Here is a 72,089-nt window from a genome sequence, read left to right on the forward strand (position 1 = left end):
AAAGAAGATTGTCCGACAACTCCTCAAGAGAGAGAGCATATGAGTAGAGTTTCAAATGCTTCGACAATGGGTTCTATTATGTACGTCATGATATGTACGAGATCAAACGTAGCATACTCATTAGGGATAGTGAGTAGATACCAATCTGATCTAGGAGAAAATCACTGGAAGGTTGTAAAGACTATTTTTAAGTATTTAAGAAATACTAAGGACCAGTGGCTTGTGTATGGTGAAACTGACTTGAAACTTATGGGGTTCACCGACTCCAGCTTTCAGTCAGATCATGATGATAGTAAGAGTGTCGGATTATATTTTTATCCTAAATAGTGGAGTAATCTGCTGAAAAAATTTCAAGTAGAATACTATGGCAGACTCTATTTGCGAAGCAGAGTATATCGCGGCATCTGATGCTGTAAAGGATGCTATATGGTTGTGGAAGTTCATCGATGAGCTCGGAGTGGCACCTTCCGTTGATGGTCCTGTCTTGTTATACTGTGACAATACTGGAGTCATTGCTCAAGCTAAAGAATCGAGATCCCATCAGTGCACCAAATATATTCAGCACCGTTATCACCTTATCTGGGAGATCATGGATCGAGGTGACATCGACCTTCAGAAGATCAATGGAAAGGAGAATCTGGTCGATCTATTTACTAAAGTTCTTAGAATCAAAGAGTTTGATGACCACAAATCGAAGATGGGTATACGATACTGTATCAATTGGCTTTAGTCCAAATGAAAGTTGTTAAAAAATATGTCCCAAAGTCAATCGTTAGATGATTGTGCTCATCTTGTAAACTGTATATAAATTTTTATTAATAAAAATTATTTAACATTTTCATTACAAATTGACCATCTTTGAACTCCTGTATTGTAATGAAGTCCTTAGGACTATATACATTAATCGACAAAGGAGGATTTGTCGTTAAGTCCTTAAAATTATTTGCGACCAAATGATACGCTATTACTAGGATGATAGCAATATCAAGTGTAGGTTGTTGTGTGCCATATGAGTTAGTTGTTCTCTTAACTAAGGAGTATGGAGATACTGTTATGGCATGCAGATGGAATGTAGGAGTACATTCGTATCGAACGTGACCATATGTCGAGTACTCTGCTGTCAAGAGTAGCTTGTGAAGAGTATGGGTATAAGTGTCCCTCCGACCTGAGACCACCATGATGACTTATAAGTAACTCACTGTACTTTAGTATCGGACTATCTGAGTTTCTAACTTAGTGACGGAAGGATACTAGGGACAGTCAAGTACTTATCAAGTCGGTGTGTGTCAAGATGTAATTGATCTCTTTGAATTGGTAGGAGATATGCATCAGTATATTTTAATTTAGCAAAACTTTGACCAGGATAATCCATGAGATATATTTGAAAGGTTGAAATACAATGTGGTTGACTTAATTAGGGTTGAGAGTTAAACTCTAAGTCACTTTGAGCATTTGGATCAAAGAGATGAATTATACGGTAACCATACGCCAGTAGATTCTAGAAGGTTATTTTATAACACTTCGACCTATCCGATCGTCGGATTATCATTGGTAGATGGTTACATCGATTGGTATAAAAAATTATTCCTATGCTACCAACTTAGATTCAAACCTATGGGGTCACACGCATTAGAAGATTTGATCAGATCTGATGGCTGAAGAGTCCAATTGAATTGTAACTCTGGTGAAGAGTCCTACTTGGACTAAGACTCTGTGGGAGAGTCCCACTGGGACTGGCACTCTACTATTTATGGAGAATTAATTAGTAATTAAATTACTAATTGACTCAATTTGATTGAGTAAAGAGCTTTGGAATAAGTTTAATTGAATTAGATTCAGTTCGACTCAGATTGGGATTGATATGATCAAATTTGATTACAAGAAAAATTTGATCTTAATTCGATCAGAATTTAAACTTGGTTAATTTCTAATTGGATTAAAAATTTGATAAGATATTTAGATTTCTAATTAGATTAGATTCATTTCTATTAGTGGTTTCAATCCAAATTTGATTTGAATTAGAATTGAATTAGAAATGAAGAGTCCAAATTAGACTAGGACTCTATCCTTATCTTTTGCGCCACATCTGGATCCATGCCAATTTCTCCATGTCTAATTAGATTTAGGTTATAATTTTTAGCATCATGAGAGAGGATCCAATAAGGGTAGTCAGCTATAGCTGATGAGTCATAATATTATCTCTTGTCTAATTTGAATGCGATCCGAATTAGAGATAAGATACAGACTAGGAAAGAAATTTTTTGTATATAGTATATTATTGAAGTTATATTATTTTTTTTCTTATTTTTTTTGAGAAATTCTTTAATGTGTGAGACTCTAAATTTTTCTCTACATCCTAATAACTTTTTTAGAATTTTTGGGGATGTCGAAAAGAGGTTTTGGCATTGATTCATGACATCTTTTCTTGGAAAGTCCTAATTCCTAGTCTATAAAAAGGGGCCCCTCTTGGACATCCTATGATCAATTCTCTTGTAGATTTTTATTTTTAGAGTCTTTTTTCCTCCTCTTCTCTTCCTCCTCTAGGTCTCCTATCATTTTGGAGTGTCCAAAGTGCTTGTAGAAGAAAGAAGAGGTCAGCTGTCGAAGTTGTTCACAGACTAGCATCTTCGAGCTCCTGATCTGTGCCAGTCTTCACATAGATTTTTTTATAGAGGTCAGATGATTTCGTGTGGCTGCGAGCAGCCTAAGGAACCCCCTCTCCAATCATTGGATTAGAGAAGATCAAGATCAAAATTTGTTTGGTAACGATCTCTAACTTATTTTGATTCCTATGGTAGATCTAATAGTTAGATCTAGAATTTCAGCATCGATGAGATCGATGTGATTTTTATTTTTAGATCTAAAGCACATATTTTTCATATCAAAGATCTTGATGTGGTAGTCTAAAATTAGATTTGATACATATGATTATAATTAAATTGTTTAACCTATTATTTCTACTGTACAAAATTTTTAATTGCATGTACTGCACTACCGTAAATTTTTTTCAGATACTATCATCAAAGGAACTAGTGACTATGCGTAAAAAGGATTCAAATATGATTTTAAAATTTTTATCATATAATTGACTTATACTTAGCAAGTTATGCTTTAGACTATCAACAAGTAATATATTTTCAATAAAAGTGGAAGGAGTGATTTTGATTTCAATAATTTTTTCTTTGCCATTATCGTCAAAGGTTACCACTCCATTCTTTCTCTCAAGGGTGATGAATTGATTCTTGTCATCCGTCATATATCTTGAATAGCCGTTGTCTAAATATCATGCTCTTTTATTTTTATTGGCTGTAAGATATTCCTGTAAAATGATCAAGTGGCTGATTTAGGTATCCAAGTCTTCTTGGATCCTTTAAGATTAGCAATCATGGTTCTTTTTGGAACTCAAATCTTTTTTATTATTTTTCCATCAGATTTTCTTATGTTGCATGTGTATGCTTTGTGTCCTATTCTACAACAACTAAAGCATGTAACATGTGAGGTGATATATGATGATAATGAACTAGTATAAAGATTTTTTAAGAACTTTTATTTCTTGTTAGCATTAAAATCGATTCCAGCTTTATCATAGATGGTTTTTGGTTGTTTAGAATCATTTTCAAATTTTTCTGAGCTGCATGTAAATTTATCAATTAATGATTTTAACTGTTGAACTTCTTTTCTTAATGAATCATTTTCTTCTACCAAGAGCTTATTGCTTTGTATGATTTCTTTCTTTTCTTCAAATAAAGGTTCATTCTTTATTTTTAAACTCTTGTTCTTAATATTTATTTTTCTAAATTCATCCATTAAATCATGAAAAGTATCTTGTAGTTCTTCAAAGGTGAAATCTAGGATAATTTTAGAGGTTACCTCATCATTTTATGCCATGAGACACAAGTTCACAATATTTTCATCACAACATTTTCATCTTCTCCATCGGAGTTAGATTCATCGCTGTCGCTTCATGTGGCAACTATTTTTTTTCTTTTTCATCTGCTTATAATTTTTTTTCAAGTTGGGGGTAGTCGGCTTTGAAGTATCATAATTTTCTGCACTCATAACACAGTGATTGCTTCTTATCTATTTCTTTGTCTTTGCTTGATTTACCTTTGACTAATGGCTTCTTCTTGAATCTTTGCCTTCTTCTCCTCATAAATTTTTGAAATTTCTTTACAATAAGGGCTATGTCCTTGTCATCATCATTATCTTTAGTTGACTCTTTTTTTTCATCATTTGCAGTAGATTTGAGGATGATAGTCTTTTTCTTTCAGCTTTCATCTTCATTGTGCTGCTTTATTGCTAGTTCATGTGTTGCCAATGATCCAATCAACTCTTCTAATGGCAGTTTGTTCAAGTCTTTTATCTCTTGAATTGCTTTGACTTTTGCCTCTCAAGATTTTAACAAAGATCTAAAGATTTTTTTCACCAAATCACTGTTAGAATAAGCTCTACCAAGACTTTTTAATCCATTAATAATATCTATAAAATGTGTGAATATTTCAGTGATTATTTCACTAGTTTTCATTTAGAGAAGCTCATATTGGTGCACAAGCATGTTAATTTTTGATTCTTTGACTTGATTTGTGCCTTCATGAGTAACTTCAAATCTATCCCAATTTTTTTTTTACTGAGTTGTAAGTAAAAATTTGATTAAACTTATTTACATCCAAGGTACAATATAAGACATTCATAGCCTTGGTATTTAGCTGAATCGACCTTTTATCCTCTTCATTTCAATTTTTTTTTAGGTTTGAAAATGCTAATGCCATTGACCATAATGATCGATGTGTGTAGCCCATTGATTATGACACTCCATATATCATAATCAAGAGCTTGAATAAAAATTTTCGTGCGAGCTTTCTAATATATATAATTTATGTCATTAAAAAGTGGTGGTCTAGTGTATTGTCCTTCGATAAGTGAACCTCCCAATTATGTTGTCATGATCTTTATCTCTTAATTATTAGATCAATATCTAACTGAGAATCAAGCTTTGATATCACTTGTTATCCTGCTAGACAACACAAGAGGAGAGGGTGAATTGAATTATTAAAAATTTTTACTAAGTAGTACTGATTGTGTAGTGAATAGAAGATAAACAGAGAATAATTTTAAAAAATAGAATAGCAAGCATACAAATCCAGCGAATTTATAATGGTTTGGTATACCTCAAGTACCTACGTCTACTCTCCAAGCGATCCCTTGAGAATTTTCACTATAATCGATCTGATTGCAGCGTGTTTGTTTTGATCGAACTCACAAATAAACTCAATTGGTTTTAACATAGGTTAATCAATTAAAATCTTCACAAGTCTCATCCCAAGGCTCTCAAACTAATCTCAAGTTTGGAATAATTCAACCCTTCAAATTTTAGCCCCTACTGAAACTATTACAGTAATTTTTGAAAAAAAAATTAGTACAACAATTAAAAATCCTGTAGACGATTGATTTGCTATCATTGAAGCTGTCTTTGAAGAAGCTTTGAATGCCAGCAATGAATGCATTTGCTTCTCCTTGAATGCACTCAAAAAAATCTAGAGAAATCTAGTTGAAAGTAGGTGAACTCTCTTGAAAACCATTGAATGCTCAAAAGTACTCTTTTCTTATGAATAGTATCTTTTCTCCTTGTTCCTTGCTCTTTCTTTTAACTCTTAATCATTTCCTTCAAGTTTAGTTTGATTTGAAGCCAAAACTAGCCATTTCTAACTATTGGAGGTAGAAAATAACCATTGAAAATTTGTTTGGATGAAAATAGGCTCGCTACAGAACTAGCCGTTATGCCTATCAAACAGTGTCTAGTCAGTTCAAATTGCATTTGAACCGAGTCCACTATGTTTCAGGTCAGCTCAACTTTGGTTCTTAAAAAAAATAACATTCTGTCCTTCTAAGAAAAAAAAAAGGCATTATAGAAAGCTTTTAACACACCAACTTATCGCATTGAGGAGGAGATAATGCTTCTACATGCTCTACTATTGTTGACATAGGCCACCAAGCGTCAACATCTTCAACCAACATAATAAAGTTACCGACTAGCTCTCTTCTCTTCAACTTTCATTGCCCTTTTATTCTCAAAACTTCAGTATTTAGTTTTTGCAATGAAAAAAGCAGTATTCCATTTGACATATTTAGCATGCAGTATCCAGTAGTCTAGCTCCATCCACATAGAATGTAAGGAATCAAAATATATATATTATTATAGAGATGAAAGAAATGCTTATGAGATGAGAGTGGGATCATACGAAATTTCAACTTTTGAGAACTCCAATGCAATTTCACATGGTGATTGACCTGGGATATTATACCAAGATTAATATATTGATAATTATATTTTATATTGCATATTACCAAACCTGTCTCAATTTTATAAGATTTGCAATGGACTTATCCAGAGAAATACATTTTTTGATGTGATTATCAAAAGAAATATCAAAATCAATCAATTTTTTAAAATTATTTTTACCCTTATTTGCTCATTCAAAAAAAGTTATTGTTGCTTTTGATGTTAATTATGATTTTGCATTTTTGTTTATCAACAACATTTTATTGATTTAAAAAAAATAACTTAAAACTTTTATTTGAAAAAATTTACTATATAATGCTTTAGCTAGGTGCGCATTTTTTCATTGATTAGTTTATGAAGAATTATAATATTCCTTCAAGTATTTGGTCTACATTTTTTTAGCCTTAGTTAGCATAAAATATAATTTATGAATTATAGGTTTTCCTACTGTCTAGATTAACGTTTTACCAGCTGAAGTCACATTTATGGTATAGGTATTTTTTTAAAAACAATCGAGTGAGTTAAATTTGTTTATTATTTTGTAGGTGGTTCTGCAATTTTAGATCTGTCTGTTGAGTGAACTTATTTTAAAAAATATTTATTAAATTTTACTCAATGTGCGTTGATAAGCAAAAAAATTGCAATATTTTTTTATTTTTTATTTTCTTATTTTTTATTATATTATTTATTATAGGAGCAAATTAATTAAGTGATTTTTTTTTATGTTTTTATATAATTTTTTTTAGTTTAGTTATATTTTTAACCTGTTCAATATAATTATAGCTTTTACTTATCAATATATTTTTTTTAATATTTAATTAGATTCTGCTGCATAGCTTATGTTACTCGCAAGTACCCATTGCCATCCAAGCTCGCGAGGACTTGTTTGCTGGTGGACTAGGCTGTTAGCAAACCTAGGAAAAATTATACACACTAGCAGATTTTTCATAAAATAGCTGGTTAGTTTATCATTGGAGGGACATTTTTTAGCCTTAGAACAAAAATAATATAATAATAATTGTTACACCGTAACAGAAAAAAAACAACTCACAGTTTTTCAAGGGAATAACCTTATCGGAGTATAATAAAAAGTTATGATTCTTTACCAAAAAAAAGTTATAATTATATTTATTTATAATTTTATAATAAATAAAAATTTTTGTAATTGAAATTATTATTATAATATTTTTTATTATAATTTATATTTTAATAATAGGCAATTGAATTGAAGGCAAACAAATGCTTTGCAATCAGAGTCATAATCGGATCAAGTCAGATCGGATCAGATATGATTCAGATCGAATGCAGATTAAAAAAATTTATCAATATAAATTAAACTTATTTATTAGGTACATAAAAAAAAATTTAATTTTAATTTAATTTATTTATTAAATGGATAATTTGAGTCGATTTATATAATCTATTTATTTACTGGCAACTGAGGTGGGACCGAACATGGAGGTTGGTGCAACTCACCTACTCCCACACCTTCCGCATCCTACGCTTCTACAGCAAACAGGCTGTCCGAGGAAACGAGGGAGGCATTGAGACCGGGACAAGCATTTGAGAGACGGGGCGACGGAGCAGAGTACCACGCCGGAGACATAATTCCTTCTTGATTTTCTGCTGCTGCTGCTGTTCCGATGTCTTCGCCGATCAAAACTCCGGGCGTCATCACCTGCAAAGGTTTTCTTAATTTTTAAGCTCATGATCTTGTATGCTTCCTTTTATCGCTTTTATAGATCTGGTTTCTTTTCCTTTTTTTTTTTTTTTTTTTTTCTCTCTTCGTTTTGGGTAGCTGCGGTGGCGTGGGGACCAGGGGAGCCTCTGGTGCTGGAGGAAGTAGAGGTGGATCCCCCCAACCCAATGGAGATTCGTGTCAAAGTCGTCTGCACTTCTCTCTGCCGGAGCGATGTCACCCAGTGGGAATCAAAGGTTGTATACACTTCTCTTCTTTCTTCCCTTTCATTTATTTGTTCATTTGTAAGCCGCAAACATTGCCGATAGAAAACCGCCTCCCAAAACCCAGGTGAAAAATATGGAGAGTCGACGCTAGATTGAGGGCTCCAGCTATGAAATGAATTCTACGAGGGCATTCATGAACACTAGGTTGCCTCTTGTTTCAGCAATAACCTAAGAAGAAGGAGAAGTACTGTTGATTCGAATTATGGGAGAATTAGTCGCATTTGTTTCAATCTTTCATTTCTTTATTCTAATGTTGAAACATTGGATGGTAACAGCCACCTTCTTGCTCCAAAAGAAAAGGAGAAAAGTGGATGCACAAAGCGGACACCAAATAAATGGGGTAACGCTTGATGGTTATGATCATGGTTTTATTCGTCACCAATTGAGGATTTATTCCACTTCTGCATTTAGATCATCTTCCATAATCTATGAAAGTTTAATGAAATTGCCAGACTTTGAAAACAATCACATGCACTAGTTGACATTGCTTACATATTTAGCATCGAGCTGATTATATTGGGGAACATGGGTTTATTGTTTATTTCCAATTAGCTGTATGATGATGACTTGCAACATAACCAAATGGCTTTCCCAATTCCAAAATGATGAATGATTGCTCGATGCATTAAAGCCCTCGCCATTGTGCTCATAATGCTTCTTTCATTCAAAATGTGTGAATGGGTCGGGTTTTTATTTCCATAAGCAAAGTGGTGATGGTTGTTGGTTAGCATATAAGTTATCATTGGATTTTCTTTTCTAAATGTTAGTGATCCTAGTTACCCTCCACCGGTGGTTCTGTTGTGGCAAGCTTACGAAAACATTTGTACCTGTTCAAATCTGATCAAGTTTAAATTCAAATTACATAGCAAAGTACCAAGCATATTGCTTTTCTTCATTTTATTTAACTTGTTATGTGATATCTGAGACCGTAATGCTTCTTTTGAGGTTTAGAAAGTTTCTATCTATTAAACTGCAATCCATTTGGCATTGAGCCCATTGATGGTTTTGCTCATCTTGGCATCTATATCACAGGCACAACCTGCTCTGTTTCCTCGGATCTTTGGCCATGAAGCATCTGGGTTTGTTCTTCTTCTTGATCTAATCTGGACATGTTATGCTATAATGAATTATGTGACATGAACTGGCAAACTATATACTTGATGGTTATCCCAAAAACTCTGTTTTCAACAGGATTGTTGAAAGTGTAGGCGAAGGAGTTAATGAATTTGAAGTGGGAGATCATGTACTCACAGTGTTCATTGGAGAGTGCAAGAGCTGCAAGCATTGCCTTTCTGGAAAGAGTAACATATGCCAGACTCTGGGTTTGGAGAGGAGGGGCCTCATGCACAGTGACAACAAGACTCGTTTCTCGATAAAAGGGAGACCTGTTTACCATTATTGTGCAGTGTCAAGCTTCAGTGAATATACAGTGGTCCACTCTGGTTGTGCCGTTAAAATCAGCCAAACTGCACCTATGGATAGAATATGCCTTTTAAGTTGTGGAGTAGCTGCAGGTAAAGCTTGAGGATTGTCATGCTGTTCATTTTCCCCCTTCACCCAGTAGCTTTGGTTCTCATGCCCTATTGGATTTGCTTTGAAAAATCTTTGACATTTTAATAATGCACAAAATAAGCTCAAGATCTGCTTACTTCTGATCCATGTTTCTTTACCACATGTATGCTATTTATTTAGCTTTATACTTAGTTGTGCTTCCAGATTTTCTTGTATCTAGAATGGCTAGTTATGAGGATGGGTAGGCCTATGATGATAACATGTAAAGGACTTGCAAGAGATCAGTGACAACATATGTATGAATGACAAAAAAGGATTTATAAAGAAAACAACATGGTTGGTATACATGTTGTTGGTTACAGTTTAATCTACCTGTCTACTAATATATGTATCATCCTGCCTTGTTGGTGCAAGCCTATGATCCGTAATGAATGAAACAAATTGAAGTTTATGTGAGCATGATTATTAAAATCCATTGCAATTTTCACTGGGCCAGTGCTAGCTGTTTAAGAAGACTTAATACACCTTCCTTGCTGAAGTTTCGTAGCTGAGAACTGCTGTTGTCGATACAATGAGTAATTGCTGGATGATTTTTATCTAGTCACCACTATATGCTTGCTGACTTCATTTTCAAAATCATGTAATTCTATTGTTGTGATTCAACTTGAGGTTCATATACTTTCTGTCACGTTCTGTGTTGTTATTCTCAAGTTTCTTGCTGGCATATACGATGTATATTACAATTGATTGGATGGTCGATGTAATTGTAACTATGCTCATACTTGTAGGCCTTGGTGCAGCTTGGAAAGTTGCAGACATATCGAAAGGGTCAACTGTAGTTATTTTTGGTCTTGGAACTGTAGGCCTGTCAGTAAGTGTTGCAGTGAATTCTAAGGGTCAACTTTAGTTACTTTTGGTCTTGGAATTTTAGGCCTTTCAGTAAGTGTGGCAACTAGATCTGTCATTCTCATCCACCAGAATGCTTAATGCCACTAGGGACCTGTTTCTGTAAGTACATGTCTCTAACTTCTCATGTTGTACAATCAGGTAGCACAAGGTGCTAAATTAAGGGGGGCTTCTCGAATCATTGGAGTGGATACTAATCCTCAAAAGTATGAAAAGGGTATGATATAGCTGCATGCTGATTAGTTGCCTTATTTGATACTAATAGGTTGATCTTTAGTTCTTGACTGCCGTTTATTCACGGTACAGGAAAGGCTTTTGGTGTGACAGAATATATCAATCCAGATGAGTGCAATGAACCTGTCCAGCAGGTAGTCCATATTCCATGAACTTACATAAAACAAGAAACTTTACCAAGATGCATCATTTCATACGTGCTAAATGCACACAATACATGTCAATGTTTTTCCTTAGTAGTAAAAAAATTACATAGTCGATATATTCTCCACTTCCAGAAAAATGGTAAAATCACAATCAACACCTAAATTCACACCTGATCCCCATCCAAAAGAATAGCATTCAAGATCAATCTCCAGAACTACCTCTTGCCTGACTTTTTTGAATCCTGCTATGGATCTTGCACCAAGCTGCATGAGCATTGATATGCCTTTCCCCCTTTTTTGCAAACCTTTATTCTTCATTGGATGATTTTTGGCTGTCAGTTAACCTTCACTACTGTGAGTTAATGGAAGAGCAGGAGTGGCCTTGAAGAGACGTTTGCACTGAATGTTGCAACTTGCAAGCACACTATGACAGTGATGTGGTAACCTCCAACACACAAGAATGCATCTCGGATCCACATTATCTCTGTTATGAAACTGATGCAGTATAGCTTACCAAGGAATGAGTTGAATTTTGTAATAAACATTTGCCATTTGATTTACAAAATTTTATTATTCTGTTTTGAAAGTGTTCATCCAGCATTCGAATGCAGTATGATGATCTAAAAATAAAATCACCCTCAGACCTCACATCCAGGCTCCCTTGTAACTAGGTTTTCTCAAAGTAACCACCATTTAATCCAAGAGGAGGCAAACCTTCTTCTAGTCCAACATCAATCATGGTTTGTCCATTTTGGATCCTCATGATTCTTCTCCTCTGTAACTGTTTGGACCCTGAGAATACAATTTTAGGGGGCACAAAACAAATTATAAGAAAAACTTAACTCACTCTTCAAGCTGCACATCTTTCTCAAGATCTAACACCGACTTGAAAGATTGCCTTTTGATCTTGCTTCTTTGGTAATTTTATTCTACAAGTAATGGGCGTGGTGGTGTGAACACAAAAACTTTGCCTTTGTCAGGTCATGAAACATGTAGCCATGCATAATGATGCTCTCATTGTGAGAATGCCATAACTTATTAATGAACAACATATAAGGATTGAGCTATGCTTAAAGTATTGTGATGAGGCCATTTTATTTGTCCTTTTTCACCTAGATATCATTTTTGCTACGACATGGTATTTTTCTAAAGAAATATTTCTTTCTTGTGTGCTGCATTCTTCAGCAGACATATATCCCTTACAATCACTTTCTAAAATTGATTACTGATAATATATTGTTTCAATAGTGGACGAGGATAAAGTTATTTCTATTTACATTCTTATTTCCTTATTGAAAAATTGAATAGATAAATGAGAATTGGTATAAGCAGACCACAATTTGCAGGTTGTAAAGCGCATGACTGATGGAGGGGCAGATTTCTCTTTTGAATGTGTTGGTGATACTGGAATAGTATCCACTGCATTACAATCATGTTGTGATGTAATTCTCATCCTCCCTTCTGTTTAGAGCCACATATAGGATATATTATATTTTTTTGACATATTTTATCTCTTTAGGGCTGGGGACTGACTGTGACTTTAGGTGTGCCAAAAATGAGGCCAGAAGTATCAGCTCATTATGCCTTGCTTCTTTCTGGAAGAACTTTAAAGGGTTCTTTATTTGGAGGATGGAAACCGAAATCTGACCTCCCACAATTAGCTGAAAAATATTTGAGGGAGGTAAGTCTCAACATTATTTTGAAAATATACATATATTGGGTGGGCAAAATTTATTACTTCATAGCAACTACATTCTGTTCTCTGAACTGACTTTGACAGTAGAAATAGGAGTTCCAATATTTACAACATTTGAGGGAGGTAAAGCAGAATTGTTGTATTCCTATTAAATTGAGATCACTTTTATATCATCAATGGTTCTTAAATATTTCAGGAAATTAAAATTTTTTTGTTAGAATATGCTTAAAATTTCTCTATAGACAATGCAAATACCCCTGAGCTGCATGACCATGAGTCCCATCTCATATTATATTACATCATATGGATTCCCTTCTAGGTTCAGTCCATTCTTTAGTAAATATACCCCTCTGGGGACTTCCTTCCAATCTACGGATATAGACACATGAGAATTTCATCAATCAAAAGTTATAGTGCATGCACAAGCTCACATTAAAAACATAATGAAATAAAACCAAGTCTAAAGGTATCCATTGGGACTGAAATGACATCTATCTTATTCCTTTTACTGGATCATATGCATTACATGTGCTAAGAACCTTTCATTGGTTATCCAGTTCATGGTTGTCCATAAAATACTCCTACCATAGATCAGTTACATCTTTTTGAATGTCCATGTACCAGGCAATTCTTCCCAGGTTAATGTGTTTATAGCCATTTATCAAGTATTATTTTATATTAAATTAGCCATGTTCGAAAGATATATTATGGATAGTTTGTCTGTCAGACAACCTCTTTGAATCAGTCATATGCATTTTGCTGAATACATTACATCAAAAGATGGGGTTACAGTTGCGCAGCATGTACATATTCTATGCATGGCGTGCGTCGAGTTCTGGTGGTCTTTGCTATTAGCATTCCTAGATGTAAGTCCACTGTTTAGATCAACAACCCTCTGTTTTTTTCCTGGTAATAGAAAACAACCGTAGCTGATAGAGGAAATCTTAAGGCACTTGTGAGAATGTTTGACACAATGCACTCACTGCAGGATGGCAAAACATGTCCATTTTTGTGTTGGATAATAGTGAAGAAGAGAATGAGGTATGTGGCAATCAATAACCCAAACACATGGATTAAAACAATTATTTTTTCCTTTGATCTTCTTGATTCATTTTTTCCCACCAAACTCACCCTGATCTGCAATGCTCACTGGCTTCCGCTGCCATCACCTTCCACCTTTCCTTGTAAACTCCCTCCTCTTTCCGCATTCTTAGAACTCAACTTGGCTTCTATCACCATCTGCCTTTTCCTCCCACCTTAAATCACAAGAGACAAAAATAGCACCCATTGAACAGTTGATTACAAGATACAACCCCCCCCCCCCCCCCCCCCCATAAAACCAACCCACAAAAAAAAAAAGGAAAGGCATAAAAGAAAGAAATGAGAGTTTCTATTGGGTCTCAACCTTTATAAAATGCATCAACTTTGGACAATTAAAATATGAACATCAAAGGAGATTTTCTTCCTTTGGAAAAAAAAAAAAAGAGAGATGAATTTCCTTGTTTGAAGGTTTTAAAACCAGAGGTGCTTCTGAGCCTTTTCAGAAACTTGTCTCCTTAATAACACAAATGTAGGATATAAATAGAGTTGGAGATCAAATTGCAGTTGGGGATCAAATCATGAAGTTTCAATGTCATCATAGAGCATTTTAATATTGTAGAGCATACTCAAATCAAATGTTATAATCATGTCTCCTTTCTCAAGCAAATAGAGAAATTGTAAATAGATTAAGAAGGTTCAAAATAAAGAAATTTCCATGCTTGTCCGCAAAATTATTTGGGGAAAAAAGCTCTAACAATGCTTTAAGTTTTTGAAGGTTGGTGAGTAGAGATGATTCTAGCAATAGGTGATGGAGGCTGATGGTGGGAGGGGAAAAATGAAGGAATTGAGAGTTCTAGAAAAGTAAGAGTCGTACCTAAGAAAACAGAAAGAGAGGGTGATGCGGCATTAAGAAAAATCAAGGTAGCAAATAGGAAAGGAAAATAAAAGAAAGAAAAATAAAGAAATCAAGAAAGAAAAACAGTCAAAGAAAAACAAAAAAACTAAAAAAAAATAGCCCACTTTAGGATTTTCAAGTTGTCATTCCAAGTTGTCTCCTTCAATACAATAGAAATCTTTAAATAGATCCTCAAATAAGATGAAAATGAAATCACATCATAATAAAAGTGGAAATCATATCTCTCGATATGGAAACAAGATAAAATCTCTCAAATAAGATAGAAACAAAATAAAATCTCTCTAAGATAGAAACAAGATTTTTTCTCAATATGGAAACGAGATAAAATCTCTCGAATAAAATGAAAATAAGATAAAATCTCTTAATTATTCAAAATTCTATAATTTCTAAATTACAACGTTTCCGTCTAAAATGTGCTGAATTCCTAATTCTCATAATTTCCTCCCGGCTGGAAAAAATTCATCTCTGACGAGGAATTGCAGTAGGCTTCTAGGAGATCTGGATCAATGTGGTGTAACTCATCCTCATGAATCCAAATAGCATCTGAATCTAGTCGGTCCGGCCACTTAATCAAAATCTTTGAAATCCGCCATGAGCAAAAGAAACAATCACGTTAGTGACAATGTGCTCAATGCGGTCCGGTGAAAATGAAGTGGAGGAAGAATTTGAACTGGCACTGAAGATGTAGTGCAACCAATAGGAACTCCTGCATGTACAGTAGGAGGCTCGAAATGTGTCTCGATAAGAAAACAAATCCACAATATTGAAACTGGACTAAATTTCAAATAAAAAAGTAACTCTAAATAATAAGCATTAGGTCCAAGTTTATGAAGGATGCGAAAGGGACCAGTAGCTCGAGCATACAATTTCTTAAACGAATGTTTGGGGTAACGTTTTGGATGAATATGAGCCATTATAGTCACCCTCATTCAACTCTACATTCCTACGGTAAGCATCAACAGCAAGTGTATATTTCTCTGTATTTATAGTAACTTTTTGTTGAATATCGACATGAATGTCACGAATATGTTGAATAAAAGAGGTGGCATGCTCAAAAATACAGTTATCCATAGGTAAGGGAGCAAGATCAATGGGTTGACGAGGATTAAGGCCATTAATAATTTCAAAAGAGCTTTTGTTAGTAGACTGATTCATTGAATTGTTATAGGCAAATTCTACCATAGGCAATGATAAATCTCATGTACCAAGTCTATTGCCAACTAGACACCTAAGCAAATCACCAAGGCTACTGTTTACAACCTCTATTTGTCCAGCTAGTATGTCCTCTGGAGTCACATCCTTAAACTCCTCCATCAACTGCTCAATCTTAAGGGGTGGGTTATCTTGGGAGTTCGAGATCAAGTGCATCCCACCCCTAGGACCTCGAGCATACCTAGTAGGTTACTCATGACGTCTAGATGAAAAAATAGGCAGTTCAACTTCTCCCTCATAGTTATCTCCATAGTACTCATTATCACTAACTTGTGCTATATAATCTGGAGGAATCCTACGATTATGAGGACTTTAAAAATTGTTTATGGAATGTTGAAAAATTAGAGGGATTGACATATAAATTGGAGGTGTCTGAAAGGACTAGCTAGTCTGCAAGACATGACTCGGACCATCAGTTGGCTTAAGAGTCTGGAAAGGAGGCTGATGAATGGGTTGACTACTAGTATGGTCATCTTTTAGGGGATGTTTATCCCATTTTGACTCTCTCAGGGATAGTTGGCGTTTGACCTATTGATCGATGAGATTAGTCATGTCCATGCGATGATCAACTTGATTAGTACGAAGCTCATTAAGCTCAGTTTGAAGTCGGTCTAATGACTAACATATTTTGTTTAAAGTCTCTTAGAATGCAGTTTGGATATTTTTAATGGATTCAAGCTCTTTTTCCATAGAGGAATAAGCATCTTTCAAATTATCAATGGTCATGATGGCATAGAAAGGCAAGGACAAAAATGATTTATATTATAATCACCGAGAAATCCAACCACAATGCTCACAATGAGAAATATAAAGTCAAATGCAGTGCCTATGTCTTTTTAACTCATGCAATATCAAAGAGGTGATGTGATATAACCGAGCTATTGAAAATAAATATAAACAAAATGAGGCCAATAAAATGATTCGGATTCTTCTTTTCTTTTTTTTTTTCTTTTTTTGAGTTTAGGAAAGGATGAAATAAAAGAAAGAACATAAGCAATCATAGAAGCTATCCATAATTTGAAGAAGTTATAAAGTTCAATAAAAGAACTGTACCTTACACGAGATGAGATCAATTACTTAAAAGCAATTTGCACAGTGTGCAGAAAGCGATTTGATAGGGCTCTGATACCAATTTGATGTGGCATCAAGAAAAATCAAGATAGCAAATAGGAAAGAAAAATAAAATGAAAGGAAAATAAAAAAATCAAGAGAAAGAAAAATAGTCCAAGAAAAACAAAGAAATTAAGAGAGAAAAATAGCACACTTAAGGATTTTTAAGTTCTCATTCCAAGCTGTCTCCTTCAATACAATAGGAGTCTTTAAATAGATCTTCAAATAAGATGGAAATGAAATCATATCCTAATAAAAGTGAAAATCATATCTCTCGATATGGAAACAAGATAAAATCTCTCAAATAAGATAGAAATAAGATAAAATTTCTCTAAGATGGAAACATGATTTTCTCTCAATATGGAAATGAGATAAAATCTCTTAAATAAGATGAAAATAAGATAAAATCTCTCAATTATTCAAAATCTTACAAGTCCTAAATTACAACGTCTCTGCCTAAAATGTGTTGAATTCTTAATTCTCATCAGATTAGAAGTATTTTTTAATTGGTAGTCTTGGCCCTCTTGGGTAAGCAGCTTCTACCATTTCTCTCCCTTATTCAGTTTTATTCCATGCGAATCCAATATATTATCTAGACATTATCTTGTAGTGAGTGCATTGCATCACGTACTCACACATGTGCATAAACATTTCCTTTGACTGATAGAGAACTATAACATCTACCTCGGCAGTTGAACATGCAGCTTATTTTTATAGATAAGCTCATCAAGCCAATTACTCTTGCCATGACAAACTAGATGAAATATGCATCTAACAAAGATTGTCTCATCTATGGCAGTGATTTTATCCATATTATTATGCCTCACCTTGGTTTGTTATATTTCTACTTCCCTAACTAATGGACCCTGTTCCTTATCCCATATAAGAAGCAATACCTGCAAGTCAGCATATTTGCCAAAAGCTATAGCTATGGTTAATCCCTTCCGTTCTTCTTGTAGTTGTCATTCAAGATTTTAAATCCCATGGGATGAAGGTATCTCAGTTTTTCCATGGAACGGGATACCCTGTTGTCCTGTCCCATCTCAGTAGTAATCCGATCATACATTTCGGTAGATATTCTCCATCTCTCTCCTTGGCTTCTTTCCTTTCTTTCATTCTTTTTTTTTCTTTTTTCTTTCTTTCCTTCTTTTTTTTTTCTTTTTTCTTCCTTTTTTTCCTTTTCTTTTTCTTTTTTCTTCCCCCTTCCTTTTTTATTTTCATTTTTCTTCTTCTTTGTTCACTTTTTTCTTTTCTTCATCTTTCCTTCCTTTCCTTCTTTCCTCTTTCTTCTTCTCTCCCCATGTGGGTAGGTTTTAGAGTCCTACACCTGTCCTGGTCCCATTTGCTCTCAAGAATGGGACGAGACGGTCAGGATGCCCTCTGTCCCACCTGGATGTAAAATCTTGCTTTTGATTTTTTGTATCCTTTAAGCAATAACCTAATTTATTAGCCAGTGTCCCCTTTCAATTTTTCATTAGGAACTTCGCTTGCTTCTCTATTTCAATCTTCACCCTTCAATGTCTTCATTCACCAAAGTGCCTATTATGCAAGTCTGACTTGCTATTTGAATGACAAAAGCAAAGTCATAAAACATTTGAACTAAATGAGGTTTTTTTGTTACTGTTGGTTTCTGCACATACCTCCAAAGGTGCTGAGCATATGCACATGGTAGTTGCCCAAATAAATAAGTGGCACTCAAGTTCACTAACCTGTTATATACACGAAAGTTGAACCTAAATCAAGTCCAATTGCATTACGCTATCATAGTTCTAACTAAGATACTGCAATGGATATTACCTATCTCTGAAAACTAACTAAATCATTAAGACATAGGGCCTACTTGGCATGGCTTTTTTCCCCCTTGTGTTCTGTTATTAAAATAAAAGCATGGAAACTGGAATAGAAAACATGTTGGTACTACTATTTCTATTTCCTATTTTCTATTTTTAAAAATATTCTGATGAGGTTTGAAAAAAATTGAAAGCAAGAAAACCTTGCTTTTGATTTTCTGAAAAAAGGGAAATCAAAGCTTTTCAAGTGAAATCATCCTTTTTGATACCCTTTGCAATTCACACCACCGACATCACATCTACCATTACTGCCACTGCCGCTGCCTCCATTGATGTCGCTAATGCAGCCACCACTGCCATCTCCATCATTGCCGCTGCTGTCACCACCCCCAACACTGCCACTGCCATCACCACCTGCACCATCTCCTCTATGACCACTACTGCGGCCACCTTCACCATTGCTGCCATCTCAATACTTTAGTGGGTATTCTATTCCTCCTCCTATATAGAGAAGTGCCACCGCCATGACCTCTACCGCCGCCACCAGTGCTACTGCCATCAACCCCCAGTGCCCCTGCCCAAGGATGCAAGGGGTCAGTTTCTGAATTTTGTTGTGTTTACAAAAATAAAAATAGTTGATTATACAAAACATGTCTATGTTTTTTGAATATTTAAACATAAAGTAGAAAGAGTTCTTTCTATTTTTAGAAATTGGAAAAGTGAAAGTGATTCCAGGTGCAACCTTAGTCATTATATTTCAATTACATTATATTCAGCTGCAGCACTAAAATGGATCATATATGTTTTTCTTTTGTTGCTTCATGAAAACAAAATAAAAAGTGCAGTATCACTTACTGCTGCCTCTCAGAGTATATAGATATGATAGTCTACCCTTCAAATTCTTTGATTACTTTTCTTAGAGCAAATATGTGCACTATTGTGTTTTAGAACATTGTATGCAGCTTGTGTTTCTGCGAGTGGAAGTCATACTCAAGAGATCTCCATCATCACAAATAACCACCTGAAAGTGCCATATTCATCTTAGCTCACAGTTTGTAACATCAGTCTACAATTTTAAACAGTTCACTTGTGCACGACCATAACTTTTCAACTAGGGCTGCCAAATATATACTAGCTTCAATGGTATTGCTGGCAGAGTTATGAGTTCATTGTTTTGAGTATGGTTAAACTAAATTCTGATTCAGATCAGAGTACAATTAAATATATGAAGCGTGGTGGATATAATATGTGCTTGTATATTCTTGAATAGGCAAAAATGGATTAGTGCCCATGATTCTTGCCTTATCTGTCAATATGCATTTAAATCAGTTGTTTAGTCATTATTTCCGAATTGGCACGACCTTCCATCTTCAGGATCTTGGGATATTGAATTCTTCTAACTTTGACCAGTGAACCTGTCTCTTTCTTCGACATCCTTCGGTATTGACGTTCAAACTGGTTAAAAAAAGAGTGATTTTTTCTTTAAAACTAATCGAAAATTCACACATTGCGCAGAATCGGATGTACAAAAATAATTTTTCAGATATTATTGTCTTTTTTTCAGATGTTGTATTCTTATTATTATTCAAATTATTATTAATAATAAATTAATATTTTAAAAATAATATTTTTATTATTATTTAAAAAATAAAATTTTTAAAATAATATTTTATTATTATTTTTTTGAAATTAATTTTTTAAAAATAATATGTTATTATACAAATAGTATTTTTAAATTAATAATAAAAATATTATTTTTTAAAATAATATTTAAAAAAATAATATTTTTATTATTATTTTAAAATTAATATTTTTTTGTTCAAATTATTATTAATAATAAAATAATAATATTTTTTTCTTTTTTCCTCCCTCTCTTCAAATATTTTTTTTGTTTTTTTTTGTTTTTCTCCCTTCCTCCCGCCAGCCCCGCCCCTACAGCATGAGAATCAGGTCACGATCAGTCGCACTACCCCCGCTGCAGCCTCACTCCATCGCCGTCATCATCGGATGCATGAAAATAATATTTTTTAAAATAATATTTTATTATTAATTTTTAAAATTAATTTTTTAATAGTATTTTTAAATTAATAATAAAAATATTATTTTTTAAAATAATATTTTGAAAAAGATAATATTTTTATTATTATTCTAAAATTAATATTTTTTTGCTTCAAATTATTATTAATAATAAAATAATAATATTTTTTTTCTATTTTTCTTCCTAAATATTTTTTTTCTCTCTTCTCACCGTCCGTGCTCACACAGCATGAGACCCAGGTTTCGGCCATCCGTGCTGTCCCCACTGCTGCCCCACTCCATCACCGGCCCTGTCGGATACATGAAAAATAATTTTTCTGATGTTGTTGTATTCTTATTATTATTTGAATTATTATTAATAATAAATTAATATTTTAAGAATGATATATTTATTATTATTTAAAAAATATTATTTTTAAAATAATATTTTATTATTAATTTTTTAAAATATTTTTTAAAAATAATATGTTATTATTATTAATAGTATTTTTAAAATAATATTTTAAAAAAATAATATTTTTATTATTATTTTAAAATTAATATTTTTATTTTGCTTCAAATTATTACTAATAATAAAATAATAATATTTTTTTTTACTTTTTTCTTTTTTCCTCCCCTCAAATATTTTTTTTAAAAATTAATACCCTAGGAAAATAATATTTTAAATTATTATTAGTAATAAAATAGTAATAATTTTTTCCTCTTTCTTTCTAAATTTTTTTTTCTTTTCTTTTTTTCTTTTTTCCCCTTTCCCTTCCCTTCCTCCTGCCCTCCCCCTCTCCAAATATTTTTTTAAATTAATATCCTAAAAAAATAATATTTTAAATTATTATTAGTAATAAAATAATAATAATTTTTTTCTTTTTTCCTCTCGCTTTCTAAATATTTTTTTTCTTTTTTCCCCATCTCTTCTCTTCCTCCTGCCGTCTCCCTCTCCCCCACCTCCCGCCTCGGCCGCATCCCCCCGGCTTCGGCGCCACCAACCCCCCTTCCCTCTCCTTCGCGGTCTCATCCTGTCGCCATCCCCTCCTGTTCTCTCCCTCGGCCCTGACAAATCTGAGCTTCTGGGGCTCCGTGCGAGCATCGGCAACCGCCCCTCCCCTCCGATTTCGGCACCATCAATCCGGCCCTGTCCCACCATCGTTCGTGCCGCACCCGCCGTCTGCACCTCACCCAATTTCATGCGACCACCAAACCCCCTTCCCTCCCCTCCTCCGGCTCCGATGCCACCAAACCCCCTCCCCTCTCCTCCGCGGCCCTGTCCCGTCACTGTCGCCTCCTGTTCCCTAAAATGTCTGGATCGAGATGGAAAAAAAATTTGAGAGGGGTCGGGAAGCTTCGTAAGAAAAAGAAAAAATAAAATATTTATGGAGAAGTTGGAGCTCGACATGTGATGTATTGGGAGAGTTTTGACTTCTTGAGTTGGCAACATTATAATACTCATAGAGTATTATTTTGTGTGTGTGTGTGTGTGTATATATATATATATATATATATATATATATATGGGTGCGTGTGTGTGTGTGTGTGTGTGATGACTACCTACCTGAGTGAAATGGGCTAACCATCATGCTACGTCTATTTTAAAGTTTGTTCTAATATTACTTGTCCTTTTCTATCTATTCTCATATTTCCATGTACCTGGTTACTATTTTAGTTATGCATTTCCTACTTACAGCAACATTATGCAGGTATAATAAAATATAGTTTATTTGTTGTTGTTTCAAATAATTGCCAATGTGTTATCAATTACAGGAAATTCAACTTGATGATCTCGTTACACATGATTTGCCATTTAATAATATTAATGAAGCTTTGAACCTAATGAAAGAAGGGAAATGTTTGCGCTGTGTGATCCATCTGCCCCAATGACTGTAGACTGTGACCAGACACGGGTAATCCACATGTAACATTTTGTGTATTTGTACTCCTGAGGCTCTTCTGTTCAAAGCGTGGTATGATCAATAAAAAAAACAAGTTATGAAAAACCTTGACATCTGTTGTCTTGAGAGGAGGAAAAAGGGAAAAAACCATGATGTTTGTTGCCATTTTGTTTAGATGGAATGTATTCTCGCGAACTAGTTGGCCATATATTTGAATGGCATTTTCTTTTCTGATGTTCCAGTGAACTTTTATTTTGTTTATCACATCAGTATGAGATTCAAACTTTTCCAGTAAGCTTTGCAGTAAAAACATTATGATGTCCACATGTTCATTCGCCTAATAAAATTTTGTTATTTGTTGCTTTTGTCACGTCTTGAATTTCGCCTTGAAAGATGGGGCCTGCCTGGAATCTCGACACTTTACTGCAACAATAAGCAGGGACTATTATTAGAGAATACTGATAAAAGGATTGAAGTAATTAAGTTTTGTTTGACATGGATTAGCCAGTTTTCATATGAAGATCAACTCAATATAGGTCTATCTTTACTTGTACCACAGTTCCTATTTGACGGGTGAGAATTCAGTTGGGATCAAACTAGGCCCTGCTGTTACATACACATGGCCTTCTCAGCTTCTTCAGTTCGCAATTGGACTCAAAATCAGGCTTCTCTTTAGGGGGAAAAAAAATGACATGCCATGATCATCTGTCGCAACTTATAGATTGTGTTTTGCCTTTTAATAAGTTTCATCTCAGTGTTAGCAAATGGAACTTTAGTGCGGTCGAGGTGTTGATGGGAAGGCCTTTTAACAGTTCTTGTGGTAGTGGTAGCACCTGCTTACTTTGAATGTACCGCGAGCTTCTGTATCACAAATGTTCAGATACCATGCGAAAAAGAATGTTGATAAAGAATTCAAAAATCTTTTTATCTCTTTGATTAGATACTTGAGCTCATAGTTATTTTGGAGATACACATGAACTGAGCACTAGTGAGGATGGAGAAACAACGTTGTCTAAGCTCTAGTATATTCTGTGGATTATCTCGTCCATCATTCTGGAACATTTTAGTTTATTTGTGCTATCAGAGTGAGGAAAAACAGAGAAATTATAGCAGAAGGATAGAGAAATAAGAATTTGGGAGGCAGGGAGTTTAATTAATAGTTGCATTGGTCTTATCTATGGAAGTCATTAATTCAGTCTTTATCTGTTGCTAAAAATCAACTCCAACTAGCTGACAACCCATGTTAGGAAGATTACAAAAATAACCCAACATGATTTTCTCAATTACCTTGATTTCCCATGCAAAGAAGATTTTGAAAATAATCCAACATGAATTCCTCAATTGCCTTGGTTTCTATATAATGAAGATCACGAAAACAACCCAACGTGATTTTCTCAATTGCTTTGGTTTCTCATGTAAGGAAGATTGCTTTGGTTTCTCATGTAAGGAAGATCGTAAAAACAATCCAATGTGATTTTCTCAATTGTCTTGATTTGTTTTCACCTTTGGCTGTTTTGATTTATTGCCACTTCTCTCTTATATTTTTCATATATTTGGTTATATAAAAATAGTATATATAGTGCCGTGTATTAATCAAAATGAAGTGAAAAAAATTAATCAAAAAAAAAAATCCATATTCTTGTTTTTCTTTATTTTGCTTTATGGTATCAGAGTCACACAAGAACATGAAGACCACTTTCCTTCAAAATCTGATCATGGCTGCAAACACTCCAAAATATCATTTTTTCTCAAACGTCAACATTGTAAATTTTGTAACACTGAAATGACAACAATTACTTGTGATGTGAAACACAAGTTCTGTCTCTAATTGAAAGTCAAGATCTTCTCGATTTCCTCATCAATGAAATAATACCTCCATCTTAGTTTCTTGATCAGAAGATCTGCAATCCAGATACGCTTCACGGTTATGGACAGATCGACTTATGAAGTTATGGGTGGTTGGAACTCTCTCAGAAGATGTCCTCGAGTATGTAGTTGGCCCCATAACTTTTGCACATGTTTGGAAAGTACTAATTAAATATTATATTCAAAATTCAATTGCTCATTAATTCGATCTCCTGGCTCAACTCCAACATATCGAAAAAGGGAATGAGTCTCTTATTGTCTATCTTTGTGAATTCAAATCTATGTGATTAATTGAATGTAATTGGTAAACCTATGTCCAATGCTAATAAAATTTTTAGGTTACTCGAAGGATTCCGAGATAGCTATGAGACTTTTAAGACAACAATGCTCAGGCCATCGAACCTAACATATGCCAAAATTATTTCATAGATTCAAAGCTATAAGTTGAGAAATAAAAAGACTCTGTCAGCTGCTAATCCCGCACGTTGTAATCGAGGCAACACTAAGGTGCCCCAACCACTTTCAATTCATATGGACGTGGCTTTTCTCAAACCAGCCAAAATGGAAGAAATTTTTCTTCACCCCACACTCGACCAAACAGCATCCCAAGCCAACGCAATCAGCCTCTAGCTATCCCTATATGCCAAATATATAAGAAAAAAGGACATGAAGAGCTTAAATGTAGGCATCGGTTAGACAAAAATTATCAAAGTGATGATTTACTTCAAGGCCTGACTGCTTTATACATCTCTGATTCTTATGATGATGAATAGCATCCCGATAACAAACTAGATACTCTTACCAATCTGGTTCCTTATTATGGTTCCAACAATGTAATGGTGGGGAATGGCAAGTCACTCAAAATTACTTATATTAGTACGGGTCATATTGATAATAAATCTTGCAATATTCCACTTCAAAAATGTCCATATTATGCCACAAATAAAGAAGAATCTCCTATCTATCTTACAGCTAACAAAGGACTACCCTTGCTATCTTGTGTTTTTTTTGTTTTTTGGGTGAGAACCTTGCTATTTTGTGTTTGACAGTTCTAGTTTTTCTATTAAGGATTTCAAGACTCATTAGGTGCTGATTTCGGAAACTAATCGCTGTGGATTATACACCAATGAACATCCATAATTGGCCGTGTTTTTCTCTCAATGGCATAAGTTGGCAGATGAGTATACCTGGTGTCATTGATTGGGGCATCCAAATAGCTGGATACTATAATATTTGCATAGTAATTGTTTGATTTCATTTAATAAGTTAACTAGTTACCTCTGTACTAGTCAGATTTGTAAGAGTGAAAAGTCACCTTTTCCTTCGTCAGATTCTTGAAGTTGTTTTCCATTAAAAAAAATACATTGTGATCTATGGGTCCTGCTCTAATTTTTTCTATGCAACAATTTTGTTATTATGTAGTGTTTATTGATGATTTCTTGTGACACTATGGCTTTATTCATTGAAGTAGAAAAGTGAAATCTTTGCTATATTCTTAACTTTTCAAAAATTGATTGAAAATAAATTTGATCGAAAAATTAAGATATTTCAATCTGATGGAGATGGGAAGTTCTCTAATAATACTTTTACTACTCTTGTTAGTTGTGGTGTACATCATCAATTATCTTGCCTAGGTACATTGGAACAAAATAATGTCGCTGAGAGAAACTATCGGTATATTGTTGAATTAGGACTTGCTGCACTCTTTGAAGCCTCCATGCCTCTTCATTATTGGGTAGAGGCTTTCTCCACTATTAATTTCTTGATCAACCGACTCCCCTCCGTCTCCCTGAGCATGCACATACCATATGTTCTTTTTTTAACAAGGAGCCTAATTATTCTATACTACGAGTTTTCAACTCGTGCTGCTATCCATATCTCCACAACTATGCTGCTAATAAATTTGATAAACACTCCTTGCCATGGATATTTCTGGGATACAGTGAGAAGCACAAGAGATATTGGTGTCTTAATCATTCCACCGATCAGGTCTATATATCGTGGCATGTTATTTTTGATGAGAACACTTTTCCCTTCATAGCTACTCCGCATAATGAAGCTCCGCACTTACCATAGACTGACTTTGACCAAGCATGGGAACTAACTTGCCTATTCAATGAAATATCATCTAATCCCCTAGCTCCAGTCACGGCATTAAATGAGAATCCTATGCAATCAAATGAGCTTCCCATGCAGCCCAGCCATAATCTCTCTCTCACCGCTACTATCAATATGCTCCTTCATGCACTAATGATGAGCTCATAAGTGATGCATCTCCCTCTATTGCCAATGACTCCAATCAACCATTGGCTCCCTCAATGCCTTCTCATCGAGTGCTCTCTGCTCTATCATCCCACGATATGGTGACTCGTTCTAAGGTTAGTATTCACAAACCCAACCTTAAATATGTGAATATTGCTTTATCGACAATTCCCTCCAAACCTTAGAGTGTTGCTTCTACTCTTAAACAGTCTGCCTAGAAAGGAGCTATAATTGAGGAATTAAATGCACTTGCTCTAAACAAGACTTGGGATCTTGTGTTGCACCCTCTGAATGTGAATGTGGTTAGTTGCAAATAGATTTTCAAAACTAAACTCAATGCGAATGGCAGCCTCAATCGATTAAAAGCCCACCTTGTTACTAAGAACTTTCACCAAGAAGAGAGGATCGATTTTCTTGAGATATTCTGTCCGATCATTAAACCGGATACCATTCTCATTGTTCTTACTATTGCAGTAGTTCGAGATTGGCCTATCCGTTAACTTGAAGTCAAAAACACCTTCCTATATGGTCTTCTCAATGTTCCGATCTATACGGAACAACCTTCTGAGTTTCGAGATCCCACGTCCCAATCATGTTTGTTTCCTCTGGCAAGCTCTGTATGGCCTCAAACAAGCCCCTCGAGCTTAGTTCCACAAATTTAGTGACTTTCTCATTAGCTATGGCTTCTTTCGCAGCACTGCTAATCCATCTCTCTTTTTTTGTTTTGGCATCGTGGCCATATAATATTTTTGCTCATATACATTGATGATATAATTTTGATGGGTGACCCTTCTGTTGGGAATAGTGTCCCAAAGCCAATCGTCAGCCTGTTGACGGTTGTGCTCATTTTTGTATATGTACATGAATTATGAATTAATAAAAATTATTTTGGTATTTTTCATCATAAAATGTTTCATCTTCTAATGAACTCCTATGTTGTGGTGAAGTCCTTAGGACTATTTAGACTCGACAAAGGAGGATTTATCGTTTAGTCCTTAAATTTGTTCGCGATAAAATGATACATTGTTACCAAGGACGATAATGTTTATCAAGCATAGGTCGTTGTGTGCCATATAGATTGGTTGTCTTCTTAACCAATGAGTGTGGAGACATTGGTATGGCATACAGATGAGATGTAAGGGTACATCTGCACTGAACGTGACTGACTCCGGAGCTATTTCTACTGTCAAGATTTGCTCCGATGGAATATGGATATAAATGTCCCTCCGACCTGAGACCGCCACGGTGACTTGCAAGCAACTCACTGCACTTAGGCACTAGACTATCTGAATTTCTAATTCAGTGACGGAAGGCTGTTGGGTGTAGTCAAATACTTTACTTGTCGGTGCGTGTGTCAAGATGGGATTGACCACTCCAGTTTAGGAGCTGTGTACAGTCATGTTTCAATTTAGCAAAACATTGGCCAAGTTAGTCTTTGTGAGGAGTCACAGGACTGTTTGAGTTGAGCATGATTCGGATGATCTAATCAGGGTGGACAGTTTAACCCTGAGTCGTCCTAAACACAGAAGTCAAAAGGATGAATTATACAGTAACCATATTCACGTAGGTTCTGAGTGTTGCGATTGCGACTATTCGATCTATCCGATCGTCGGGTACCATTGCTAGATGGTCACTTCGATTAGTACAGAAATTGGTTCCTGTGCTACCGACTTAGGTTCGAACCTGCGGGATCACACACATTAGAGGTTCCTATCTGATCTGATGGCTGATGAAGAGTCCTAATGCTCGTGGACTATGAGTCCTACGTGTCTGGGACTCTGTGATCGAGAATCAGAATTCTCTGATCACGAGTCCCACACATTTTGGGTACCGGGGTCAAGAGTCCCACTGGTTTGGGACTCTTCGATCAGGATTACATATCGATGAATTCTGATGCCCGATTACCCATCGGATTTGGACTCAATATTTATGAGAGGTTTAATTAATGATTTGATCGCTAATTAACTCAATTTGATTGAGTAATTAGTTTTGGATCAAGTCCAATTGAATTAGATTCAGTTGGGTTTGACCCGATTAGGTTAAGAGTTGACCTAATTGTCGAGATGGTTTGGTCCCTGATTTGATCAGGGGTTGGGCTTAATCAATTCTTGATTTGATTAGAATTTTATTGAGCCTAATTAAGCCTAATTAAGTTAGATTTAAATTAGTCTAATTGGGCCTAACTTATTTGGTTTAATTAGGTTGGTTTAAATAATGAAACTACCTTAACCCATTCTCCCTGTGCCACCTCACTTCCACTGCGTCCATTTGAATTCACGAGAAAGAAGTTCTCATGAATTTTTTCTCACGCAAAGCCCTCCTCACGCCCTACTTTAATGCACCAAATGAGTGGATAAGGATGATTGGTTGGCCATTCAAATTCAAAACAAAGTTTGAATTTGAATGAACAACCAATCTTAGCGCCTTGACCTTATCCTCTTTTAGCACCCCATTTATTACACGAGAAAATATTTCTCATGAAATCACTCACGCACAAATTAAGCCATGCCCTCCTCTTCTCACACCTTTAGTGGATAGGGATAAATTAGTTTCCATTTTAATTCAAAATTTGATTTGAATTCAAATGTGCAATTACTCATCTTTATCCTCTCACGTGGATAAGACCTTGGTTGTTGTTTTAAAAGGAGGAGAAGAGTGGGGCGTGTGCAAGAAAAATTTTGGAGAGAAAATCTGGGCGTGAGGAATCCTTGTGTGCAAGGTGAAGGTCTATATCCTTCCGAGAGAAAAAGAAAGAAAAGAAAGAAAAAATATGCGCAGGGTTTCAGTGAGTTCTTCAGGGTTTCAGCCTGGAGTTCGGGAAGTGAGAAGGTGAGCTACGAGTGTCGTGAGCCTACCAAATTTCAGGAAGATCTTCAACATCCTCTCAAGCACGTCTACTGACAATCCGGAGCATCCGAAGAATCGACAGACATCGATCGAAGAAATTCGATCAGCATCGACCGTCGAAAGGGCTTTACAACGAGCAAGCACTCGTGTAAAGTCAATCAGACCGGGAGCTTCGTATGGATGATCCGCAGAGACAGACACACTGTGTGGTTGCATCACGATGATCAGATTCTTCCGACGGTGATCAGATTGCGACGATCTACTAGCCGCACAAAGATATTGTGTTCTGAACACATTACAGTAAATATTTACTGTTCAAATTTAAATTTCAAATTTAAATGCATGCATGCTATATATCATATTTAGATCCTAGTATAGGATAAATTTTTATTAATTAATTAGATTAATTAATAATTTTCACTGTAAAATAGTGATTTTGAAAAAATTTTAAAATTACCATTTTACCCCTGCACTGAATTTTCTCCACAAATGGTATCAGAGTGGGTTCTTAGATATGATATATATTTGCATGCGTAGATTAAGTTGTAATATAAAAGTTAAAATTCAAAAATTTAAAATTTAAAATTTAAATTTTGAATTTTAAAATTTTAAATTTTAAATTCAAAATTCAAAAATTTGGAATTCAAAAATTTGAAATTTAAAATTTAAAATTTGGTTGAAATTTTAAATTTGAAATTCAAATTAAAATTCAAAATTTGAAATTTAAAATTTTGAAATTTGAAATTTGTTTGAAATTTGAAATTCAAAATTTAAAATTTAAAATTTGAAATTTGAAATTTAAATTTTGAAATTGGTATATTTAGATATACTTGATCCAAGTAGCAAGTAATCGAATTAGGTTGGTTACCATGACCGTCCAGTCATAGGAGAAAAGTAGGGTTTAAAGGCCCTCTCTTCCCATTCGATGGGGTCTCCTATAGCGGTAGGGGTGCCGATGTGATTATATCCCATGCAGATGAAGCAGCGAAAGGAATATTCATGATTTATTTTGATTGAGTTATTTTCTATTATGTAATTAGCAATAGGATTGCTATTTATGAAATGTGCTGATATATTTGTGTAATGAGTCAACATATTTGGTGAACAGAAAATAAAACCTTTCAAATTTGAAAATTATTTTCAAAATACCAAACCCTGATCCATCAGCCCAAATACTTAATTAAAAAAATTAAGTGTTGTCTAGTAGGTCTAGAATTATAAATTAAGACCTAAGATAATTGCATAAACTTGTGGGTCAATGGGTTAGATGGATTAGGTCTATAATTGGGTTAGACCTAAGGTTAGTTTAAAGAAATAGACTAAATTAGAGTAATTGGTCAAATCTAATCAAAAGTTGAATTAGATTAGGTCAATGATACTCTAGACTCAACTCCAATAGTTGTAGTTGAATGGGTCCATGTCTTTAACTAGACCAAAATGGACTTAATTCATGGCTACGTGGTGGAACCCTATTTACTAAGTTGATCAAATTAAAACTAATGAACCGGTTGGTGTCTAAGGTAAGTTTGACGTTTGACCAGTGATTTTTAAGCGGGAGCTACTCGCAGTGATTCGACCTCTGATGAGTTAATGGCTTATCCCCACCACTGATCTCACTTACCTGGCCAACCTGGTGAATTAGGTTTTGATTAGATCACTTGGTGATTAGGACTCACCCATGTCATTAGGTAAATCAGTTTGACTGATTTAGGTGCTCCTAATGCCAGCTTTAAGTAAATCCTTTTTAATCTGACTTGGTGAAGTCAGTGGAAGGATTGAAATTGGCTGGATATTTTCTTCTCATCTATTTTTTAATAAAATTCTCAAAAAAAAAAATTATTAGGTCCTAAAAATGATTAAGTTATATTGATAACTAAGTCATAGCCTCTCATTAAGTGAGTGATAATGAGTCCATTAGTTTAATAATTATTGGAGGCCCAAAGGCCTGGTGCTTATTGACTAATGGAATTATCATTCATAGTATGATAATTTGGTTTGAGTCTTTCTGATAGTGGTTAGGTTGGCCGATCAAAGTCGGGCTTGATCATTTATTGATCCGATTCACTAAATCAAATCATGTTAATGGTTGGATCTAACCAGATTTTTTCAGTGGAGGCCAAGCCTACTGATTAGGTTCTGGGGCAAAATTAATTACTAGAAGTTGTTTAGAGAAACAACTGGTTATGAACCTACCCATAGATGCACATGGGTTGACCAACCAAAGTTGGGCTCGTATGTAGTCTGTGTGGATTCTAGTACCCACTAAGGAATTAAAGTAATTCCTTAAATTGAAGGTTGAGGCTACCAATTCGTAAAAATACTGGGAGAAACTTTAGACTAAAGTCCAAGTCTTTAGTATTAATAATTTATGTACTAATATAGGTCTGGTTTTCCTTTATGCAGCTATGGCCACTACCCTGTCGCTCCGATCATTATTAGATAATGACAAGCTCATGTGACCTAATTTTGATAGCTGGTATCCAAAATTAAAAATCATCCTTGAGCATTAGCGGATCCTTTATGTAGTAACGGATCCGGCACCTGATGAGCCAACCCTGAACGCTAGAGGGACGGTCCGAGATACTTACCAGAAGTGGCTCAACGACCGCACCAACGTCCGATGCATAATGCTGGCGGTAATGAATGATGAGTTCAGTCGCAGGTTCGAGAACGCCCAGCCACAGGAGATGCTTCAAATGTTGAACGACTCTTTTGGCACGCTTGACGACGTTGAAAGGTATAAAACTAGTTGTGCCATTTTCAATGCTCGGATGAGGGATGGAGCCTCAATCACTGATCATGTACTGTACATGATCGAAATGATTGAGCGTCTAAGTAAACTGGATTTTTCCCTGCACGAGTAGCTCGGTAAGGATGCGATCCTTAATTCTCTGCCCAAGTCCTTCCTTCCCTTCCTTACTGATTTTCGAATGACAAAGCCTGCAGTGAACTACCATGACTTGTTGGAGTTGCTGCAGAACTTTGAGAAGGATCACCAGCTCCATAAGGAGTCGGTGAATGTTGTGGGAGGGTCTTCTTCTGGTCGTCGACCCTTTAAAAAGGAAAGAAGAACAAGAAGAAGAAGAATAAGAAGGTGCATCTGCATGCTGGGATGTCTGCACAGGGTCAGACCAAGAAGTGCAAGCCCGACTAGAGCCAGATGGAGTGCTTTTTTTGCAAGAAGCAGGGGCACTGGAAGAGGAACTGTCCTCTACACATTGCCTCACTGGACCCGAACAGGCCAAAGAAGAAGCAAGGTACTTATATGATAACACCTTGCAACTTTTTCATTTGTGATACTACTGCCTGGGTATTGGATACCGGAAGCCCTTATCATATTTGCAATTCGATGCAGGGTCTGCAGGTCAGTAGGAGATTTGATGAAGGCGAGAGGTTCCTGAACGTTGGAGATGGAAGCAAAGTTTCAGTTCTAGCATTAGGAATCATGAACCTTGTAATCAATTCTCGAAATATAATTCTGAGTGAATGTCACTATTGTCCAAGCTTTTTATTAAATATTATTTCTGTAGGCCTTTTGGCCATGAACGGTTATCAATTTTTAATAAAAGGAAACGTTTGCAATATCATTTTGAATGGTGTTACAATGTTTATTGGACAACTTTATAATAGAATTTACTTTCTATCACAACCTGTTAATGTGGTTCAAACCTTCAGTAAACACCCTAGAATAGATAATGTGTCAGAAGTCTACCTTTGGCACTGTAGGCTAGGTCATATCAATAAGAACAGGATAAACAGGTTGGCTCAAGAAGGAATTCTTTAAGTAGGTGATTGTGAATCACTTTCAACCTGTGAGTCTTGTCTTCTTGGTAAAATGACCAAGTCACCTTTTACTGGAAAAGGTGAGCGAGCCAGTGAACTCTTGGGTCTGGTATATTCTGATGTATGTGGACCCATGAGCTCAAGTGCAAGAGGTGGATATTTCTACTTCATAACCTTCACAGACGACCTATCGAGGTATGAGTAAGTCTATTTAATGAAGCATAAGTCGGAGTCGTTTGAAATATTCAAACTATTTCGAAATGAGATAGAAAAATAAATTAAAAAGTGTATTAAAACTCTTCGATCTGATCGAGGAGGTGAATACCTTTCCAATGAGTTTCTAACATATCTTGGAGAGAATGGGATTCTCTCTCAATGAACTCCTCCTGGAACACCACAGCATAATGGTATATCTGAAAGGAGGAATCGAACCTTATTGGACATGGTTCGATCCATGATGGGGTTTGCTGGTCTGCCGATCTTTCTCTGGGGATATGCGCTCGAATCGACTTGTTACCTTCTAAATAGAGTTCCGAGTAAGTCTGTAACCAAAACGCCACATGAGATATGGATAGGACATAAGCCAGTACTCTCGCACTTTAGGGTTTGGGGGTGTCCGGCTTATGTTAAACGTTTAATTACGGACAAGCTAGGACCTAGGTCTGACAATTATAATTTTATAGGATACCCAAAAGAGATCAAAGGATATTATTTCTACCTGGTTGATGAGCAAAAGGTGTTTGTCAGACTTAAGGTAATCTTTTTGGAAAAGAAGTTCCTTGATGAAGGGACTGTTGCCTCTAAGGTCGAACTTGATGAAGTTCGATAGGTGAAAAAACTGACACAAGTTGCTGAACCTGAACTGGATTTGATTAGATCAGATCCGAAGCCCATTGTTCAAGTACTCTTAAGGCGATCTGGTAGAGTACCACGTCAACCGGACAAATACTATGGTTTCTTGATCCGGGACGACGATCCTATCAAACTTGATGAAAACGATGAGGATCCGATCACCTACATGGATGCAATGCAGAGACCCGACTCTGAGAAATGGCTAGAGGTCATGAAATTTGAAATGGAGTCCATGAAGGTCAATGATGTGTGGACATTGGTTGACCCACCTGAAGGAATAAATTCCATAGGGTGTAAGTGGGTCTTCAAGAGGAAGAGGGGCGCAGACGGAAAGGTGGAAACTTATAAAGTCCGTCTGGTTGCCAAGGGATATCGTCAACGTTATGATATAGACTATGATGAGATATTTTCTCCTGTGGTAATGCTCAAATCCATTCGGATTATGCTAGCGATAGCTGCCCATATGGACTATGAAATCTGACAGATGGATGTGAAGACAGCTTTCTTAAACGGAGAGTTGGATGAAGAGGTGTATATGATACAACCTGAAGGATTCACATCCACTGATGAGTCTAAGGTGTGCAGACTACAGAGGTCCATTTATGGACTTAAGCAAGCATCCCAGAGTTGGAACATACGTTTTGATAGGACAATCAAGACGTATGGCTTCGTTAAGAATGGAGAAGAGCCCTACATTTATAAGTGGGCTAATGGTCCAGTAGTGGTATTTTTTGTATTGTATGTGGATGATATTCTCTTAATCGGGAATGATGTCCCTACATTACAGGGAATAAAGATTTGGCTGTCGTCACAGTTCTCCATGAAGGATTTGGGAGAAGCTTCCTACATCCTAGGGATGAGGATCTATAGGGATAGATCTAAAAGGTTGCTTGGTTTATCCCAGTCTACATACATAGATACTATGCTGAAGAGGTTCAGCATGGAGAATTTCAAGAAAGGCTATCTACCGATAGGCCATGGAATTTCTCTCTCGAAGAGGGATTGTCCGACAACACCTCAAGAGAGAGAGCGTATGGGTAGGATTCATATGCTTCGGCAGTGGGTCTATCATACACGCCATGACATATACACGACCAGATGTGGCATACTCACTAGGGGTAGTGAGTAGATACCAATCTGATCCAGGGGAGAATCACTAGAAGGTTGTTAAAACCATCCTAAAGTATTTAAGAAATACTAAGGATCAGTGGCTTGTTTATGGTGAATCGGACTTGAGACTTATAGGGTTTACAGACTCTAGTTTTCAGTCTGATCACGATGACAGTAAAAGTGTGTCGGGATTTATTTTTATCCTTAATGATGGGGCTATCTGTTGGAAGAGTTTCAAGCAACACACAGTGGCTGATTCAGTTTGCGAGGCGGAGTATGTCGCTGCATCAGATGCTGCCAAAGAAGTGGTGTGGCTGAGAAAATTCATCACCGAGATCGGAGTAGCACCCTCCCTTGGTGGTCCAATTCTGCTCTACTATGACAGCTCTGGAGCCATTGCTCAGGCGAAGGAACCCAAAGCACACCAGCGGATGAAGCATATTCTGCACCGCTACCATCTCATCCAGAAAATTATGGATCGAGGTGACGTCGACCTTCTGAAGATCGACGGAAAAGAGAACCTGACCGACCCATTCACTAAAGCCATTCGGTGAAGGAGTTCGACGACTACAAGTCGAAGATGGGTATTAGATACTGCACCGATTGGCTTTAGATCAAGTGGGAGATTGTTGGGAATAGTGTCCCAAAGTCAATCGTCAGTCTGTTGACAGTTGTGCTCATTTTTGTATATGTACATGAATTATGAATTAATAAAAATTATTTTGATATTTTTCATCACAAAATGTTTCATCTTCTAATGAACTCCTATGTTGTGGTGAAGTCCTTAGGACTATTTAGACTCGACAAAGGAGGATTTGTCGTTTAGTCCTTAAATCTGTTCGCGACCAAATGATACATTGTTACCAAGGACGACAACGTTTATCAAGCATAGGTCATTGTGTGCCATATAGGTTGGTTGTCTTCTTAACCAATGAGTGTGGAGACACTGGTATGGCATACAGGTGAGATTAAGAATATATCTGCACTGAACGTGACCGATTCCGGAGCTATTTTGCTGTCAAGATTTACTCCGATGGAATATGGGTATAAATGTCCCTCCGACCTAAGACCGCCATGGTGACTTGCAAGCAACTCACTGCACTTAGGCACTGACTACCTGAATTTCTAATTCAGTGACGGAAGGCTGCTGGGTGTAGTCAAGTACTTGACTTGTCGGTGCGTGTGTCAAGATGGGATTGACCACTCCAGTTTAGGAGCTGTATACAGTCATGTTTCAATTTAGCAAAACCTTGACCAGGGTAGTCTTTGTGAGGAATCACAGGACTATTTGAGTTGAGCACGATTCGGATGATCTAATCAGGGTGGACAGTTTAATCCTGAGTCGTCCTAAACACAGAGGTCAAAAGGATGAATTATACAGTAACCATATTCACGTAGATTTTGAGTGTTGCAATTGCGACTATTCGACCTATCCGATCATCGGGTACCATTGCTAGATGGTCACTTCGATTAGTACAGGAATTGGTTCCTATGCTACCGGCTTAGGTTCGAACCTGCGGGGTCACACACATTAGAGGTTCCTATCTGATCTGATGGCTGATGAAGAGTCCTAATGCTCGTGGACTATGAGTCCTACGTGTCTGGGACTCTGTGATCGAGAATCGGGATTCTCTGATCACGAGTCCCACACATTTTGGGTACGGGGTCAAGAGTCCCACTGGTTTGGGACTCTTCGATCAGGTTTACATATCGATGAATTCTGATGCCCGATTACCCATCGGATTTGGACTCAATATTTATGAGAGTTTAATTAGTGATTTGATCGCTAATTAACTCAATTTGATTGAGTAATTATTTTTGGATCAAGTCTAATTGAATTGGATTCAGTTGGGTTTGATCCGATTAGGTTAAGAGTTGACCTAATCATCGAGATGGTTTGGTCCTTGATTTGATCAGGGATTTGACTTAATCAATTCCTATTTGATTAGGATTTTATTGAGCCTAATTAAGCCTAATTAAGTTGGGATTTAAATTAGTCTAATTGGGCCTAACTTATTTGGTTCAATTAGGTTGGTTTAAATAATGAAACCACCTTGACCCATTCTCCCTGCGCCACCTCACTTCCACTGCGCCCATTTGAATTCACGAGAAGGAAGTTCTCATGAATTTTTTCTCACGCAAAGCCCTCCTCATGCCCTACTTTAATGCGTCAAATGAGTGGATAAGGATGATTTGTTGGCCATTCAAATTCAAAACAAAGTTTGAATTTGAATGAGCAACCAATCTTAGCCCTTGACCTTATCCTCTTTTAGCGCCCCATTTATTACACGAGAAAATATTTCTCATGAAATCACTTACGCACAAATTAAGCCACACCCTCCTCTTCTCACGTCTTTAGTGGATAGGGATAAATTAGTTTCCATTTGAATTCAAAATTTGATTTGAATTCAAATGTACAATTACTCATCTTTATCCTCTCACGTGGATAAGACCTTGGTTGTTGTTTTAAAAGGAGGAGAAAGTGGGGCGTGTGCAAAAAAAATTTTGGAAAGAAAATCTAGGCATGATGAATCCTTGTGTGCAAGGTGAAGGTCTATATCCTTCCGAGAGAAAAAGAAAAAAAAGAAAGAAAAAATTGCGCAGGGTTTCAGTGAGTTCTTCAGGGTTTCAGCCTGGAGTTCGGGAAGTGAGAAGGTGAGCTACGAGTGTCGTGAGCCCACCAAATTTTAGGAGATCTTCAACATCCTCTCATGCACGTCTGCTGACGATCCGGAGCATCGAAGAATCGACAGATATCGATCGAATGAGTTCGATCAGCATCGACCGTCGAAAGGACTTTACAACGAGCTAGCACTCGTGTGAAGTCGATCAGACCGGGAGCTTCATATGGACGATCCGCAGAGGCCAGACACGTTGTGTGGCTGCATCGCGACGATCAGACTCTCCCGACGGTGATCAGATTGTGGCGATCTACTACCCGCACAAAGGTATTGTGTTCTGAACACATTACAGTAAAGTGTTTACTGTTCAAATTCGAATTTCAAATTTAAATGCATGCATGCTATATATCATATTTAGATCCTAGTGTAGGGTAAATTTTTATTAATTAATTAGATTAATTAATAATTTTACTGTAAAATAGTGATTTTGAAAAAATTTTAAAATTATCATTTTACCCCTGTACTGAATTTTTCCCACACCTTCCTCTCTAATTCATCAGCTTATTATTGATCTTGGCAAAGCATTCTCTATGAAAGATCTCAACCCACTCTATTATTTCTTGGGTGTTGAAGTTTTTCGATCTCGAGATGGGCTTTTCTTATCTCAGTAGAAGTATGCTTTTGAACTCCTTGTCCATACCTCCATGAGGTAGTGTAAGTCTATTGCAATGTCTCTAGCTGCAAAAATACCTCTTGTGAAGAATAAGGATCAGTCCTATACTGATCCATCCCTTTACTGTAGTCTCATGGGAGCTTTATAGTACCTCACCTTCATGCAACTGGATCTCTCTCTCGCCATCAACATGGCCTATCAACACATGCATTCTCCCACTCTTGCCAATTTTGGATGGTTAAATATATATTATGTTATGTTTGCGGCACATTGCACCTTGGGTTATTTGTTCTCTCAAAAAATAATCTTGATTTATTTGTATTTGCAGATGCAAATTGGGCTGAATGCGAAGAAACTCGACAATCGATCATAGAATATTGTACTTTTTTTGGATCCAATTGTATCTCGTGGAGTACCAAAAAAACAACCTACGATAGCACAATCTACTGTCGAGGTTGAATATCGGGCTCTTGCCTTGGCTACTACGAAACTCATTTGGGTTTTCTATATTCTCCATGACTTAGGTGTACCACAGTCTCGTGCATCTCTCCTATTCTCGGACAACATTTCTACTCTCTACTTAATCATAAATCTTGTCTTTCATGCTAGGACAAAACATATCGAGATCAACTATCATTTTGTTAGGAAAAAAATCATCCATAGGTCTATCAGTACTCGTTATGTTCTTTCATCATTTTAGCTGGCAGATATCTTCACTAAGCCCCTTGCTCGACACAACTTTGTGCCGTTATGACACAAATTGGACCTTTGGGCTCTCCCGATACCCAATTTGTGAGGGAGTATTAAAGCCACCAATTCAACCTTATCTCTTATTGAAAGTCAACCCCTACTAACTTGAAACCCATTCAAAGGGGATCACGAAAACAACCCAATGTGATTTTTTTAATTGTCTTGATTTTTTATGCAAGAAAGATCACAAAAATAACCTAATGTGATTTCCTCATTGGTCTTGATTTCCCGTGCAAGAAAGATCACGAAAACAATCCAATGTGATTTCTTCAATTGTCTTAGTTTTCCATGTAAAAAAAGGTCATGAAAACAACCAACATGATCTTTTTAATTGCCTTTTCCACCTTTCGCTGCCTTGATTTATTGCCAACTTTTCCTCATATTTTTCATGTATTTGGTTATATAAAAATAATATATATAATATCGTGTATTAATCAAAATGAAGTAAAAAAAATTCACCCAAAAAAATCCATATTCTTGTTTTTCTTTCTTTTTTATTATCATCAAAAAAAAAATAGTTGCATTGGTCTAGGATGTTATATGTCAAGTAGGATGTGATGACTTAGTTATCCGAGTGTTTATTTGACGTATCTGATAAATGCTGATTCTGTGATATATTTATTTATTGGATCTGTTAGGCAGTGAGCTTGGCATGGTTTTGGTTCTCAAACCCGTCCACCACCTTGCAGCGCTGTTGTTGTCATTGGTTTCTCCTTTGTAGAAATGCCAAACCTTGAGATTTTTAATAGTCTAAACCTTTTTCCTTTTATTTTGCATTGCTGTTTCCCACTTTAATCGCCTTCTAAATAATCCAAACGGCGTTCCACTCCTACTCTGTTCTTCAGTTCTATTTTTGGTCTGAATTCCTATCTGTGATGCTACAACATAACTAGATCTTTTCCTGTGAGAAATCCCTCTCACAACTCCACTTTAGATGAAGTTTTAGAATTAAACAAAAACAAGATAATTTGAGATGGATCAACAAAAATATAGAAAATGTAAAACATAAGAGTTTAAGAAGTTAAAAAGTAGGGTTAATCATATTTTATTCATTTGAAGTTGGATCAGATTTCACTTAAGCCCTGTGGTTTAAAAAATAGTATTTAATCCCTAAGGCCAGATCTATCAGACTCCATCTTGCTCCATTATCTCTCTATAATGTAAAATAAATTCCTGTTCAGCATGATTTTATTGCCCTGTACTTTCTTATATCGCTGAATCAGATGCCTAGTTATCCAAATTGAAATCTTTTCCATCAAATTGAGGTCTCCATTCATCTAATCAAGGAGGAAAAGTAAGTAGAAATCCATAAAGAATTCTGTTGCTTTTTTTCTAGTTTATATCATGACGGGGATTTTTTTTTTTTTTTTTAAATGTGTGTCTCATTTAGCAGTAGCTAGATTTGTTTAAATGATTATATAACGATCGTAGTATTTTTCAATTTTTTTCTTCTATGGCCTTATAGCAACAGCAAAGCCATACTTCACACTTACTAGGGGCTTTAACAACTGCTAGTGTTTTGGATTATAGGATGAACTTGTATATTTTTTGAAGCAGAAGACTCACTCACTAAAGTTGAAATCCAGAAAACCATTTCAGGTCACTTGGAAAATTAACCTCCTGGCAGTTATGCAAGTTACTGGATTTTAGGTATCTAATGTCTAATGTTTCTTTTCTTCATTTCATATTGCTATGGTTCTCCATGATGTCCACTAACTCTGCACCCTTGGACTAGTAACAGGGCAAGATTAAGTTAGCCTCCATTGCATTTTGAATCAAAAGGAACATTTGAAATGACGCTCGAAGCTCCATCAATTGGTTTTCAATTATCACGAGGAAATCAAACATATCATATGACTATTGATACAAACTAACCCTAAGACACTAATCACCTGTTAGCGCACGTGGTCTATGTTCGATGGTCAGCAAAGACATACCAGTTTGTGAAATTGCTCGCACAAAACCCATATTGGCAGTCAAAGTTGGAGCATGCCAATGATCCCCCGTCCCAAAAACAATCTTGTTCTTCAAGTCTATCTTTCTTGTGGTTGGAAGACTGGTCACACGAGCTGAAGGATTGTCTGGCACAACCCTGCTCAGGCAAATCCATTGGTCAAAAAAGAGCATTATCTTCATGCTTAAAAATAAACATCAATAAATTGAACACAGAATCGCAAAATTAGCACTTGTTTCAAAAAAAGAAAAGCTCTGCCTGACAAAGGTAAAATAGAAGTGGTAACTTAATCTGATATGAAGTGTAATTGTACACATTCATATGTTTCGCATTTGTATCATATGGAAGTAATATAACACAAGAAAATAAGTCCAAATTAATGAATTAGAAAATTATCTATTTTACAATGGTGTATATATTAACAAACATTTTGTACATAAAGAAGTAATGAAAAAAATACAGGAAATGCAAAAAAAACTAACTTGTTATATGAACTCTTTGTAGGCCTGCAACTGGACCTGGTCTATACCAAGGCAAGCATGACATGGCCCTAACCTGGTTTTCTATCTGGTCAAATCTGGCACTAACCAATTAGCTAACAAAGTCAGGGATGTCCAAGGAAAACTTTTTCAACCCATCATTATTAAACCGGGTCAGGTTGAGCAGATGAGACCCAGCTAAGTGAATCTGGGTGCAGGTTTGGGTCAGGTTTCTCTAGGTGTCAGGCCAATGCAAAATATAACAAAAGCACAACGTTTATTCTATGTTTATAATGAAACCAGTGATGACACGGATAACAAGTAAATAGAACAAAAAAATGTTGTTAGTTTAGTCTGTTACTAATGTCCCCAACAAGGATGCCATGGGGTGAGTGATACGGGCTAGAGATTTCAAAGTTATGGATCAGGTAGAAAAGGGAAATGGCCAGACCTGAGATGAATTATAAATCAACCAATTTGCAATGTTACTTGAAAACTTGTTGGATGGAGTCAAGATTTCTATGCAGGATTTGACACCATATACTTAAGAATGATTCTTAAACTTTAATCATAATTCTAAATCAAAGATTTTCTTGGTTTTGTGTAATGTTTGGAGATATGAAGCACATTGACAAGATCAGTAATGCAGTTCATACCTGATTATTGATTTGTCTATGCAATAACCTTAAGCTTTAAATATGAGTTAAGATTTGATTAGTTTATGGCTGTGTTTAATATTGAATAATTATAAGCTATGGGATATTCTAGAATCTAAATAAATCCAAGTGAAATAAAAAAATATCACAACATTCATAAAGGATTAGAGAAAAGATTATCAAAGGCCACCTTTTCTATTTAAGAGGTAGAATTTCAGCATTCATGTTAGCAAAGGCCACCTTTTCTACTTAAGAGGTAGAATTTCAGCATTTGTGTTAGCAAAGGCTAAGTGTCTAGTTAATTTTTAAAATAGAATCAATAATAAGCACACCAAATTTTTTTTTAGGGAACTTAACACCCAGTCCTTTCTTTGATTGGACTTTAACAAGCCATCCATTGACCGCAAACATTCATTTTTAGTCTTGCACACATTTATACAAGATTTTCACACACTTACATTTATATCGCACACACTTATACTGTCCTTGCACACAATTATACTATTCCTGCATACACTCATATCTATGTGCACACAGTTATTTGTAAGGTTCGCCGTCTCGATACTAGTTCCCATACTGGTACCATCCTACTATAGTGTTGGTATGCCGTACAGTATCAGATGGCAAGGTATACCAAGTGTAGACTGAGTATTAGTTTGGTATCGAGCACGGTATGGTACCAAACGATACAGCAACCTTGTTTGTAACTATACATTACCTAACTAAGATGCTTTATGAGGCCTGAATAACTATTCCATAGGACCTCATTTGATTGGAGGAGAATAACCCTAACTGTTTCATCATCATGAAATCTCTAGACTAAAACTAATCATACATAGAAACCCAATGTTCATGAATCTAAAACAATTATTGAATAGATCTTCTATCAAGAAGTAGAATGAGAGAGAAGCTTACATCAAATCCAGGTGCGGAATCCAAATATAGCCAAACCACCACAATCACACAACAATATATCAATGACTTAAAAGCTCCTAGGTTCGTTGGTATGGATGTGGGGCAGGGGGAGGGAAAGGTGCATGAGGGGGAATGGCAAGATCAGACAGTAATTTCTTTTCCTTTTATTTTTTAAGTCTTTAATATTATTATGCAGCCTACAAGGATAAACATTCATGAGGCACCACCGAAGGGCCATGTTGGACCGAGAAGTAGTTTGGTTGCTGGTTCGAAATTGACAAGAACAAAAATAGAGAGATGGTTTGGGATGCCAAAATTGCCTCTCCCCTTTGGGAACAGAGAGTCTCTTTATATAGATCTCTAATAGAGAAAAATATAGTAATACAGCCTATACCAACAACTATACAAAACAGGATAATTAATAATATATTACAGCTCCAAAGATAGTAATACAAACTATAAAAATATAGCCTATATTTAGATTCCTGCTGATTGCTAAATATATTCCTACTGATTGCTATATTTAGATCCCTGCTGATAAGGTATTCTTGGATTTTGCATATATATTTAAATCCCTGCTGATAAGGTATTCTTGGATTGTGCTATATTTAGATTCTTGCTGATTGCTAAATATATTCCTACTGATACTCCCCCTCAAATTGATGCTGGGAATCTTGCAGTATCAATTTGCTACTGATAAACTTATGTCGATCAAAGGATAAAGCCTTTGTGAAAATATCAGTGATCTGATCTTTGGAGGGCGAGTAGAGAAGAGTAATAATTTTTCTCTCAAGAACACGAATGTAGTGACAATTAATTTCAATATATTTTGTGCGTTTAGTAGGAATATATTTAGTAATCAGCAAGAATCTAAATATAGCACAATCCAAAAATACCTTATCAGCAGGGATCTAAATATATATGCAAAATCCAATAATACCTTATCAGTAGGGATAGCAATCAGTAAGAATCTAAATATAGCACAATCCAAGAATACTTTATCAGTAGGGATCTAAATATATGTGCAAAATCCAAGAATACCTTATCAGCAGAGATCTAAATATAGCAATCAGTAGAAATATATTTAGCAATCAGCAGAATCTAAATATAGGCTATATTTTTATAGTTTGTATTACTATCTTTGGAACTGTAATATATTATTGATTATCCTATTTTGTATAGTTGTTGGTATAGGCTGTATTACTATATTTTTCTCTATTAAAGATCTATATAAAAAAACTCTCTGATCCCAAAGGGGAGAGGCAATTTTGGCATCCCAAACCATCTCTCTATTCTTATTCTTGTCACGGTATCAGAGCAAAGGGCTTCTAAACTACCGTCCTCATCTAGAGGGCTTTCTAGAGTCCGCTGCCCTCATTCAAGGATTCTTCTGCAGCATTTTGAGATCGTGAAAATCTGAAGTCTGATATTTTTTTGAGAAACTTCTGTCAGGTTCGTTGCATATTTCTGTTTTGATCTCTCTAACTTTCAAAATCTCTATTCCTGATGGATACCAACACCAAAACTGCTGTAATTCCTGTATGTTTTAATGGGAAAAACTATTTTTTGTGAGAGTTTCATTTAAGATGTTTCATTATGGGTTAAGACTTTGGGGTTTTGTTGATGGAAGTGAAGGCCAGCCTAGGAAAGATAAAGGAAATGAAAAAAAGTAAAACAATGGCAGAAAAACAATGCAAAAGTGATGAGTTGGATTGTGAGTTCTGTTGAATCTCAAATTGGAATAAATCTGCGAGCACACACCACTGCTGCAAGCATGTGGAGTTTTTTAAAGAAGTTATATCATCAAGACAATGATTCTAAGAAATACAATATTGGGATTGAGATTGATGAATATACTCAGAGGACAAAGACTGTTCAAGAATACTATTCTGATTTTATGAATTGTGGTTGGAATACAACTCTATCATATATGAAACTGTTCCTACGGAAGCTTTGGTGACAATTCAAACTTTGCAAGCCAAAAATATGAGAGATCATTTCCTCATGAAGTTAAGATTTGATTTTGAGACTGTTAGAGGGACTTTGATGAATCGAAAACCTGTACCTGATCTAAATGAGTGCTTTCAGGAGGTCTTCGTGAAGAACAACGGCTTCTCTCACAAAGAATGCCAATAATTCTAAGACTGTAAACAATTCAGATCTTATCTTTCTTTCTAGGGAGCAACCTAGAGCTAAAGATACCCAACAGTTATCATGCTATTCATGCCAAAAATATGGATACATTGCTCGAGATTGTAAGGAGAAATTCTGCAGGTATTGTAGGAAGGGAGACCATATCTTGACTGAATGTAGGCAAGACCTCAGAACAAAAGAAAGGCATACCACACCACAGTTGGTTTAGCTGAAGAATCTTCTCTCTTGCCACACCTGCTGGTAATCACTCAATCACTACTGAATCAATTCAAGCTATGATTCAGTCTGCCTTGTCTGCCATGAGAATTTCAGGTAAAAATACTTCTAGGCCCTGGTTGTTAGATTGTGGAGCCTCCAATCATATGACATCCTCTTCACAAACTCTTTGTTCAATATCTCCTTATCATGATCAATCTAAAGTTTACATTGCTGATTGCTATCCCTGCTGATAAGGTATTCTTGGATTTTGTATATATATTTAGATCCCTGCTGATAAGGTATTCTTGGATTGTGCTATATTTAGATTCTTGCTGATTGCTAAATATATTCCTACTAATACTCCTCAAATTGATGCTGGAGAATCTTGCAGTATCAATTTGCTACTGATAAACTTATGTCGATCAAAGGAGAAAGCCTTTGTGAAAATATCAGTGATCTGATCTTTGGAGGGCAAGTAGAGAAGAGTAATAATTTTCTCTCAAGAACACGAATGTAGTGACAATTAATTTCAATATATTTTGTGCGTTTAGTAGGAATATATTTAACAATCAGCAAGAATCTAAATATAGCACAATCCAAGAATATCTTATCAGCAGGAATCTAAATATATATGCAAAATCCAAGAATACCTTATCAGTAGGGATAGCAATCAGTAAGAATCTAAATATAGCACAATCCAAAATACCTTATCAGCAGGGATCTAAATATATATGCAAAATCCAAGAATACTTATCAGCAGGGATCTAAATATAGCAATCAGTAGGAATATATTTAGCAATCAGCAGGAATCTAAATATAGGCTATATTTTTATAGTTTGTATTACTATCTTTGGGGCTGTAATATATTATTGATTATCCTGTTTTGTATAGTTGTTGGTATAGGCTGTATTACTATATTTTTCTCTATTAAAGATCTATATAAAAAAACTCTCTGATCCCAAAGGGAAGAGGCAATTTTGGCATCCCAAACCATCTCTCTATTCTTATTCTTGTCACGGTATCAGAGCAAAGGGCTTCTGAAACTACCGTCTTCATCTAGAGGGTTTTCTAGAGTCCGCTGCCCTCATTCAAGGATTCTTCTGCAGCATTTTGAGATCATGGGAATCTGAAGTCGGATATTTTTTTGAGAAACTTCTGTCAGGTTCGTTGCATATTTCTGTTTTGATCTCTCTAACTTTCAAAATCTCTATTCCTGATGGATACCAACACCAAAACTGCTGTAATTCCTGTATGTTTTAATGGGAAAAATTATTTTTTGTGAGAGTTTCATTTAAGATATTTCATTATGGGTCAGAACTTTGGGATTTTGTTGATGAAAGTGAAGGCCAGCCTAGGGAAGATAAAGGAAATGAAAAAGAAGTAAAACAATAGCAGAAAAACAATGCAAAAGTGATGAGTTGGATTGTGAGTTCTGTTGAACCTCAAATTGGAATAAATCTGCGGGCACACACCACTGCTGCAAGCATGTGGAGTTTTTTTAAAGAAGTTATATCATCAAGACAATGATTCTAGGAAATACAATATTGAGATTGAGATTGATGAATATACTCAGAGGACAAAGACTGTTCAGGAATACTATTCTGGTTTTATGAACTTGTGGATGGAATACAACTCTATCATATATGAAACTGTTCCTACGGAAGATTTGGTGACAATTCAAACTTTGCAGGCCAAAAATATGAGAGATCATTTCTCGTGAAGTTAAGATTTGATTTTGAAACTGTTAGAGGGACTTTGATGAATCGAAAACTTGTACCTGATCTAGATGAGTGCTTTCAGGAGGTTCTTCGCGAAGAACAACGACTTCTCTCACAAGGAACTGCCAATAATTTTAAAGCTGTAAACAATTCAGATCTTGCCTTTCTTTCTAGGGAGCAACTTAGAGCTAAAGATACCCAACAGTTACAATGCTATTCATGCCAAAAATATGGACACATTGCTCGAGATTGTAAGGAGAAATTCTGCAGGTATTGTAGGAAGGGAGGCCACATCTTGACTGAATGTAGGCGAAGACCTCAGAACAAAAGAAAGACATACCACACCACAGTTGGTTTAGCTGAAGAATCTTCTTCTTTTGCCACACCTACTGGTAATCACTCAATCACTATTGAATCAATTCAAGCTATGATTCAGTCTGCCTTGTCTGCCATGAGAATTTTAGGTAAAAATACTTCTAGACCCTGGTTGTTAGATTCTGGAGCCTCCAATCATATGACATCCTCTTCACAAACCCTTTGTTCAATATCTCTTTATCATGATCAATCTAAAGTTTACATTGCTGATTGCTATCCCTGTTGTTAAGGTATTCTTGGATTTTGCATATATATTTAGATCCCTGCTGATAAGGTATTTTTAGATTGTGCTATATTTAGATTCTTGCTGATTGCTAAATATATTCCTATGATAGAAATCACATGGCTTTTCCTTTAACCTATTCAAGTTTAAAGGCAGCATTTGGCTGACTAGGTGGGCACAATGTCACGAAGCTTGTGACATGTGTCAGCAAATAATACAAAACTAAGAGGACCAATAGGGCATTCCATGCATATAAGCAGTGAAGGGTTGGATGCTAAAGTGAGGGAGGCCTGGGAGGTCTTTACACCAAGGGGCACACGCACCCATACACTCTATGAATCTACCACTTCCCCTCCATCTCCTCTCCCCCCACCCCCAGCGAAAAAAGAAAAAAAAGACCTTGCTTTACAATAGTGATGAGTGCCAAGTGCCTAGGTTTCTTAAAAGTGCCTGGAGCTTAAATCTTTGAGAAAGGAAACATTTTCTGGACCACACAAATATTTCTCGAAGTGTTTGACTTTTACATTGAGTTACCCATCCGCTCATATATTTTGTGCTTTAAACATTGCTCTAATGACATACTACATAAATGAAAAGGAATAAATTATTTTTGAGTAAATTTGTCTAATATTTTTGGCTAATATTTTTAGCACTTGAACTTGTTGAAAACCAACTACCATCATTGGACTCCAATGTCCTTTAATAAGGAACTTAAAAGTCTTGACAAGTTCTGAAAAATATGGTGATACTGCACACCCTTTTGAATGGAGACATACAAATCCCATCAGCCTGGCAACCATGTAATCTTTAAACATTATGTAATTACCAGGTCAAATAACTGTGCTCATATAATGAATAAACAAAGTCACTCTAACCAATTTCCCATCTAATAAATGACATAATCCGAGAGTAAAACATGGATAATACTCAATTCTGGAGTACATAATCCTTTTTCTCGAGCAAGTTTAAGAGAGCCAGTTAGCATGGAAGCACAAGCACAATGGTGAAAGATGAGGCTACTAAAACTCCACATGACTGTATTGTGTAACTCAGTAATATACTAATACACAAAAAAGCATAGCTAGTAGAGAAACTTACAGGAGACACTTTATTAGTCGAGCAGCTCTCAACTTTTCATTGGCTCCTCCACACATTGCAATAAGCTCCTTAAATTCTGAACGAACACTTTCGCAGATAATACCTTTCTTTCCAGCTACTGCAATTTCTAATTCCGCTAGAATTGGATTCTGAAGTTCAGAGATCACCTACCAGTGGGTAATATAAATGATTTAAAGGGTTCAACAAATCAGTAGCAAGCAACTAATTGAAGAAAGGAAATGCATGTCAAAATTCACATAGAAAGCATGAGATGACATGACAGCAATTTATCAGCAAATGTTGTTTTGGAACTTATAGGTATCAAATGCAATGTGTAGAAGAGTTAAAGACAATGAGTAAAAGAAAGAAAAACAGAGAAAAGCCAGAATTTTACTTTTGAATCATAGCAGATTAATATCTCAAAGTATCAACCATCGTAGAGAAGGATGATAGGGTGGGCAAACTAGGTTATTTTTAAACCTAAGATTGAATTATTCAGCTAAAGTATTGATCAAGTTCAAGCTTATTCCTCCTGGCTTAACATGAAACCTTGAAAATGAGAATGAAAAAAGCACCCTCAAATTCCTAATGGCCCTAACACTCCCTTGACTCAATATATAACTAAAATAAGGCCTTCTAAGACCACTGGACTTAGGAACAATGTCAAATGATCTCCCAAGGTTTCAAATAATAGGTGGACTTTAATTTTCTCGAAGTAATCGATTTAACTCCTTAATCCTTATTGGAGCTAAGTGAACAACTTAAACAAATCCTGATTTGACTCAAAATACGAAGATGAAATATTCCTAAAATATATAATAATATATGCAGGGAATGCAATCTCAAAGTAGAAAGAACTTGACTGGTTTTGACTTTGGGATTCATCACTAGACATAAGTCCTATGACCTCCACCTTGAGGATCTTCTTTCATAGCAAGGTAGTCAAAGGCGAAAGGCACTCTTAAGGTGCTTAGGGGGTCTTGTGCCTTGAGACGAGAGGTGCTAGAAAAGTGCTTGTCCAAGTGAAGTAAGGTGCTAAAATTAAAAAAAAATATATATATGATATATAAATAAATAACTAGAGAGAACTATTGTAACATGAATTACCATATAATTAATAATTTAAGCATACAATATATATAAAATAGTAAAATGCTCAGCTAGTTCAAGATAAAGTATATGATAACAAACCATAGGTAGCTCTAAATTCATGAATGAAATAGAAAAGATAACAAGCCCTAAAATTCATCAATGGAGTCTCATAAATAAAATAGAAAACATAAACAGACCTAAAGTGGTCCCCATCTACCTCCCTTTCCTCGACAATCTCCTGTGGTCCTTAACAATCTCCCTTTCCTCTCAATTTTCTTTTGTTTATAAAATCTTAAGTCACTAAAGTCAAAACTAAATTCCATACTAATTGACCACTTTGCCTCTTGTTAATAATAGAGCTGAGAAGTTAAATGGATAGATGTTTAGGATTTTTTATGCTTTTCAACCATTAAAAAAATATAATCGTAGAGTTCATTGAGTCGTCAAAGACAAGCGTCTCGCCTCACTGAGAAAGGCCCTAAAAGGCGCCAAAGACGAGCGCCTGAGTGAAGGGGCATCGCCTGAAACATCAAGAGATGATAACCCCTTCTGGCACCTCACCTGAGCACCTGAGGCGCGCCTTTAGGCGCATTTAACATCACTGTTTCATAGACCATTAAGAATTAACTTGCATTACTTTCTCAGTTTCTCTTTGATTGGAAGAACTGACCATTGAGTTTTCAGCGTAATATATCTTAATAGCCCTTTTCTAATGCTTTTGGAATCACAACATAAACTATAAACACAAATGTAAATATGAGATATGGATACAACAAATCTTGAAATAGGCATCAAGAATACAGCAATTAATATAAATAGATATACACATGCAAAGATACACACATATATGTAATTAACATATAAACTACATACATGTAATAAAAAGAAAATAACATAATGTCTATCATAATAACATAGACCATACTCCCTGCAACAAAAATAATATCACAAATTGTTATTTATCCATCATAATACTCATTCTCTTTTGGGGAAAAAAAGATCTCCTCTTGTCCCCAAACTTATTTAGAAGTATCTAGGAAAAATCAACAAACTTTTTCTCGGCTTTGAAAAGTAGGATCCTTAGAATAAATACAACACATATAATATTTGCATCTGATGGATATCAATATCCAATACAGATTGGATATGGGAGTAGAGCAATCTGAAGTATATGTGTATCATAGGCCATAGCTGGTTTCAAAAGGTATCTTAACCAAACAAAATTAGCATATCCTCAAAATACCCCTTTTCTACTGAATGAGATCTCTGCCAAGCAGTGAATTCTATTTATTAGTGATATTTGCCTGTCCTTAGTGTTTTCTTTACCTTCTTTTCTTTATAATTCATCTTTCACCAGTTTGCAGTCTTATTCTTGCTTGTTTTTATTCTTCATTTTTTTAAGGTTTTTTTGATCTTTTACTTTGTTTTGTGCATGTCTTAGATCGCTTGGTTGATTTCACTATGCTTCAGATCATCAGTTTCATTATTTTGGTGCCTCTACCCCTTTATCCGACTGATGCTGATAACTTATGATACATTAAATGGAGGACTTGGAGAACGAATGCATGTTTTGAGCTCCTCAGGTAGAATTTCACTACCTTAGTGCCTAAATATTCATCCTAGGATGCTGTTAGCTTTAATTATAGTTACTAATCGCATTCCTAGAAGCTGCTTATGCTGAATTATAAGCTTAAAAGGATGGGGGAACCTACATCCCAAAACATGCAGATCATTGTACAGTTGCCCAGCAAAATACCACACAATTGCGTGACAATTGTATAAAAGAATTTTTACTTCTTTAAGCTACTACCTTGTTAAATGGGTCGATAAACCAAGAAACAATGTGGCAAAATGCGCCTCACCTGCGCCATCACGAACTCGTAGTTGCTCTTAAATCTTGCTCTCATCTCATCCTCCGGTGCCTTCAGCAGCCGCTCGCAACCACCATTGCTGATCCCCGAAACCATCGCAACTAACGCCGTCGTATCAAAGTTTATCACCTCCACGGTCTCCCCTCCGCCCGGAGGACTTAACTTCGAAATCAAAGAACCAAAAACCCCATGCCCCGAACCCACCTCCACTTCATCCTCGACAACTCCCAACGGCACAACTCCATCACCCCCGCAGTTCGAATCAATCTTTATCTCAAACACCTTGCTCTCCTTGGCTCTCACACCCAACCACCCCTCCTCCAACTCCTCGAACAAGTCCGAACCACCGAAGAAGTCGGTCTCAACGGCGCCGAACTCGTTTACCATTCTCGAGGCGGCTTCATCGGCGAGGCCGCTGGAAAAGACGAAGAGGACGGAGGCCGGGGTGAGGGCGCCGGCGGAGCGGGCTGCAGCGAGGATGCGCTCGACGCGGGCGTGGAGACCCTTGGGGCCAAACCAAGGGAGGTGGTGGGGGTTTCGATCGGAGACAAGGAACCAAACGGGGGCGCGGGCAAGGGTGGCGACGACGTCGACGTGGGAGGAGGAGGGGCGGAGGGGCTTGCAGACGCGGGAGACGGCGAGGACGGAGGGGTGGAAGAGGACGCGGGCGATGGATTCGAGGTAGCCGAGGTTTGTGGAGAGGTGATTGGGGATGGGGTGGGAGAGGGCAGAGGACGAGAGGCGGGAGAGGAAGCGGAGCTCGGCGTCGACGAGGCGGAGGAGGGTGCGACGGGCGGGAGGGGAGAGCTTCGAGGGAGGAAGGGAGCGGAGGAGGCGGTCGCGGAGGGCGCGGCAGCGGGCGAGAGCTCGCTGGACTTCGGCGGCGTCGGTGGCGTTCGGGGGTGGAGTCATCTCTGTCGCGAGGGATGAAAATGACCGAACACCATCCGTTTGCTTCCGGATCCGGTTCTATATCTAATACAAATTTCCAACCAGTCTATCCACTTCCAAATGGAATAAATAAAAATATAAATATCCATATTCAAATATTTGATTTTTGTTATAATATTATCCAATTTTATATAATTTTTATAAATTTGAAAATAAATGATAATATTAATATTTTTAATTTATTTTATTTGTATCTAATAATATCTTGATTCACAAAGCTTAACCATACATTTATATTAAATATGAATTTGACATCTAATTAATATCTATTGGTGCTTGCAATACATCAATTAAAAAAATAAATATTCACACAAACGTACGTACAAATATGCTATTCATCCGATCTATGTCCAACCCATTTTCGATCCTAATGAGCTGATATCAATAAATCACATATAAATTATATCAAACACCGTGACCTTATAAAAAAGATGATTATTTCATCACATGAGAATATGGTTTGCATGCAATAATTGTATATGCTACTAAAGCATACATATTCAAGTTACTTGCTTCATAATATCAACATAATCGGTGAGTCATTTTGCATACAACCTATGATGCTCATGTACATCTCCGTGTAAAAGGTTTGTATTGGATGTATTTCACAGAATTCTATAAGCATCTTTAATAATATATTTAAAAAGAAATATGCTAGAAACCATTAAATACTCTTTGAAATGGTCGTAGCAAGTGCAAGTATTTTCAAGTTATAACTATTCTCTTGCTCTGGCACAATACAATTATATAGAAAAGCATTGAGCTGATCAATTCTTTCTCTTGCACGATTTCTCCTCCTAATCTAAGCATCTCTTTTCCCCTCAAACATATCATTTAGTGCTACTAAGGATTCCATCCACTCCTCAAAGTTCCCTTTCTTTGTGTTTTTTTCCCTTAGTTCTTCTTTAATTAAAAAAATCATTACATATGCATGAGAACCAAAAGATGGGATCTGAACTTTTGAATGGTTTTTTTATCTATTTTTATTATTTTCCATATAGGAAAGATTGTTAGAAGTTCTACTAGACTGATAAAAAGTAATGTTGTTATCATTTTTTAAATAATTGTGTTCCAAGGACTTTGGATTTAGGAATGAGTTCCAAGGATTTTAAGAACCCACAATTATAAATAACCATGATTTTTTTTTTTGCACATAAAAAATTGATTAATAAAGTTGTGAGGTTTTGTTGGGGAGTTTTTCTCCACCAAATCCATACACATCTTGTTATACTAATTGCTCAACTGTGAGAGAGGAACTTAATGCTGACACTTGGTGACAACTATGGCAACCCTTGGATTCAATATTGTTGTTTCCAATCCTTGATCCCTCGTCTAGGTATAAGGTTATTCCTTTGGACACAATGGATAGGATAGAACCATAATCTCTGTCCTTGTTATCTCTTGTTAGGTTACAGGACTATTCTACCGGCAAAAAATGGTGTTTGGTAGTATAAGCACAGAGCATGGGCTTTATTTCATGGTGACCCTATCAACCAAGCATTGGTTGATTTATGTATTGAGCATTTTTAGTTGTATAATATAATTTTAAATAATGTTAGGATCATTCAATCAACTTTCGACTCCGACTCTACATCAATCTTATGAATACATTACTCTGACTAACAATCAGTTTACCGACCGACAGTCGGCTATTATCAACCAACAACGGACAACTCGATTAACCTCCGACCGAAGACCATCGGCATATCAGAGTTACCGATCAATGCTCATTCGGATCTCCAGGATTACCGATTTACGACTATTATCGACATATAGTCGGTTTATCTTCTCAACACACCTAACTGTTATAAATGATTATCGACTACGTGTCACAGTCATTAGTAGGCATAAACGATCCATTAACTCCACGATTATGGTCTGATAATTTAGCGCTATAAAAAGTGAAACCACATACTCGACGGTTACATCAAAATCATCTATAAAAAGGAGATAAATAAACATTATGAGTAAAATAATTTTGGGCTAACACCCTACCATTTCAATTACTCAATTATCTGCTATTCACCAACTCCTCGCTGACTTAAGCATCGGAAGGTCCCTATCGTGTTGCCCAGATATGAAGCCCAAGAGAGGGGGGTTGAATTGGATCTCTTAAAATTTTTAGTGATTAGTGTTCACAAGGAATGTGCTCAACTTGATGAGTGAGGTGAGTTAATTAATAATGACAAAAGATCAAACATAATTAACAAATGAACAAGTATAGAGCACAACAAGGAAAAAAAATATACAAGCATAACAAACACTAAGGATTTATAGTAGTTCGGTGCTAATCTTGCACCTACATCCACTCCCCAAATCCAACTTGAGAATTCAATCCACTAAAAGGATTTTCAATTACAACACGTCGGATTATACCGACCCTTGTTGTCCAAGCAAGAACGCTTGTTTCTCAGATACAAACCAACCCACAAACCTCTGATTAAAGGTTCAGATCAACCTATCTGAGTTTTGAAACCCCTCAAAACTCAAAACTCAAAGTACAACAGCAAATGAATGGAATACAGAATTTTCAGCATAAAATAGCTCCTTAAATGAGCACAATAAAACAATAAAAGCACAATACTCAAGGAGTAGAAGCCTTTGTTAGACACCTTCAAATGATTTGAACACTTGAATGCAGCTGGAGAGTGGTTGGTGAGCTGATTGAATGCTTCTTTATCTCTTTCTAGGATTTTTTTCTCTTTCTCGAATTTGAGCTTGAATACCTCAGTTTCTTTTGATTTTCCACCTCTAGAAAGTATTTATAGTCTTCATTAGTCTTGAGAGTGTCTTAGAATCAGTTAAGAGCCGTTGGAGTGTGTTTAATGTGCATTAAATGTATAAAAAATAGACTCAAAACTAGTCATTACGCGCATCTGCGCCGCAGTGGGTCGACCCATGGGTCGCCCCATTTGGCCAGACAGAGAACCATGCTCTCTGTCTTGATCTCAGGCTCTCAGGGGTCGACCCATGGATCACCCCACTGTATGCCAAAGGCCAAGACAGGTGCGTGCTGGCTCTCCTTTGCAAGGGGATGACCTAATGAGTCACCCCATTCTCTTCCAACCCAGTTTTTCATATATTTAAAGTACCGAAACTTACCAAAGCACTTCAAACACTCTTAAATGGATTTGAATGAGCTTGACACTCTCAAAAGGTTTCAAAATCATTTTCAACTTGCAAAATTTTCAACTTTGATATCCTTAAAGAAGCTTTTCAAACTCAATATTTTTAGATCACCTGAAATGACACCAAAATATTTTTCAAGGAAAAAACTCATTAGTAGTCTTCTCAAATGGTTTGTGAATATCAAAATCAATTCTGGGGCAACAATATTTTTTTTTTTGATAATGATAAAATATTTGAGTGTTCACAAAGAGAGATCAATAAAGCACAAAAGGTTGAGTTTTTAAAGCACTTAAAAGTTAAGAGAACATGTCAAAGGTTGAACACAAGTTATAGAGAATCATGAGTTTCACACTATCAGCAAGTTATGATGTTTTAAACCATACTTTCTCATTTTCGCTGAAAATTGCTTGTGAAATATTAAAGTTTTGTCAAAAATTATTTCTAAAAGCAAAATTCTTCTCCTTTCTTATATGAAAAGACAAAATAACTATTTTGCAAAAACACTTATTTTCTTTCTCTCCTCCTTTCTAGTCATATAACCAACTTGCAAAAATACTTACTTTCTTTTTCTCCCCCTTTCTAGTCACATAACCAACTTGTAAAAACTGTAAAAACTTCCTCTTTCTCTCTTTCTTATTTCTCCTCCTTTTTGACATCATCAAAGATGAATTAAAGAGAGTTTATAAATAGTAAAATTTTTGATAAGTGAGAGAAGTAGGTTATGGGCTACGGTCCTACAGCAGATATCAGAGTAACTTTTAATTGAATAGAAATTCATTCACAAATATGTAAGAAGTCATAACCATAAGTTAACAACACAAAAAATGATAATAGATAACCTCATTTAAATACAACAAAATAGGATGTTACAAAAGTTAAGTACATGATCAAGTCACAATATATCCATACATTACTATACATATCTATAATCATAAAGTTCTCATATAGCTAGTAGTATGAGATCTAAAGCAGCTAATACAAAACACATAATCATAATCAGGGAGACTAGGCATCAGGCTCATGATCAGAAGGAATAAAATAAGGGAATGACTCTGAAATAGAATCACGACCACTCTGCCTCGGCTGGATGATCTAGTCCGAGTAGAAGAGGTCAGGGGACAGAAGGCGATAGGCTGAACAAGGATAGGCTCAGTGAATAAGAGGGTCTGGACTAGAGCTGAGTCCTAATGGCATCTAGCTAAGATAAGGCATCTCTTACTGAAACTCTGAGCCCCTCAAGATCAGATAAAAAAAATCCCTCGAGTTTTAATATCAGTCCAAATCAACTCAAGTGTCAATCTGAGCAGGCCATGAAGTCTGTCTACCTCCTGAGCAAGATCAACTAACTGAGATGAAGAACTGCTTAAGGTGCTCATTCCTGCTGATAGTGAAGCCAAGATCAGTCTGATCTCCCTCTCTATATTAAAAAGTCTGCACTGAATCTGAGCATAGAGCTCTCCATACTCTTCAATCTGGAGCTCAGGTCAGTCAACAACTGTACTAAGAAAGAGATATATGGCACAACTAAAAAATTCGATGAGGAAGCAGAGAATAAGCTCGACTAAGGAGGCTGATACTGCTGCTGCATCTGCTGAATGATCTGCTGCTGCATCTATTGGAACTGCTGAAGGAGCGGCTCCTGAAACTGCTATTGCTGGATGGAAAGAATACTTGCAATCCGCTCAGCTAGTAGTCCCATCTGTCCTCCCCCAATCTAGATGATGATGGCACAGCACGGCTCGTAGATGAAGGTGCTCTAATGAAGGATCTACCTCAAGTTCCGATACAAAATGAATATCAGGGCTCGACCTGGGCTCAGGTGGTGATGAGGGACCTCCTCCTCAGCACGCTCCTCCTCCTCCACAACTACACCATCTCGACCCTTGGTTCAACGATCACCCACTCTAATGAAACCCATATGTCGAAGGGAATGATTGTTGTAAGTGTTAGTGTTAGCAACCTGCACATAGCTCCCCCTCAAAACTCACACCAAACTGTCTAAAAATAACTGTCAGGGCCATTCCACAAGGTAAGGAGCCTTGGATCTATTCAAAGCCTCCCTCATGGCATCAATCATCAGAAATGAAAGATTCAATGGAGACTCAGATATAACATGATGCATCAGACATATATCCCATCCAGTCATCAGGTCATATCTTCTCCCTCTAGGAAAGAAGATCCTAGAGATCATGTGGTGGATAGTCTCATCTCCACACTCAAGTCTTTTACCTCTATCTTCATGAAACCTACAACATCATCTCTCCCTAGGATGGCTCTGAGTTCATCTTTTTTCTAGAAAGCTCATCAAGACAGCTTCCCTCACAAGGCATTTGAAGCAATCCACCCAACTTTGCAGCATTCAAGACAATCTCAATACCCTTTACAATAGATCTTAGAACTCCATCATTAAACACTAGGTTTGAGTAAAATTCTTCAACTAAGTCTATGTATACTGGCTCAGACAAGTAACAGAAGAACCTCCATCCTTGTTTAACTATCTTCTCTCCAATTGAAAAACTATCTCTTCTTAAGAAATCAAAATCTATATTCCTCCCTAAAGTAATTTTTCTGGCAGAAAGAGGAACCTTACTAAAAGTTCTGGGAGGAGAGGCTTGAGCTAGAATCTGAGCCCCCTCTTTCTTCTTTTTTCTGCCTCTAGTGGCCTCACAGATTTTCTTTTTTGGGACAGCCGCATCTTGGAACCATTTGGTATAGTGAGGGCCAAGAATCGATCAAGAGAGGAATAGAGGGTGAAAGGATAATGGGGATGAAGAGAAATGAGGGATTTAGAGATGGATGGTCTACGTTTAAGAATTTTGAAAGGAGGGTTTCAAAGGTTCGGTTAAGATCAAGAAAAAATAAGTTTTGATCATGAATCGGCCAAGAGAAAGTGTCTACCCAAGTTTTTATGGTAGATTCTAGGGATTTTTGGGTCGATTGAAGGTTGGACTTAGAGATTTATGGCTGATGGAAAGCTTGGAGAGGGGCTTTAATTTGGAACGAAGATGGAGGAAGATGAACAGTAGATGAGCCGGCTCCTTTGGGATTTTAGAAAAAAGTTAAATGGATCGACCCACAATCATACCTTACAAACCCATTTACCTGGCAATTGAGATGTCCCATGGGTCGTCCCATTCAGGGTTGGTTCAGGCGATGCAGAAAAAATTCAAAACAAAAGAAAAATCGAAGAAAAAAATTGAGAAAGACTTGAATCAACTTAAGATGATCTTTTAGAGCTCAGATAAATTTTGATATAATTTTTTGATGAAAAATTTCAATGGAGAAAAATCTGAGATCATATCTGAATAACTTTGATAATTTTTAATTGACTTGAAAAAGATCTCAAATAAAAAGCAGATGCCATCTAAATTTAAGATGATGAAGTAAAAAATTTTGGAAGGATTTTGAGAGAAGAACCATGATGAGAGATCAAGCAAAAGGATCTAAGATGCCTAATTTCCTCCTAATTTTATAAAATCTATCTTCATTTAATGCTTTAGTGAATATGTCAACTAATTATTTCTTAGTATTTATATATTCAAGCATTACATCATTATTTTGAACATATTTTCTTCTAAAGTGATGTCTTATCTCAATATGTTTTGACCTAAAATTTGGATCGGGTTCTTAATTAAACTAATGGCACTAGTATTGTCACATCTTATGAGAATATCTTTAAGTTCAATCCCAAAATCTATGAGCCGTTGCTTAATCTACAAGATTTAAGCATAGCAACTTTCGGCTGCAATGTACTCGACCTTGACCGTAGACAATACCATCGAATTTTTTTCTTGCTAAATCAAGAGATTAAGATGACTCCTAAAAATTGACAAGTTCCACTAGTACTTTTTCTGTCTAATCTACATCCAGCAAAATCCGCATCTGAGTAACCTATTAAATCTATAGAAGATTGCTTAGAAAATCAGAGTTCTAGGTTTTGTATTTCTTTTAGGTATTTGAATATTCTTTTAACAGTATTTAAGTGTGATTCCTTAGGATCAGACTGAAATCTAGCATACATATATATACTGAATATTATATCAGGTCTACTGGCAGTAAGATATAACAAAGAACCTATATATCTCTATAAAGCTTTGAATCAATAGACTTACCATGTTCATCCTTATCTAATTTACAGGAAGGGATCATAGGAGTACTTACACTCTTGGAGCTCTCCATCTCAAATTTTTTTAATAATTCTCTTGTGTATTTGCTTTGGATGATGGAGATCCCTTCCTTCATTTGCTTGATCTGAATTCGAAGAAGGAGGTGAGTTCTCCCATCATGCTCAGCTCAAACTCTCCCTGCATAAGCTTGGCAAATTCTTAATACAAAGCTTCATTAGTAAACCCAAATATAATATCATCAATATATATTTGTATAACTAGTATCTCTTCATCTTTTCTTTTTATAAAAAGAGTTGTATTTACTTTTTCTTTAAAAAAATATTTTTTAATAAAAACTTAGTCTTTCATACAAGTCCTAGAGGCTTGTTTCAAACCATACAAAGCTTTATTTAATTTAAATACATGATTTGAATATTTATGATTTTCAAAGTCTGAAAGTTGCTCTACATATATCTCTTTAGCAATATAACATTTAAAAAGTACTTTTAACATCCATTTGAAATAGTTTAAAATTCATGAAACATGCATAAGCAAGCAACATTCTTATAGCTTCTAATCTAGCAACAGGTGCAAATATCTCATCAAAATCAATTTTTTCTTGTTGGTTATATCCTTTAGCAACTAGTCTTACCTTATTTCTAATTATATTACCATCTTCATCTAGTTTATTCTTATATACCCATTTTGTTCCAATTATTGGATGGTTTTTAGGTCTAGCAATAAGAGTCCAAACATTATTTTTTTCAAACTGATTTAACTCTTCTTGCATAGCATTAATCCAGTTATGATCTTGTTCAGCTTTTCTATTGTCTTAGGTTCTAAGTGAGAAACAAAAGCTATATAATTATATACATCTTTAAGAGAAGATCGAGTTCTTACCCCTTATGTCGGATCACTAATGATTAATTTCTTGGGGTAATTATGGACATACCTCCATTCTTTTGGAAGATCACTTGTACCTTGAGGTTATTCTTGAACATTTTGATCATTGATGCTCTCATCCTCGTATTTTTCTTCCAGCTGATCTTTATTTTGGTCATTTGAGTGTTTGATAGTGAGCTCTTTCATTCCTTCTTTTATGATATCTGCATCATCAGCACCCTCTCTCTTTTTGATGGAAGATCATTAGTCTCATCAAAAACTATATGGACTGACTCTTCCACTACTAGAGTTCTTTTATTGAAAACTCTAAAAGCTCTACTAGAAGTGGAATAGCCAAGGAAGATAGTTCCATCAGAATTAGCATCAAATTTTTTTAAGCTATATTTATCATTATTTAAAACAAAGCAATGACAATCAAAAAATAAAAATATTTATGTTAGGTTTTCTACATTTTCATAATTCATAAGGTATTTTCTTTAAAATTGATCTTATTAAAGTATGATTTAAGATGTAACATGCTGTGTTGATAGCTTCTATCCAAAAATATTTTGGAAGATTGCTTTTACATAGTATGATACGGGTCATTTCTTCAAGAGTTCTATTTTTTCTTTCTATTATCTCATTTTGTTGGGATGTCCTAGGTACAGAAAAATTATGATCTATACCTTTTTCATCACAAAATTTTTTAAAATTTTTATTTTTAAATTTGGTACCGTGGTCACTACGAATTAAAATAATTGGTAAACCTTTTTCATTTGAGATTTTTTCACAAAACTTAAAAAAATTGAAAATACTTATCTTTAGATGCTAAAAATAAGATCCAAGTAAAACGCGAGAGATCATCAATAATCACAAAACTATATCTTTTACCTCCTAAACTAGTTGTCCTTATAGGACCAAACAAATCCATATGTAAAAGTTCTAAAAGTTTAGAAGTTGAAACTATATTTTTAGGTTTAAAAGAAACTCTTGTTTACTTACCTAATTGGCATGCATCACAAATTTTATCTTTTTAAAATTTATCTTTGGCAAACAAAAAACTAAATTTTTTTTAATAATTTTAGATAGTGTATGCATACTAATATGTATAAGCCTACGGTGCCAAAGCCAACTAGTCTCATTGATTTTAGCATTCATGATCATAAGATATTCGTATTTTGCATGAAAAGATTATCCAAATCTACCATGTAAATATTGCCATGCCTATATCCAATGAACCTAATACTATCATCAAAAAGACTAGTTACAATACACATGGATGATTCAAAAACTACTTTATAACCTCTATCATATAATTGACTAATGCTTAATAGGTTATGTTTAAGACCATCTACAAGCAAAATATTTTTAATACAAATGGAGGGAGTGATATCAATGTATCTATGTCGATGATCTTTTTTTTGCCATTATCTCCAAAGGTGACCATCCCTCCATTCTTAGCCTCCAAGATGATGAATTGAGACTCATCATCGGTCATGTATCTTGAGCATCCGCTATCAAGATACCACTTTCACTTCGTTGCTTGGGATGCAAGACACACCTATATACATAAAATTAAGTTTTAACTTTAGGTACCCAAGCTAACTTGAATTTTTTAGGATTACTCACAATGAATCTTTTTGGAACCCATATTTTCTTAACATTTGTACTAACAAATTTGTTTGACAAGCACGCATAAGCTTTATGTCCTATCTTGCCACATTTAAAATATATAATTTTTGATAATTTATTCATGGATACATTTACAAAGATATTTTTCAAAAATTTTTATTTTTAAGAGTATTATAACCATGACCAGCTTATTATACACGCTCTTTGATTATCAATAATTATTTGAAGTTTATTTAGCTTAGGATAAATCTATGAACTATTGGTTTCAATTCGATTACTTCTTCCTTTAGGTTCTAATTTTTTTTTACAAGAGTCTTGTTTATACTTGAAATTTCTTCCTTTTCTTTTGATAGAGTTTGATATTTTATTTTTAATTCTTTATTTTTGTTGAAGATCTCTTTTTTTTTCTTTAGATAAAGTTTGATTTTTCAATTTTAGATCTTTATTTTTCAGTCCTAATTTCTTTAAATCATCCAAAAGCTCATGAAATTTCCTTGCAGTTCATCATAAGAAAATTTATTTTGAGTTTCAGTGATTACCTCTTTTTATGTGTCATAAAGCACAGATTGGCTTCTTCATGGGATTCATCATCTGAGATGGAGTCATCACTATCGCTCCACATAGCATCATTGTCCTTTTCTTCTTGAACTTCTTTAATCTTTCTTGAGCTGGGACAGTCTGATCTAAGTGGCCTGATTTTTTACACTCATAACAAATGATAGGCTATTCTTTCTCTTTTTCTTTACTAGCTCTCTCTTAACTGATGGTCTTTTTTGGTCTCTTATCTTTTTTCTTCATAAACTGTCTGAATTTTTTTATGATCAATGCCAAATCCTCATCATCTTCACTATTTTCTAATTTTTTTGAATCTTCTTCTTGAGCCGTTGATTTGAGGATAATTATCTTCTTTTTTTTGATTCTTCTTCAAAATGCTGCTTCATAGTCAGCTCATGAGTTATGAGAGATCCAAGCAGTTCCTCCAAAGATAGGATGTTTAAGTCTTTGACTTCTTGAATCGTCATGATCTTTGCCTCCCACGATCTTAGTAGTGACCTAAGAACTTTTCTTACAAGGTCACTATTAGAATAACATTTTTAAGACTCTTTAGACCATTTATGATATCAGTGAAATGAGTAAATATTTGTGTTATAGACTTATTAGGTTCCATTTTAAATAATTCATAATTATGCACGAGCATGTTAATTTTTGACTCTTTTACTTGGTTTGTGCCCTCATGTGTAACTTTTAATCTATCCCAAATTTTTTTAGCTGAATTACATGTAAAAATATGGTTAAATTTATTTGCATCTAAGATATAGTACAAGATATTCATGATTTTAGCATTGAGCTGAGCTATTTTCTTATCAAACTCATCCCATTCACCTTCCGACTTAAGGAGGGACACACCATCAATCAACTTAGTGGGTGTGTGAGTCCATTCATTATGATACTCTGCATATCATAGTCAAGTACTTGGATAAATATTCTCATCTGAGTTTTTCAATAGGTGTTGTTGGACCCATTAAAAATGAAGGTTGGTTGGTGGATTGCCCCTCGACTAGAGATGTACCAAATTGGGTTGTCATAGATCTTTGACTCTTGATGGTTAAATCAAGCAAGGGCTAGAGCATCGGACTCTGATATCATTGTTGCCCAGATATGGAGCTCAAGAGGGAGGGTGAATTGGATCTTTTAAAATTTTTAGTGATTAGTGCTCACAAAGAATATGCTCAACTTGATGAGTGAGGTGAATTAATTAATAATGAAAAAGATCAAACACAATTAATAAATGAATAAGTATAAAGTACAACAAGAAAAAAAAAATGCAAGCATAACAAACACTAAGAATTTATATTGGTTCGGTGCTAACCTTGCCCTACATCACTCCCCAAGTCCCAATTTGAAAATTCAATCCACTAAAAAAATTTTAATTATAACACGTTGGATTACACCGACCCTTGTTGTACAAGCAAGAATGCTTGTTTTTCAGATATAAGCCAACCCACAAATCCTTCGATTACAGGTTCAGATCAATCTATCTGAGTTTTGGAACTTCCCAAAACTCAAAACTCAAAGTACAACAGTAAATGAATAGATATAAAATTTTCACACAAAAGAGCTTCTTAAATGAGCACAATAAAATAATAAAAGCACAATACTCAAGGAGTAGAAGTCTTTGTTGGACACCCCCAGATGATTTGAACACTTGAATGTAGCTGGAGAGTGGTTGGTGAGCTGATTGAATACTTCTTTCTCTCTTTCTAGGATTTTCTTCTCTTTCTCAGATTTGAGTTTGAATACCTCAATTTCTTTTGATTTTCCACCTCTAGAAAGTATTTATAGTCTTCATTTAGTCTTGAGAGTATCTTAGAATCGGTTAAGAATCATTGGAGTATATTTAATGTACATTAAATACATCAAAAATGAGCTGAAACTAGCCGTTATGCATGTCTGCACCGTAGTGGGTCGACCCATGGGTCGTCCCATTTGGCCAGATAGAGAATCATGCTCTCTGTCTTGGTCTCAGGCTCTCAAGGGTCGATCCATGGGTCACCTCACTACATGCCAAAAGCCAAGACAGGTGCGTGCCGGCTCTCCTTTGCAAAGGGATGACCTAATGGGTCACCCCATTCTATTCCAATCCTGTTTTTCATATATTTAAAGTACCGAAACTTATCAAAATACTACCAAACACTCTTAAATGGATTTGAATGAGCTTGACACTCCAAAAGGCTTCAAAATCATTTTTAACTTGCAAAATCTTCAACTTTGGCATCCTTGAAGATGCTTTTCGAACTCAACATTTTTGGACTACCTGAAACCACACCAAAGTATTCTTCAAAGGCAAGAAACTCATTAGTAGTCCCCTCAAATGTTTGTGACGATCAAAATCAATTCTTGGGGTATCTAGCTCGATCCAACCTCGCCTTCAGTCCTTGTAGCAAAGTTTGATTGGTCACTTCAGCTTCACCATTGCTTTGAGGATGAGCCACCAAGGTCAAATGATAGGAGATTTTCAGTCCTTATAGAATTTCATGAACTTTGCATTGTTGAACTGTTGTCCATTGTCTGTGATGATAGTCTAAGATAAACAAACTGATAGATAACTAAATTTTATACAAAGTCACGGACTTTCATTTCGATGATGGTCACCAATGCTTCTTCTTCCACCCACTTCATGAAGTATCAATTGCAATAGATAAAAACTTCTACTGCACAACTACAATTGAGAAGGGTCTAAGGATGTCGCTCCCCCACTGGACAAAAGGCCAAGGCATTGTGATTGGCATCAGGGGGGTTGAAGGTCGATGCTGAATATTAGCATTTTTCTGGTATTGATCACATCTTCTAATAGATTGGCCGCATCCTGCCGCATGGTCAGCCAAAAGTATATAGTCTTGTCAGAGTATCTTGTGGGCAAGCTTGTTGCCCTCCAGATGGTTACTACAGATTCCTTCATGGACCTTCTGAAGGGCATACTCTGCTCTGATGGATGGGGGCATCGAAGCAATGATGATGAGTAGGATCTCTTATATAACTTCTCCTCGTACATCAAATACCAAGGTGCTAGGTGTCCTAGCTTCCTGGCCTCTTCTCGATTGGCAGGAAGAACTTCCTCTTGCAAAAACTAGATAATTGGATTGATCCAACTCGGATCATGGTCCGTTTGCATCATCGGGGCCTCTTCAATGCTAGGATGTTCTAAAGTCTCTATGTATGAGCTTCTTTTGAGGTCAGCGACTCTGAGAGTAGCGAACTTCGATAGAAGGTTGGCTCTCATATTTTTGGACCTTGAGATTTACTTAACATTCAAGATGGCAAAGCTAGAGGTAGGTCTTTCACCTTTTACAGGTACTTCATCATACTGGCTCTCATACTTCATACTCATTTTGTACTTGACTAACAACAAGCTGAGAGTCACTATGGACTCTCAGGTATCGAACTCCCATTTTCATCACTATCTTAAGGCCGGTGATCAAGGTTTCATACTCGGCTTCATTATTCGAGGTCTGAAATTTGAAGCACAAGGTTGCTCACGACCACCCCTTTTGGGCAAGTTAAGGTCAGTCTAGCTCTTGAGCCCGCTGCATTGGAGAAGCCATCTATATAGAGGACCTAGGATTCCTCAAGTTTCTTGACTTTTGGTTCTGCATTGGGCCCTTCTTCAGTGATGGTGCATTCCAAGATAAAATCGGCCAGTGTCAGAGCTTTAATAGATGGTCTAAGAAGGTACTTTATGTCAAACTCTTCTAACTCTTCTATCCACCTAGCAAACCGATCTGAAGTCTCAGGTCGGTGCTTGGCTGGTGTGTGCTTGGAAATATGAATGTAATCTTTTTAAGGATACTACGAGAGCATAGACCATCTTTTCCAACTTTGAGTACCTGACCTCAGTATCATGGAGAACTCAACTTATATAATATATGAGCTTCTGCATCTTCATCGCTTATTGGACGAGGACTGAGCTAATTACCTAGGGGAAGACTGTAAGATACCAGTACAAGATCTCTTCAAGTTCTGATTTGCTGAGAAGAGGTAGTGAGCCCAAATATTTCTTCAGCTCATCGAACATGATCTAGCACTTCCTCAACCATTGAAAATCCTTTATTCATTTGAGGGCATTAAAAAATGGGAGACTTTTTTCGACTGACCTTGAGAGGAACCTACTGAGGGTTGCAATTCTTTTCATTAGATGTTGTATGTCCTTAATGGTCTTCAACTGCTTCATTTTCTGAAGTACTCGGATCTTCTCAGGATTGGTCGCGATCCTACATCGTGATACTATGAAGCTAAAAAACTTACCAGAGGTAACTCTGAAAGCACAGTTGGTGGAGTTAAGCTTCATGCAAAAGTGTTGCAGTATTACGAAGATCTCCTCGAGATCAACGATGTTGTGCTATGCAACTCTATTTTGATAAGCATATCATCTACATATACCTCCATGTTCTTTCTGATCTACTCCTTGAAGATCTTATTGACAAGCTTTTGGTAAGTTGCTTCTACATTCTTTAAGTCAAATGTCATGACCCTATAAGAAAAAAAATCCTGATCAGTAATGAAAACCATCTTCTCCTCATCCTTAGCGGCCATGCGGATTTGGTTATAACCAAGAAGATATCCATGAAAGAAAGGAGTTCATGGCTTGCGGTCATATCCACCAACTGATCAATCTGAGGTAGAGTGTAACTATCCTTGGGACAGACCTTATTGAGATCGGTGTAGTCAATGCATGTAAGTCATTTTTTATTTGTCTTTTTGACCAATACTATATTGTCCAGCCACTCAGGATAATAAACTTCTCGGATGAACCTGGTCTTCAGGAGTAGTTGTCGACTTCCTCTTTTATGGCCTTCTCTCATTTGAAGGCAAACCTTCTTTTCTTCTGTCTGATTGAATGATGTTTTAGACCTATATTTAGGCGATGAGCAATGACCTCCAGGTCTCCGCCCAGCATGTCAAAGGCTGACCAGCAAACACATCTACATTGGATCAGAGGACTAAGGTGAGGTGCTGGTGGTCCTCGTCACATAAGTTGGAGCCAACCTGAATAATTTTGGTGGGTTCGACTCCATCGATTAAGACTAGGATGAGGTCCTCAACTGGCTGCCCTTGTTGCTCTATCAGCTCATCCCAAATATTGAGTTCTTCTATAGGTTGGGGCTCTTTGAGCACTTCTCCTCATAGCATTTTCTAGCTAATTGCTAGTTTTCTCAAAGCTCACCAACCCCATGAGGAGTTAGAAATTTCACCATCAGATGATAGGTTGACACCACAATTTAGAGAGAATTTAGTTTGGATCAGCCCGATTTGACATTGTAGGTAGCTGAAAATTTTATAACTAAAAAATTTACTTCAACAGTAGACTATCTCGAAGCTCATCCTATTGTTACAAGAAAGAGGATGGCTCCTTCTATGGATACCGTGTTGCTGGAGAATCCGACCAAAAAAGAATTCAACTTTCTTAGTTGTCCAAGAATCAAACCCATTCATATAAAAGCATCATAAAATAAGGCATCCATAGAGCTTCCATTATCAATCAGAACATGGTGTACATCATAATTTAAAATATTCAAGGTTACGAAAATAGGGTTGTCATGCGAGCATTTTATTTATTCTAGGTCGGCTTTAGAGAAAAAAATTTCATCCACGACCCTTCTTTTCTTTAGCTCCATTCCTTCTACTCAGTTTGGAGAAGATGTTGCCATACTGGCCCCTAGAGATGGTGTGGATTTATCCTACCATCGGCCGATCTCCATGGGGGTCTTCATGATCAGGCGGCTTGTTTTGAGACTCTTCTCAAGTTGGTCAGTCATCAACATAGCATCACAGTCACCCTCATCAGATAAGAGCTTCTATCTCTTCTTTGAGCTACCAACACTCTTTGGTATCATGGCCATAGTCTCAATGGTATCTGTAGTATTTCGTTGCATTCCTCATATGCACCAACATCGTCATCTTCTTCGGCTTCGAGAGCTCTTCTTGGTGCTTTATCTCCATCAGTATTTATGCTCGGGGGGTATTAAGTGGGATAAAATTGTTAAACCTCTAGGGAGAAGTTCTGGATTGGCGCTGTCTGGGGGAGATCTAGTCCAATCCTTCTGAGGTGGTGTTCGATATCGGTGTGATCCCTAATCATCGTGCCATCCTACACATCTATAATCCTTCCCCTTCCATTGGTCATTCTTTGCTTGAGATCCACCATCAGGGTTCTCTCCATGCTGACCCCAAACCACTTCTGCATTAGCATACTTCTCAGCTCCTCTAACATCTCAGCAAAGTCTCTAAGATATCTCTTTTGAGTGAGAAAAGGAGGTGTTCTGGAGCAATCCAGCTTTCAGATTGTCATGGCCACGATTGGTCTAAATTTCATATCTCCAAGATCACAGTATTAAAATGGTTGAGGTAATCTTGGAGAGGCTCATTTTCTCATTGTTTGATGCTGACAAGAGAGTCTGAGTTTTGGCATTGTCGATGACTACTGATGAAGTGAGAGATGAATAGCCAACCGAGCTTATTAAAGAAATTGATCATGTTCGTCTAAAGGCTTGAGTACTAGTGTCGGATGGCCTTTCTCAGGATTTAGGAGACTGCTCGACAGAGGATCACATTAGTTGCTCCATGAAGGAGCATTAGAGCCTTGAAGCTCTCCACATGATCGATAGGGTCAGCAATCCCATCATAAGGCTCCAACTACGGCATGTTGAATCATCCTAGAAGCGGCTCATCCATAATTTTTCGAGTGAATGGGGGTCCGTATTAAAATCGAGCTCCATGCCTTGCCGCTATAGGGCCTGTTCTGTAAGGCATCGATCCAACATTGCATCTCTTTGATCTTTCCTTCCATCTCATCCTTCCAAGCAGGATGATGGCAAGAAAAAAAGTTACCTAATGTGGAGTCCCTCCTTGACAGTGGAGTTGGTGAGTGCCTGTGTCTTCTCTAAATTGGACTAGTCAGTCAGCTAAAGTTGCTAGTGCTGAGCCTTGGGCTACATGGGGCAAAGGTCGGTTTGTTGGTCTGGCCTTGTCTCGTGGACCTCCTAGATGGGCTAAGGTGCAGTGTTTTGTACATTCCCTACACTGTGGTAGACAAAGCTTGTACCTATGGACAAGACTATTGTACTGTTCATTAAAAACTGCCGATGCCAGTGGTGGAGGAGAATTTTTCTGGATTGGCTCAAGGGCTCCATCCTCTCAGTAGATATTGTTGGCCCGCATCTCATTTGAGCGACGAAATGCATTCGATGCTCCTCTCCATGGCTTCATGGTGATTTTCTCCTTCTTAGATCAAAACCCCAAAATAAAGTAGGGGGGCCCTCCTTCTAGTGCCAACTATTGCTGCCAAATCCCACGCCTAAGCTCGGAGGTGATATCTACAGTCATGGCACTCGAGCAGTGCAGCGACATCATTCTCTAGAGGCTAACTAGAGATCTGCAAAAAATCTTGACCGAGATGTGTTTCAATGAGAACCCTCCAACGCTTAAGTTAGGAGATGAAAAATAAGGAGGAGAGAATAATTTTTAAAAGCCTACCTTGAGGGTCTTTGTGCCCCTTTATGTATAGAGGAGGAATTAGAGTTGTGCACACCTAGGAGACTAATCGATTTTCAATTATTGTGCATGGATCAAGCTGGTGATGATTATTTCTATTTGGGGCAAGATTTGATTCAAATGTGGCGATACCCTTCCTTACCTAGACTTTCCAAAATCATGAAGCTGGTGGACTTTTCCAATTGGGATCACTACCTTATATGCATGTTCTTGAGGTTGGCTCTGATCGCTCTGATGGTACCTCTTTCATACGGTACGAACTCAACCACTTCGATTAAGGTCGAGGATTGAGCACCTTGATTAATGCTGAGGTTTGAAATGCTGTTCGTAAAGTATCCCTACAAGCATGTTGATTCTGCTCTTCATGTCTAATATCCTCAAGTCGGCTAAAACCTAGCTTCTCACCTCCTTCTTGCCTAAGTTCGAGCTTCGATGCTCCTCGATGGGTGATGGAGGCCAAGGAGGTGTATTGAGACTCATTCTATATCCAACTAGGATTCTGTTATTTATTTATTTATTTGTGTGTATTCTATTTGAAATAGGATTAAGAGTTTATATTATAGTGGATTTATTTTGTGAGTCAAGATAGGAGTTAAACTTTCATCTATATGGTGGTCTATTTAAAGGGACCCTTGGTGGCTCCTTAGTGTAAAAAATCAAAGAAAAGGTTGTGGAGAACAGAGAGAGGAGAATTATTTATACATCTGGGGAGGCACCTTTATGAGATTTTGATATTTATTTTTTTGAATAAATTATTTTTTTCTCCTAATTTTTATTTTTTCATGCATAATTATTTTTCTTATAATTCTCTATAAATATTTTTTCTTCGTGCTTGTTTTGGATCTTGGGTCGGCACGATCGATCTACCATGTGTAGTGTGTTATTCTACACGATATCAAAGCCATAGGTCTAGAGATTGGTGATCTATATATTAGTAGCTCGACATGATCAAAGAGCCTCCAGTAATTCATTTTGTGGTAGTACAAACATGTGGACTCTTGTTTGATAGTTCAAGAATTGAATCATCATGGTTGAATCTGCTACAATCAAAATATTGAACAACACCAATTATATATTTTGAAAGGCCTACATCAAATCTTATTTAATCAAAAAAA

General features: G+C 36.2%; 2 protein-coding genes across 6 annotated transcripts; one reads left to right on the forward strand and one right to left on the reverse strand.

Annotated features, from left to right (window-relative positions):
* Positions 1–7,743: 7,743 nt before the first annotated feature.
* LOC105053731 (alcohol dehydrogenase-like 6) lies at positions 7,744–22,839 on the forward strand. 2 transcript variants are annotated; one of them, XM_073245455.1, is made up of 10 exons: positions 7,744–7,966; positions 8,079–8,215; positions 9,278–9,324; positions 9,437–9,759; positions 10,546–10,628; positions 10,805–10,880; positions 10,970–11,031; positions 12,390–12,485; positions 12,563–12,724; positions 19,771–20,032. In XM_073245455.1, the coding sequence occupies exons 1-10, from the start codon at positions 7,924–7,926 to the stop codon at positions 19,831–19,833; spliced, it is 1,092 nt and encodes a 363-aa protein (XP_073101556.1). In that variant the 5' UTR covers positions 7,744–7,923; the 3' UTR covers positions 19,834–20,032. The 2 variants fall into 2 exon arrangements, with proteins under 2 accessions (XP_073101556.1, XP_010933295.2); XM_010934993.4 differs by lacking the exon at positions 19,771–20,032 and adding an exon at positions 22,601–22,839 and having other exon boundaries at positions 7,747–7,966.
* Positions 18,502–53,180, reverse strand: LOC105053732 (uncharacterized). Of its 4 annotated transcripts, none has more exons than XM_073245453.1 (4): positions 52,217–53,180; positions 49,263–49,429; positions 41,430–41,584; positions 18,502–19,382 (listed from the first exon to the last, which is right to left on the reverse strand). In XM_073245453.1, exons 1-4 carry the CDS (start codon positions 53,135–53,137, stop codon positions 19,261–19,263), a joined length of 1,365 nt encoding a protein of 454 aa, XP_073101554.1. In that variant the 5' UTR covers positions 53,138–53,180; the 3' UTR covers positions 18,502–19,260. The 4 variants fall into 4 exon arrangements, with proteins under 4 accessions (XP_073101554.1, XP_073101555.1, XP_010933297.1 ...); XM_073245454.1 differs by lacking the exon at positions 18,502–19,382 and adding an exon at positions 22,097–22,140; XM_010934995.4 differs by lacking the exon at positions 18,502–19,382 and adding an exon at positions 22,912–23,151.
* Positions 53,181–72,089: the final 18,909 nt, after the last annotated feature.

The sequence above is a fragment of the Elaeis guineensis genome, chromosome 11 (genome assembly GCF_000442705.2).
Source record: "Elaeis guineensis isolate ETL-2024a chromosome 11, EG11, whole genome shotgun sequence".
Lineage (NCBI taxonomy): Eukaryota > Viridiplantae > Streptophyta > Magnoliopsida > Arecales > Arecaceae > Elaeis > Elaeis guineensis.

What these genes read in the sequence shown, in the direction of transcription:
- LOC105053731 (XM_010934993.4), top strand. Translation starts at nt 7,924, where the DNA reads ATGTCTTCGCCGATCAAAACTCCGGGCGTCATCACCTGCAAAG. An exon ending in TTGGAACTGTAGGCCTGTCA is followed by an intron (nt 10,629 to 10,804) that starts GTAAGTGTTGCA and finishes TTGTACAATCAG; the next exon opens with GTAGCACAAGGTGCTAAATT. An exon ending in GCAATGAACCTGTCCAGCAG is followed by an intron (nt 11,032 to 12,389) that starts GTAGTCCATATT and finishes CACAATTTGCAG; the next exon opens with GTTGTAAAGCGCATGACTGA.
- LOC105053732 (XM_073245453.1), bottom strand. Translation starts at nt 53,137, where the DNA reads ATGACTCCACCCCCGAACGCCACCGACGCCGCCGAAGTCCAGCGAGCT. An exon ending in CGACTAATAAAGTGTCTCCT is followed by an intron (nt 41,585 to 49,262) that starts GTAAGTTTCTCT and finishes TTGCCTGAGCAG; the next exon opens with GGTTGTGCCAGACAATCCTT. An exon ending in GCGAGCAATTTCACAAACTG is followed by an intron (nt 19,383 to 41,429) that starts GTATGTCTTTGC and finishes ATCCTTGGGCAG; the next exon opens with GGGCACTGGGGGTTGATGGC.